The 71,082-nt window shown below is 35.4% G+C and overlaps 8 protein-coding genes, 1 long non-coding RNA gene and 1 pseudogene across 11 annotated transcripts; 6 read left to right on the forward strand and 4 right to left on the reverse strand.

Annotated features, from left to right (window-relative positions):
• The first annotated feature begins 2,372 nt into the window (after nt 1–2,372).
• On the forward strand, nt 2,373–3,722 carry LOC103850395 (annotated as a pseudogene).
• Nucleotides 3,723–6,174: 2,452 nt separating this feature from the next.
• Nucleotides 6,175–10,902, forward strand: LOC103850397. 2 transcript variants are annotated; one of them, XM_033284342.1, is made up of 15 exons: nt 6,175–6,452; nt 6,519–6,646; nt 6,732–6,864; nt 6,958–7,114; nt 7,190–7,268; nt 7,356–7,396; nt 7,500–7,616; nt 7,779–7,859; nt 8,240–8,302; nt 8,376–8,427; nt 8,616–8,690; nt 9,910–9,957; nt 10,100–10,135; nt 10,296–10,395; nt 10,525–10,902. In XM_033284342.1, exons 1-15 carry the CDS (start codon nt 6,293–6,295, stop codon nt 10,536–10,538), a joined length of 1,284 nt encoding a protein of 427 aa, XP_033140233.1. In that variant the 5' UTR covers nt 6,175–6,292; the 3' UTR covers nt 10,539–10,902. The 2 variants fall into 2 exon arrangements, with proteins under 2 accessions (XP_033140233.1, XP_009125386.1); XM_009127138.3 differs by having other exon boundaries at nt 6,177–6,452; nt 10,321–10,395.
• Nucleotides 10,903–12,268: 1,366 nt separating this feature from the next.
• On the forward strand, nt 12,269–16,116 carry LOC103850398 (probable WRKY transcription factor 62). Its single transcript, XM_009127139.3, is given in 4 exon segments — nt 12,269–15,224; nt 15,305–15,427; nt 15,521–15,797; nt 15,800–16,116. Coding segments are annotated over 4 exon segments (783 nt in total). The 5' UTR covers nt 12,269–14,952; the 3' UTR covers nt 15,911–16,116.
• Nucleotides 13,290–14,415, forward strand: LOC103850728. The gene is made up of 2 exons (XM_009127516.2): nt 13,290–13,348; nt 13,578–14,415. The coding sequence occupies exons 1-2, from the start codon at nt 13,290–13,292 to the stop codon at nt 14,413–14,415; spliced, it is 897 nt and encodes a 298-aa protein (XP_009125764.1).
• A 257-nt stretch (nt 16,117–16,373) lies between the features above and the next one.
• Nucleotides 16,374–23,820, forward strand: LOC103850729 (vacuolar-sorting receptor 2). The gene is made up of 12 exons (XM_033284341.1): nt 16,374–19,727; nt 19,835–20,527; nt 20,602–20,690; nt 20,764–20,833; nt 20,910–20,993; nt 21,074–21,150; nt 21,245–21,326; nt 21,392–21,474; nt 21,602–21,668; nt 21,775–21,903; nt 21,991–22,097; nt 22,209–23,820. Exons 1-12 carry the CDS (start codon nt 19,397–19,399, stop codon nt 22,302–22,304), a joined length of 1,908 nt encoding a protein of 635 aa, XP_033140232.1. The 5' UTR covers nt 16,374–19,396; the 3' UTR covers nt 22,305–23,820.
• On the forward strand, nt 23,550–27,067 carry LOC103850399 (leucine-rich repeat receptor-like protein kinase PXC2). The gene is made up of 2 exons (XM_009127140.3): nt 23,550–25,289; nt 25,371–27,067. Exons 1-2 carry the CDS (start codon nt 23,962–23,964, stop codon nt 26,818–26,820), a joined length of 2,778 nt encoding a protein of 925 aa, XP_009125388.1. The 5' UTR covers nt 23,550–23,961; the 3' UTR covers nt 26,821–27,067.
• A 12,891-nt stretch (nt 27,068–39,958) lies between these two features.
• LOC103850400 (RING-H2 finger protein ATL74) lies at nt 39,959–42,318 on the reverse strand. The gene has a single exon (XM_009127142.3). It carries the CDS (start codon nt 40,594–40,596, stop codon nt 40,138–40,140), a length of 459 nt encoding a protein of 152 aa, XP_009125390.1. The 5' UTR covers nt 40,597–42,318; the 3' UTR covers nt 39,959–40,137.
• Nucleotides 42,319–46,760: 4,442 nt separating this feature from the next.
• On the reverse strand, nt 46,761–49,753 carry LOC103850401. Its single transcript, XM_033285125.1, has one exon. It carries the CDS (start codon nt 48,136–48,138, stop codon nt 47,431–47,433), a length of 708 nt encoding a protein of 235 aa, XP_033141016.1. The 5' UTR covers nt 48,139–49,753; the 3' UTR covers nt 46,761–47,430.
• A 271-nt stretch (nt 49,754–50,024) lies between these two features.
• Nucleotides 50,025–51,795, reverse strand: LOC103850402 (serine/threonine-protein kinase STY13). 2 transcript variants are annotated; one of them, XM_009127145.3, is made up of 4 exons: nt 51,446–51,795; nt 50,908–51,361; nt 50,664–50,822; nt 50,025–50,579 (listed from the first exon to the last, which is right to left on the reverse strand). In XM_009127145.3, exons 1-4 carry the CDS (start codon nt 51,562–51,564, stop codon nt 50,313–50,315), a joined length of 999 nt encoding a protein of 332 aa, XP_009125393.1. In that variant the 5' UTR covers nt 51,565–51,795; the 3' UTR covers nt 50,025–50,312. The 2 variants fall into 2 exon arrangements, with proteins under 2 accessions (XP_009125393.1, XP_009125392.1); XM_009127144.3 differs by having other exon boundaries at nt 50,025–50,582.
• A 9,432-nt stretch (nt 51,796–61,227) lies between these two features.
• LOC117131932 lies at nt 61,228–63,770 on the reverse strand. Its single transcript, XR_004455398.1, has 2 exons — nt 63,606–63,770; nt 61,228–63,255 (listed from the first exon to the last, which is right to left on the reverse strand). It is a non-coding gene; the product is annotated as an uncharacterized LOC117131932 (long non-coding RNA).
• Between the last annotated feature and the right edge of the window lie 7,312 nt (nt 63,771–71,082).

Below are 71,082 nucleotides of genomic sequence, written 5' to 3' on the forward strand. Positions count from 1 at the left end.
AACCCTTAAACCCTTAAACCCTTAAACCCTAAACCTAAACCTAAACCCTAAACCCTAAACCCTGAACCCTAAACCCTAAACCCTGAACCCTAAACCCTGAACCCTGAACCTTAAACCCTGAACCTTAAACCCTAAACCCTAGGGGTATTCGAGATTAGGGGTATTTGAGATTAAGGGGTATTTGAGATTAAGGGGTATTTAAGATTAAGGGGTATTTGAGATTAAAGGGTATTTGAGATTAGAGGGTATTGGAGATTAAGGGTTATTTGAGATTAAGGGGTATTTGAGATTAGAGGGTATTGGAGATTAAGGGGTAATTGAGATTAGGGGGTATTTGAGATTAGAGGGTATTTGAGATTAAGGGGTATTTGAGATTAGAGGGTATTGGAGATTAAGGGGTATTTGAGATTAAGGGTTATTTGAGATTAGAAGGTATTTGAGATTAAGGGGTATTTGAGATTAAAGGGTATTTGAGATTTTAAGGGTATTTAAGATTATGGGATACTTGAGATTATGGTACTTGAGGGTGGGGTTATATGAGATTTGGGGTATAAAAGATTTGGGATATTTGAGATTAAGGGGTATATGAGATAGGGTATAAGAGATTAGTGGTATATGAGATTAATGGTGTAAGAGATTAAGAGATTAGGGATATGTGAAGATTATGAGGTTTAGGGGTATAAGAAATTGAGGGTATATGGGATTAAGGGTACTGGGGTAAGAATATAAGAGATTAAGGGTTTAGGGGTGTGGGGTATATGGGATGATGCCGCAAAACTGTAATTAAACCCTGAATTATTGAAAATGTCAAATTGATAAATGCGTACCTGTGAATTTAATTTGAGTATAGGAAGCTTAACTCATATCCAAATGTTTGACAGAATATCGTTTCATATAAGTGGGCCTATATGTTGTAAGTCCAATGTGAGAATGATGTGAATTATGTAACGGCTAAGCCCAACGATTTTAATATCTAAATAGAGTACTAACTTGTATAGGCAAGCCCAAATAATTCAAAAATTTGCGCACCTAAAGTATTGGGCCGATTCCATCGTCTTCAATTGCCTCTTCCCCACTACTCATGAAGATGGAGATGAACGGAGACTCATTGGGTACGTCGAACAACGCTGACCGGTCTTCCGTTTTGCATTGTCTTTGCCTTGATTTCGACTCCTCTTGTTTATCTAGAGAAGATAAACAGAACAAACAATCAAATTAAGAAACAATCTAGAACAAAGCTTAGGAATGGTAACGAAATGGAAATCCGAAGATTAGTCTGATGGGAGAAGACAAATCAAAATTCTCAAGACTAGTCGCGTTCTTAAACCATATGCAGGAACACTTGTTTCACAGAACCAAAAATGAAGAAACCCATCACGATCAGTTCTTATATTCAACAGAAATTCAAGAAAACACAAATAAAAGATGCGATTCTTACTTTTCTTTGTGTTGATTGATCTTGCTTTTCTCAAAACCCTAAATTCTTCACATTCTTGTTCTGGATCTTTAAACCATCTGAAGGACACCTGTTTCACAGAACCAGAAAGAAGGAAATCCATCATGATCTTTTGTTAGATTCATAATGCAATCGCATCGAGAATTAGGTATTCACGAAAACACAAATAAAAGACGCGAAGAACATACGTGTGACTTGTTCAGGCAGGCATGTTTGATCTCGTTGCCATTATCACTCGTTTTGGTGTTGATCCTCGTAAAGAGTCTGAGAGGATTGAGAGATTATGATGATGAAGGCAAGAGATGGTTTCTTGTGAAGTGGAGCAATTATAACGGTAACAGGTTTGTTCAATGGGCTGGGCCCATCAATTACAAATAATAATAGATAGAGTAGGCTCTTTAGACGGACTCCTAAAACTCTGATAATTAAAACTGCAAATTTATTTTGCTAGGAAATCGAAAAGATCTCCAACAAGATAGATCTCCAGACATAAGGCGATTACTTCTATTCATGGCGTCAGGCCTCCTATCATGTCTACGCTCATCACGGTACCACGATCTCTCTCTCTCTCTCTTTACAGATGCGTACACATGCTAGACGATCCAATTTGAAACCGTATCAATTCTAGATTTAACTGATGAGATTCGCGAAAGCTTCAAAATTGGGGGAAGAATAGTTAAATGATCTTTCTGCTTCGATTCATTGATAATTTGATATGAATGTAAGTAAAAAACTACTTGTTTTGAAGGCTAAAAGTGATCCTTTGATCGTTGTAAGGGAATGTAATGTAACATCTGAGAGCTAAGTTCTCTCTCTAGTGTTGTTTTGGACTCGACGAGGCTCAATCCTTATACCTCATTATGTAGATTCCTACGAAGCTATGATTTGGAATCCATTTCCCTGTGTTTTTATTTAGATGAATAGGCCTGAACTTGGCACTATGAATCCTAGTGTGTTAAGAGGAACAGGTTTGAAGTTTAGTTCATGCTATATATTATTCTTGGTGCAGTCTTCTTTATATTCATTCCCCTTCGAATCATTACAGTTATAGATAAAGTGTGTAGCTTAGCCTAATAAGATCTTTTTTGGGATCTTTTCTTCTTTCTTCTGTAATATATTTTTGTAACCCAGGAATCTATGTGGGTGAAGGACAAGTCAACCATTTCACTCGTGGGGATGGTCAAGAGACTGGAACTGGGACTTTCTTGGACAATCTCATTGTCAGTTCATCCCTTAATCAACTTCAGTTCTTGGTGTTGCTGGACTTTTGCTTCTTGAGAGGTACAAGATTTTACTTAATAATCTTCTTTCTTTTTGATAGTGTTGTTGCAAGTTGAGGATAAATCTGATCGCTGCAGGTTCCATCAGTTACCTCAGATGGTAATAATTTTCTGTGTGGGGAAATGGAGAGTGGTGGATGCTTCTTGCAGCCCAGAGCATGGCTATTGGTACTGTGATGGTTCGATGGGTCTCAAAGTACTCGGATCCAGATATGGCAACCGGCTGGGTAATGATGCTTTATCCTTACTCTTTTTGTTCAATGGCTTGTCTCACAGAGTTCTCCTTACAGGAACTAAACTAAACATGTCTTAAATTTCTTCTGCAGCATATGGTTATCGGTGGCCTTCCTCTTTTGGCGATATCCGTTATAAACCATGACCCGGTTTTTAACGGCAGTCTTCAAGAGCTTATCCCATAAATGATATCATAGCACTTCTCTACCCATCCATATTTGGGAGTGCGGTTAGCTACGGCGTTTACTTCTACAGCGCTACTAAAGGTTCTATTTTGCTGCCTTCTTGTTATAGTATCACTGCTTTATGCTTCAGATCTCTGATGGCTTTTATGATGTTTCTTATTGCAGGAAGCCTGTCTAAACTCAGCTCACTCCACCTTTTTGACACCAATGTTTGCATCAATCTTTCGGTAAGGCCACATGGTTCCTTCTTATCACAAGTTTCTCTAGTCTTTGGGTAGTATTCTGATATGATTGGTTCTGAAACAGGTATCTGTACCTTGATGAGACTTTCTCCTCATTGCAACTGCTCGGAGCAGCCGTCACTTTGGTCGCTATATACTTGGTCAACTTTCCAGAAGGCAACGACTGATACACTCTCAGTTTTCAAAGCTTCTTGTGAATGTTAAAATATCATTATGTTCGATTACATTTGGATATATAATAAAGTGAATAATCATACGCCATTGTTAAACCTTAAGTCAACGTTTCATATGAAGATAGCAAATTAAGTTGCAGAATTTGATACAAGTGCAAATAAGAGATTGTTTACTAATAGTAATCAGAAAGAGATGATGCTCGATTCAAATTCTAATGTATACTAATGTCAAGAGAGGATCCTCCATCATCCATCTCTAGCCATTACTACTATGTGATAACCTTCAATTTTTTCATACCTTGTACTAACGTAGCAAATGATATCTGGAGGCTGCTGGTTGAAATTTGGAGAGGGAAACTTTACCACCAAAGAAGGTTTCCTTAAGCCAACAACTAATAAGGAGTAGCGATCCTCTTCTGTCCTTATCATTTCTAAGTTTTTGAATAAGAGCCGGACGAAAGTCATAAAGTTTCCTGGTTTTTGCTTTGTTTTTTCTTTATGCAAGGAAATGCTTCTAATAGTCTCAGGGTTTTAAAATAATTAATTTAGTTACCAATCGTTGAAAAGATTATACTATTTAATTCTCTTTTTGAAATACTGGGTTTTTGTGGATTTTTAAACTACAAAGGGAACACAATATCATTAAGATGTTGGTGGGGTAATTGTTTAAGCATGGTACGCTTATCATCTCTCTATGTTTATAAGTCTGTGGTCAGGATTCAGAGTACTTATAGTAGTGCTCCGTTGAATCAGTATGTGGTGTTGTCATGTGGCTGGTCCTTGGATTTAGACAGATGTAAGGTGAATGGTTTCTATTCTCAAGCTTTTTCTATCAGGGTAAGGAAAAAAATATCAGCAGTGTGGGCGCGGACACTGATCTTATTGGCAGTAATTCATGTAGTGTTGCATCTCCGGGTGCAGATGCTTCAATGGGCATAATGTAGATACATATGTATACTGATGGCTGGTACAGTTGCCTCGTATCTCTGTGGTTTCATTTTGACGCACAGTTTACAGGTGGAGACGGTCTTTTTGGCTTTCAAGTTAAGGAAATGAATGCTATAATGTCAAAGAAAGTCGGGGAGAGTTAAAGTTAGGATCTATATATATGTATGGTGGTATTCTCGGGGATTTTGAGATTGGCATTATAAAACTTTGTGGTGGTCATTTTTTTTTGGTGTTAATTTTATGGAAGTTTAAAATTTTATAATACAGAAACATTTTAAGGCTTGTAAACAACAGGAAGCGATGGTGCTTGTATGGTCGTTCAAAATATATAATTTCTAACTACATTATTGTATTAATGTATGTTAACTCTCTTATATTGTAATGGACATCATTCTAATTTTTTTCAAATAATTTAATAAAAATTCATATATCTCCATAAATTAGTGAATTGACCATTAGACATGGGTGTTCGGGTACCCGTTCGGATTCAGATTAGGTGTTTCGGATTTTCGGATTTTCGGATGGAGAGGAACATAACCCGTTTGGATTATTTTATACTTCGGATCGGGTTCATGTTATTAATGTTCGGGTTCGGGTTATTTCGGGTATAACCAAACTGTGTAATAAATAATAAATAAACTTCTATGTATCTTTGATTTGACCAGAAACAATACTGTTCAAATTAAAAGATTGAACAACTTAATATAAGATTGCACAACTTAATATAAGATTTATGATCTTTCTGATTTGTTATTACGCTGAGGAACACGAGTCTGTATTCTTTTTCTTAGTGCAATTTATATTTGTGTTATCTTGAATAGAAAATGGTAAAAAATTCCTCTATTCATAAATCAAAATCAGAGACATCAAAATCAAACAAAAATCAAACTTGGATAATCATGAATGTTTGAGCTCATGCATGTGTAAAGAGCAAAGAGAAAACAAATCACAAATCCTACTTGTAATCAAACATAGATCAAAATCGTAAAATATAGTGATTCATACATGTAATTGGTCATAAAATGAGTTTGAGTATGTATTGAACATATATGTTGAAGAAGGAGAAGACGGAAAGATGAATGGGAAAGGAAGATGTAAATTTAGGGTTAGTAATATATATATATTCGGGTACTTCGGGTAATTGGTTCGGGTATCGGATATAACCAATCGGGTACGAGTATCCGGACTTGTTGAATCCTAAATCCGTTCGGATTTTTTTTAAACTTCAGTTCGGTTTTTGGTTCGGGTTTTTTAGATCGTTTCGGGTTTGGAGTTCGGTTAATATGCTCACGCCTATTAACCATTATTAAATCGATATTCTTTAGAAAAATGTAGACAACAAAGGTTTCAAGCTTCTTTGACAATCATTGTATGTTAGCCGCAAAATGCAACTTTTAAAATAATATTGTCATATTTTTTTAATTTTTTTAAATAATCTGTGTGTGAATCCGTATAAAAATATTTAGTTTTTTTGTAAATGTTCTGCATACAAACTGAGGCCTATTAGTGTTATTTAAATTTGGTAAGGACATTTTATATTTGTATTATTGTAGGCTAAACTCTCTTGGAGGCCCAATCCCTTTTAAAATAATAATTGAAGGCTACTGCAAATGGGCTTTGAAAAATCTTATTTGGTGGTTAGATGGCGGAAGACCTCCCCAAAGAATATCCCTTTGTCTTCATCCTCCTTCCATCATATCATATTCCTCAATTCGAAAGAGAGAGAGAGAGACCTTGGATCGGTGGTGGAGTGTGAGGGAGTAGATCAATAGACATGGCTTCGACTGACGGACTTGTGCCCATCACCCGGGCTTTTCTGGCGTCATACTACAACAAATATCCATTTCCTCCTCTTTCCGACGACGTTTCTCGGCTTTCCTCTGACATGGCTTCTCTGATTCAGCTACTGACTCTCCAATCTCCCCCATCTCAAGGTTCCCGATCCCACTTTTGTATTATTTCCTTCTGCTGAATCTCCTCATACATTTGTATTTGTCTAGGGGAAGCTTCCCTGATCGAAGAAGCGAACCAGCAGCCTCCTCACAAGATTGATGAGAATATGTGGAAAAATCGGGAGCAGATGGAGGAGATACTGTTTCTTCTGCAACCATCTCGGTGGCCTGTTCAGGTGAATCGTTTTGTCCCCAGCCTAAGCCTTCCCCCTTCCTCTTCTTGGTGACAACAGCTCTCTCTCTCTTTCTCTCTTGTTTCAGCTTCGGGAACCTTGCACATCCGAAGATGCTGAATTATCATCCATTTTGAGACATCTCAAAGACAATTTTGATAAAGCTCTGGCTGCTATGATTTCCTTCCAGACGAAAAACTCTGAGCGCGTCTTTAACACTGGTTAGTTCTATTGTTTTATGATGCATAGATAGAGAGAGAGAGAGAGAAATAGCCAGCCTGTGTTTATACTTTTGTCTTCTTCCTTTTTTACAGTTATGACCTACATGCCTCAAGATTTCCGAGGAACGCTCATCAGACAGCAGAAGGAGAGGTCTGAGAGGAACAAACAGGCGGAGGTTGACGCCTTGGTTAGCTCTGGAGGGACCATACGAGACACGTATGCTCTTCTTTGGAAGCAGCAGATGGAGCGGTGAGCCTACCTGTTTCTGCTTTCTTATTTGATATGCTTGCTTGCTTACAGAGAACTTGTTTAATTTTATTGTAGGAGGAGACAGTTGGCTCAACTAGGCTCTGCCTCTGGTGTCTACAAAACCCTTGTCAAGTACTTGGTTGGGGTGCCACAGGTAAAGGCTCAATGCCTCCTCTCATTCTCATAGAAAATTGATTTTAGTTGTTGATTCTTTTCCCTTTTTTTCTTTAATTTATTGTAGGTGTTGTTGGATTTTGTTCGACAAATAAATGATGATGATGGGTATGTACCATGGTTTCATTTATAAGGCTACTTATGGTGGTAGAAGATTCAGGTTGCATAAACAACTTTAACTGATAGGATCGTTTTATCTTCTCTTGTAAAGGCCAATGGAAGAACAACGACAACGTTATGGACCTCCTCTATACACTCTCACAAAAATGGCCACGGCTATCAGGGTTTTCTTAACCCTTCTCTGGCAAAGATATGATACTTTCAAACTGTAAGATTGTTCCCTTTCCTTCTCTCTTTTTATTTTTGCTTATAGTAGTTGTTAAATCAAGGCTCCCTTAAATTCACACTAGTCAATAATCAAGGTTCCCTTTCTCAGTGAACTTTCCCATTTAGTGGTTGTGAGATCTTATTATATGTGTGGGATGGGCAGGAATAAAGAACAAATGAATCTCCTGTCCGAAGCTGCTATCGTCTACACATCTGAGTTTGAAAGATTCGTCGCATTTATCAGGTACCTTCTTCCTTTCTAAGATCACACAATGTCGGGGAATGCTCACCTTTGAAACTTTCTTGCTGCGAAAAAATTGTGTGGATGTTTGTTTTTAGGGCTTGTTCACTCTGTTTCTTTTTAGTAGTTTTATTTGTCTCCTAATTTGTTTTGGCTATGTTAAAATTGTTACTAGATTCCTATCAAGCTTTAGAGTAAGTTTAGTAGTCTGAAACAGTATGATGTAATTACTAGACATTCTTTCTAATAAGTTTTTGTGTTATATTTCAATTTTTTGATTGAATTTTTTATTTCGACAGTTCCAACATTACTTTGGTTAGATGTCTTTAGGCATTGTCTTTCTCTACTGAAAAAAGTTAACGTTTTCCATTGTGCTTTTCCAGCGATGTATTTGCCAATTCCCCCTTCTTCATTTCAGCAGATGCCGCTGGGATATTGGGTTCAAGGTTAGCTTCCATTGTTCACAAGATTCTCTCTACAGTTCATTGATAACTAGTTCTAAGAGTTTGTACTGCTTAGGGAAAATGAGGAGTACAAAGAGATTATCGTCCAAGCTGGGAGAACCTATGAGGTAAACTGTTCTCCTCAAATGCTTTTGGTTATTAATGAAACTGAATGTTTTGACATTATTAGACTCTTTAGACTAGATCCATCTGAAATTGTTGCGTTTAAAATAAGTGAAAAGTGATGGGAATGACAGTGGTGTGTGGTATGCCCATTTTCTGGTGGCATATATAAAAGTTTTTGTTGTTTCTCTAGGTCTCATTGATGGTGGAATCCGAAAATTCATATATTGGTTGGGATTTCTCCTTGATGCAAGGCAAGATAAGCATGGTATTTCTTTTTGAACCCTCAATCCGTTTTCTCATTATATAACTTAAATTATTTGTTTGCTTTTCTTGCTTGGTTTTGCTCCCCTCTCCAGCTTTTGTTTGATAATTATAGGTGTGTCTAGGTTGTTTTTGGTAGGAGCTACAATAAGTTGTTTTGGTTAGGGCTTTGCGCCTTGCAGATCAACTGTTTCAACTTAGCAACTGGAATTAAAAAAAAAAAACTAAAAGGATGGCCACGGACATACCTAAAGAGGTGATAATAATCGTGGTGATTGAAACCAAAACATGTTCTTTAGATGTTTCTTTCACCTCTGATATGAACCGACTTTGATTTTAGCCGTTTTCTAATGTGAGAAAGAGAGAGATGCTTAGCTAAGCTTTCATCAACACTAGTCTCTCTTTGAGAATAAGGTTGATTATAAGTCGAATTCTTATTAATCTTAGCATATTCTTATATAGGGATACAACTTAATGTAAACAGGAAAAACTTAAACCTAATTCATAAAAGATAACACCAAAACTGATTAGCTAAAATACCTTGACCAATCCTAACACATGTCAGCCTCGGACATTTATGAAACTTCACTAGAAGATAAGAATCAGTGTCGTGTTAAGTTGTGATCCAAGGAAAAAGAGGAAAGATGAAAACAGAGTAGGTTAGAAGAGAAGAGAAAAGTGTTACATGAAAAGAGATGGGTGTATGAGATCAAAACAAAGTACATTACTTAGCGTATACGAAGCGAAGTTATGATAGGAGAGAAAACCTATTTGAAAGCTTAGTTTTTTACTGAAGAGTATGGGTGTAAGCTTGACTTTGCTTTGTTAAAGGGTTGATCAAACGAGCCTTATATCAAAACTATTGCGATTAGATAAGAATCTCAAAGGTTATCGCCGTGTTGCCCTTATAGCGCCACGATATTTAATCAAAAGGGCACCATGGCGCGCGCTTTATGGATATTGCCTTGCTAAAGATGGTTAAGGCGTTGAGGGCATGACGATGATGATCACACATTATCCCTATTTGCCGTACATAAAATTGTATATGTTGCTGTTTCCGCTAGAATCTGGTTAGCTTTGTTTTCGCACATAGTTGATAGCCTATATTTTCCTTTGATGAACCATTCATGTGAAAGGCAAACAAGAACTGTTGTTTCTTGATACCAGATGTGATCTCAGTTTGGTTCTCACCTGATGTGGTTCGTCCTATTTTTATTTACCAGGATATTGGATTTAGCGTGGAGTACATAAGTGCTTCAGGGGAAAAGACTGTGAGTGTGCTCATTAGTTTCCAAACTCTCATTAAACTTTAATAGCATATAGTACATACAATATCTCTCACCCTTTAAAGATATACGTTCAAGTTCAACTAGTGAATTCTGAGGGATGAATTACAAATTTCTCTTATTGCAGCTGATATTACCTTACCGTCGTTATGAAGCTGACCAGGTGAGTGCCATGTACATATGGGGGGAAGCTTATGAGTATTTTTGGTTTTGTTGTTAATTTCACAAGTTAGGTTATGAGCTTTCTTTTAGCTGTGCTGTTTAATCTCATAAGTTTTTTTCTTTGGGAAAGCTTATAATTTCTTTTTCGTTTATGTGCATAGCTGTTTTATGTGACTGTTTCTACAGGGAAACTTCTCTACGCTAATGGCTGGAAACTACAAACTTGTTTGGGACAATTCATATTCAACTTTCTTCAAAAAGGTAGAATGATAGTTACATTTTGAGGCAGACAAAGTGATTCGATATGCTTTATAGACTCCTATTTCCATTGCTTTTACTAACGAGGATATATTCGTTTGCTTCTCTTGATCTCCATTGTTTGTGTAATAGACTCTTCGATATAAAGTGGATTGCATACCACCAGTAGTGGAGCAGAAAGTGGAAGATGAAGATGGATTAGAATCATGAAAACTCATCATCATCTATCTGTACAAAGACAAAACTTTGACCTTCTGAAAGACATCATAAGTATCTGTTGCGGCCTCTTACAGGAATATGACTATCTTGTTTGCCGAGTAAGTGAAATTTGGCGATTGAAGCTGCATGCTCTATTATCGATGTATGGGTTACAAATATTATTTGGTTGGTTTGAAATAGCTGGGTTGACTTTAGAAATCGACGGATCGACGTCGCTGAAACAACTACATGGGCCTACAACCTAAATGGGCTTATTTGCATCTATGGTATTTGTTTTCTATTTTCACTCTCTACCCAAGTCTTCGTGTATCTTCCGAGTAATTTTGCAAGGATCCAAAATTATCTTAGAGGCCTAATACGGGCCCAGTTTAAAAACGATCGTCTCGCTTCAATTATTTTTCAGATCGGACTCACTGGCGACGATGGATTTACAGCAAGAGCAGGCATGTTGGAAACCCTTTTTTATCCTCACGGATGATGTTAAGTGTCTTCTCAGTTCTTAGAAATGTATGCAATTGTTGGATATATCGTGCATATTTTTATAACATGATAAGCGATGTCATAGATTATCAAAAGCACGACAAACCACATCGTGCAGAAAGTCATATTTGCCATAACTTTTCCCAACTGCTTAGTCCTATTTAAAAAAAAAGCATGGCCTTCTTTCAAGTATTAAGCTTCTGCATTAACTTGTTTTAAACACACATACAAGATTGGAGTATTGTACTAGATACATGAACATCGCTAAAATGTTACACTGGAAAACTGTTTTCTATCATATGTCGCTATTGGACATCCTGCTTGGATACACGTGACTTTTTGCTGGTGAGAAGTTTTTTAAAATATTCCTCCTCCTAAGTTTGTATGTCTTTGTTGACTTGAGAATTATGGGTGTTGGCTTTCACCTTTTGGTGCATGTGTTACGCTTCCAATTATCAAGAGTCATGACATCATAAAAGAATTATTTTAAGAAGTCCTGCATAGTTTACAGGTTTAAAAGCTATATATAATATATATCTCATCTTTTAATGTTTATAAGTTTTTAAACATGCATATATTCTTCTCTTTATATCACATGGAAAGCCGTCAACCAAGCGAATAATGTTTAATTGGCAATTAATATATTTTTACTAATCCTCTAGACTATATTTGCGAAGTGATTTTGCCACATGTCTTCTCTACAATCATTTTTACAAAAACAATGATGACATGGCTAACAAGATTGATAACATAACTTATAATTAATATGACATGGACAATCATATTTATTACTAATATATATTTTTGATAAAATTTATAAAATATGGCAATAACTAATACATTACATTTAATGTTGATTTATATTTTTGGTAAACTTCTTAAAATATGGTAATAATTCATAAATCATCACTAAAATAAAATATATTGAAATATGCATTATAAATTTCGAAATACATTATTTAATTGTATTTTTATAATTATACAATTTTTATTACTAATATTTTCAAAATTTTCTACATCTTTTTAAAATATTAATAAATTGTTAATCGTAATTTCATTAGTTTCTTTTAGATATCTACAAATTTTATAAATATTATTTAATTATAATTTTTAATAACTATACAATTTTTTATATGATTTTTTAGTAATTTTATACAAGTTGATTTAATACATTTAACCAAAATAAATAGATAAAAATTTTATCTAAGGTTCGAATTTTAAATATATTACATATATATTATTAAATGTAATTTAAAATAAACATTTTTTTTTGCTTATTTTATGCTTTAATAATCAACTTTATATTAAATATTAGTCAAAAATAATAAAATATATAATATTAATAAATTCTATTTTAAATATAATTTAATTTTTTAAAAATTTATCATTGCACATGGTGCAGGAAAACACCTAGTTACTAGATAATTGGTGATTTATTTTGCCTATGGGATTTAAAACGATCTTATGTACTCTGCTATCTATGGTCGAATGTACATTGCCAACACAATCAACGTCATGATTTCGAGGGTGCATGTATTCCTATTGTAAACCCAGCTATTATCTACTAAGAAACGCCACACCATCACTAAGACGGGGGTAGCGAAGGTTAGGTCTTCACTTTTATTGATAAATTCACATATTAGAAACCACAATAATAAATTGTTCGAAAAATGTTCCAAAAGAAAAGAAACAACAATAATAAAATTGCTTTAGCAAATCAAAGTTATATATAAAAAAAAAGAATTGTGATAGTCATACGAAAGTCGCAACCTAACATGGCCAGCCGCCGATATTGAAGAAGAAGCAAACGATACTTAAGTATAATTGATGTAAGTATAAAGTAAAAATAGGGAAACAAAAGGTTGAAGTTATAGTGTCACAACACTATGACGTCGTTGATGTAGACATATTTACAAGAAAGAACATAAGTTGAAATCCAATAAAGAGCACATGCGAATTTCGCTTATTTTAAGCTGTTAATCTTCTTCGTTGGATTGATAAATGATGAGATTGAATTAGAATTAAATTATACTAGTGATCTGTAATCCATAATTCAACCTTTCATGACGTACGGCAGGATGAGGTCATGAACCCTACGTCACTTTTGACGGAGCTCACTTACTTACGCCGTTTAAATTGGTTCCTCCGTTTTCTACGCCCAGTTATTAGGCGTTCCATCTTCTCAGGTGCGGTACCACATGACTTTTGGACCCGTCCTATTGTCAGAGATCTATAACTTCACTCTCACCGATGTTCTGTGATACAAACCTACTTTTTTGTGTTTTTTTCTAAAATAATTATGAAGAAATGAAATTATATGCATTCTTGACGGGCCAGTAACTTTTTTTTTTGGTGAAAGGGCCAGTTTTATTAACTAGTGAAGGGAGGTTACTGTTTTTATTCTGGTCCTTACTGCCGAGTACAAATGATTCATGGGCCTGGAGAAAGCTCCTGGACCTCAGACCACTCGCTCTTCGCTTCTGTAGAACTAAGTTGGGGAACGGCCAATCCGCGAGCTTTTGGTTCGACCCATGGACACCTTTGGGTCAGTTAATCAACTATATTGGTTCGAATGGTCCGAGAGCCCTCCGTATCAGGGTAAATGCGGTGGTGGCTGATGCGATTAGAGATTCCACATGGTCCCTGCCTCACCCAAGATCGCAACAGGAAGTTGATCTTCATTCTCATCTCACTACTCTTTCTTTGCCTTTATCTCATGATACAATTGATGCTTGTGAATGGATTGCTGGTGATCATTCTTTGACTGTTTTCAGCTCTGCCACCACATGGGATGTTCTTAGACCGAGGCAGCAGACAAAAGATTGGGTGGACGTGGTCTGGTTCAAGGGGACGGTACCGAAGCTCGCTTTCACGATGTGGATAGCGAACTATGACAGACTTCCAACAATGGCGCGTCTCGCAGCTTGGGGACTTCCGGTTTCTCCTACCTGTGCGTTCTGCTCCAGATTTGATGAAACAAGAGACCATCTAATGCTGTCTTGCGATTACAGCCAGGACGTTTGGACAGAGGTGCTTCTTAGATGTAACCCGTCTTCAACAACATTCACAATGTTCACAAATTGGCAGGAGCTCATGTCTTGGATACGAGAGCCACTGTCTAAAAGTCTAAAGCTACTTAGGAAACTGGCTGTACAACTTGTTATCTTCCACCTGTGGAAACAAAGGAACAACCTAAAGCATAATCAGATATCTCTCCCTGCAGCTCTAATCTTCAGTGGCATTGATAAGGAGATGAGAAACATTATTTCGGCTAACAGGGTTAGAAAGGCTTTCAGTTTGCTTATGGCCAAGTGGCTAAGATAAGTTTTTAAGTGTGTTGTCCATGATCCATCTTGTTTTTTATTTTTTTTTTGCCAAGATGGTTCAAATTTAAGATCTTGCTTTGTAAGAACTTCTTTCATCTATGATATTTACATTTTAGCAAAAGAAAAGAGAAGTAGATGCGGTGAAATAAATTTGATGTCCAAAAACAAAACAAAAAAGTCTTGAATCTAAGATAATGAGTTTATATGTAATTGTTTACTTTATACTTAATACTAATAGGGCTGTTAGTTAAGTCAACTAGAAATGCTCGCTGCTTTTGTCTTTATATCGTGGGTTATATCTCAAGGGCCACATACACATTACCTAATTACATAATACTAGTATGGTAATTAAGGAGTGTATCGTAATTAACACACAAGTATATATATATATATATATATATATATATACACGAAACTTCGTATCAACAACCTCATCAATATATATACGAAGAGACCCATCACATCTCCTAGTTAAAAATCTGGGATTTACTCAAAACGTAGAGAACATTGCTCAAGTCAAAAAGTGACCAAAAAGATGAACTCTTGCCAGCAAAAGGCTATGGAGACGCTGCTTCACGGCCATGGGTGTGCCAACCAGCTCAAGCTCATCATGGACCACGCCAAGTCAGACTCGTCCATGGAAAGGGAGGACCTGGCCAAGTCCGTCCTCCATTGTTTCTCGGATGCTCTAGCCATCTTGATCGATACAAATGACCATCATCAAGGTGACCAATCCAATAACTCATCTCCCCAGGATGCGTCGCCTGTTCTTGAGAACAGCAGGAAACCACTTCACAAGAGGGGAAGGTATATATTAATCAATTGAAATATTCAAGAATGGTTGAATGAATGATGTTCATTAATCATGATAAGCTTGGTGGTTGCAGAAAGACATCAGTGGCAGAGAGCTCAGACTACCGTAGACACGAATCCCCGAACCCGATCTACCACGATGGCTTTCTCTGGAGGAAATATGGACAAAAGCAGATCAAAGAATCAAATCACCAAAGGTAATACATATCATTCACTATGATAAAATATATATATATATATATATTCATGTAGTAGTTTTCATTAAAAAAAAAGGAATGATGAAATGGTAGGAGCTACTACAAGTGTGCGTACACTAAAGACCAGAATTGTGAAGCAAAGAAGCAGGTTCAGATGATTCAAAACAATCCTCCATTATACTCAACCACTTACTTCGGCCACCACACGTGCCAACTTCACCAAGCCTATGCAACTTTCCCCAGGGACCCCTCTGACCCGCAGGATTCCCACATGATCCGATTTGATCACCCAGACTCCTCCATCCATCAACATCAGAACCAAAGTCAGAATCAGATAATTTATTTAAAAGATGAAAACATGATGATGTTACCTGATAAATCAGAGAGTGGTCGTCTCCATCTCAGTGGATGTCCTCGGAGGTTGCTCACGCGGTGGAGGCTTTCGGGTTTAATCCTTTTCGCACATCAAGTGACTTATCATGACCACTTACATCCTTCCCTTCTCTATCATCATACATATGTAGCTTCGTTAATTATATGTTCCCACCTACAATCCGATATAGTATCCTAGCTACTCTTACGTTTTCGCGTTATACATTTCTGTCTACTTGTGTACATCACTTGAAGCTTTTGTTTTTAGTTAATACGTATTAACTAGCTTCAATAACACGTGAACAAAAGTTTGGACTGTTGCCGGATTTCTTTTTGTTCACACGGGAATCCATCTTTTATAACCAACCGTCGAGAAACGTTTTCTAGTACCCTCTGAGTAAGTATGTGAAATTTTCATTAACAATGTAATGACACAAGAGATAAGTATGTGAATTTTCACTAACAATGTAATGTGAATAAATATATATAGCTAGCCAGACTTCTTTTTTTTTGATAATTAAGTATGTAAATTTTCATTAACAATGTAATGACACAAAGAGATACAATCAGTTTTGATAAAATCAAATCTTAGTGAAACTAAACTAGCTAGTTAAAGCAAAGGTCTAAGAGAGCCCCCAAAAAAGATAAAAAAGACTCACAAAGACAAGGAAGGTTTAATCAAATTCGTATGAATATGATTAAAGCTTAGCTAAGAAAGACTTGGTGGATGTCTTTTACATAGAAGATAGTTTGAACTATGTTTTTTTTACCAGCCATGATGTCTCCAGAACACTACTGTTTTCAGTCGTCGGGATTCTGGCACACCACCGTTGTTGCAAATTTAAGAAACCATGAAGTTGCTAACTTCGTGTTGTTGCATATTTTTATTATCCATTCGCATAACAAAAACGAAAGTTTTTCGTCCCCTTTATCATAATTAGTTTTTTGCAATAAATGTTGTCTGCAAACATTGATATTGATTTACTGATTTTATTTGTAAAAAAAACTATTAAAAGTTTAATATTTGGATATTCTTATTCCATAGGTAAAAATCAGCATGAGAACGGCCGGACTCGCTCATGCAAAAATACTATCAATCGTACAAAAATCCAACACAGAGTCAAAAAAGTGGTGAGAAAGTAAATTGTTGATCGGGTCAATGAACTTGCCACTAGAGCAGATGGGAAAGACAAAGAGACCTTCTTGACCCTTGTGCCCTAAATAAGTAACCACTGACAAAATAAATATTTCATCCGTTTAATAATACTCGATGTTTTGTAGTAATGTACAAATATTAAAAAAATTAATTTCTCTAAAAAATATTTTAAATATATAATTTTAAAATCAGTTAATTAATTATAAAAGAGACAGTAGTTTTCAATAAAATTAAAATTAACTTTAAAATTTCAAAACTTCATGTAAATTAAAACAAAATAATTCTTCTAAAGCATCAACTATATTATATCCTAGTCATATATAATCAGAAGAATATATATCCACTAATTTTGTAAACTACTCATATATTAAGTAGTTATTACAAAGGTTTTTAGAACATATCATTTCATTTATCCTTTAACGCGTATACTTCAACGAGAAAACAAAGATCAATAATGCATCTTATTTGTTTTGTTCAAAGATAACATATAACATTTCACGGTCCCCCTTTGTTTTTGTTAATTGTGAGCTCATATGATGCAATATAAAACGGATAATTAATTAACATTATCCTCTTCAAGTATCCAACCCATATATAGATCGTGGATGCCGTTCGTTGACAAAAAAAAAAGGATCGTGGATGCCGTTTAAATATCCTAGAAAACAAACTTGAGATGACGAATACTGTTTGATACCTTAATTAATCATTCAAGATGTATGCATGATTTATGGCACAACAATTTTATATACATAGACAAATATTATACATGTCATGTTTTTTAATTTATGATAAATAAGTAACACATACACGAACCTTTTTTCTTGGAACATGCATCAAATATTCTATTAACAGACATTATTTGGTATGCCCAAAATCATGTGTATATCTACATTTCAATCTGCACATGTGTGTATAAAAAGGACTTGTGCGCATTAGCCCATAGCATATTCAAACGACCTTATAATAATTAAAGTGAAACTCAGATAGTAAAGGGAATCTAGGGCCGAAGTGATGGTTTGTATCCTTTTCGGTATTTCAAAACCTTTCGTGCGGTATATTTTCGGTTTGGACTTGTTAACCGAAACGTCGACTTCAGCGCGTTACTTGTTTTCTTCAACGTCGTCGAATGCGGGCTCTAGAATTATAAGTGAAACTTCTCTTTGAGTTTCTTCTCTCCTCAACTATTTCTTTCATCTGTTATGTTTTAGTTATTTTAGTTTGTTGCCAAATTTCTCTTAAATTGTATTTGATTTAGCCTATTAGACATTTAATTTTTAATATAATCAGTTGTTCAAAAAAGGACTTGTTAACCAAACTCATTCTTGGATTAGTGGAAATGATGTAACAAAAATAAACCAAAATCAAAAGATAAATTAATGCAACCAGCAGTTGAAAATATGTATGTTTATGTACACTTAACTATAATATAGGTAATATTTAAATTTAGATATATCTCAAAAGATGACTCCAACAACTTAAGTTGATAAACGCGAGAGTGAAAGCAACGTCCGTGTGGCTAAGTATAAACACACTGCAACAATCACATTTTTTCTAGTCAAAATCGTCACCACTTTTCTTCCGCACCATTTAGGTCATCGTAGCCACAGAGTCCTCAGGTTGACCTCCTAATTTAACATTATAATTTATTAGAGACTTATGTATATAATATCATTTTATAAAATAAGTAGGCTGATAACACATGATAAAATCCAAAGATATCCATCCCCCTCACTACTCGTCCTTTAAGTAAAACAAATATATTTTATATATTATAAGTTCAACAAAATATGGGGAACAAACAACAAAAGTTTATGATTTTAAGAAGCTAACCAACATTCAAATCTATGTTTGTTCATATGGTGTTATTATATATATTTGGGGTATCATGGTTTGCTGGATTTGATATGTGTAAAGCTGTTTGACCAGATAAATGGTCCACAGGTTCGGGTACTCGGCAGACCGCGTTTCATAAAGAAGGGACGTACTTTCGTCCGATTATTCTAATAGTCAACCGGAAATTAGTATTTATCGAAATTGCTTAAAAAATAATTAATACTTGTTAAAAAAAATCTATACTGTTTATATTTAAAAGCCTACTACCACTACTGCAACTACACGATGGAAATAAAAGGGATCGAAAAGGCTTTCTTGGATAAGGCATATACGTTGCTCAAAAGTCAAAAGGGGTAAGGCATATACAACTTTGAGAAAATGAAATATGGGTCTAATATATATTCAGAAGAAAAGACCCATAAATTAGATTATATTAGGCCCAACTCGCGTCAGTGCGTTTATTGCCACGTCAAAACCAGGAGAAAGCGGAAGATATATTTGCTCTGAGAGTTAGTTTGACAGTTTCAATTTCTTTTTATGGGAAAGCGAAGCTAAAGTGAAAGAGAGAAAATAGAAAGGTTAGCCAATATTAGAAATCAAACAGAGAAATGTATCTATCGGGTGGGATGATGATGATGATGAAGAATGTAAGATTATCTGTAATGGGATGGGTGATGGTGTGGTGGTGGTGGGGTTCGTGCATGGGGAGGTTCGTGGTTGAGAAGAATAGCCTGCGAGTGACTTCACCCGAGTCCATCAGAGGAATTTATGAATGCGCCCTTGGCAACTTTGGTGTTCCACAGTACGGCGGAAGCATGTCTGGCTCTGTGGTTTACCCCAAAGCTAACCAGAAGGCTTGCAAGAACTTTGAGGATTTCGACATCTCTTTCAGATCTAGAGTCTCTGGATTGCCCACATTCGTTCTCGTCGATCGAGGAGGTCCCCCATTCCTTTCTCTCTTTTTGATTCACATGAAAACTAGGATGACTTGCTGCGCAAGGAACCCATGACTCAGTTATTTGTTGTGATTTTGGCCCCTCCCCCAGATTGTTACTTCACCTTAAAGGCCTGGAACGCGCAACGAGCGGGTGCTGCGACAATATTGGTGGCGGATAACAGGCCGGAGCCACTCATCACCATGGACGCCCCAGAGGACGAAACAGCAGATGCGGAATACCTGCAGAACATCACGATTCCTTCAGCACTGTTGAGCAGATCTCTAGGGAGCGCCATCAAAACTGCCATAAATCAAGGAGAACCCGTCCGTATAAGTCTGGACTGGCGGGAAGCTCTTCCACACCCGAACGACCGAGTAGCCTACGAGCTATGGACCAACAGCAATGATGAGTGTGGATCCAAGTGTGATGCACAGATCCGGTTCCTTAAGAGGTTCAAAGGAGCGGCTCAGATTCTCGAGAAAGGAGGATACACTCGCTTCACTCCCCACTACATCACCTGGTACTGTCCTGAAGCGTTTCTAGCAAGCAGACAATGCAAATCGCAATGCATCAACGGAGGAAGGTATTGTGCTCCTGACCCTGAGCAAGATTTCTCCAGAGGATACAACGGGAGAGACGTGATCATTCAGAATTTACGCCAAGCTTGCTTCTTTAGAGTGATGAATGAAAGTGGAAAGCCTTGGATTTGGTGGGATTATGTCACCGACTTCGCCATCCGTTGTCCCATGAAACACGAAAAGTACAACAAACAATGCGCCGATCAAGTTATTCGCTCTCTTGGTATTAACCAACTTCTTATTCTATTATATATATATCTCTCTTTTTTTATCTCTTGACATATGTCTTTCGAGTAGGAGTCGATGTGAATAAAATTGACAAATGCATTGGAGACATCGAAGCAAACACTGAGAACCCCGTTCTCAGAGATGAACAAGAAGCACAAGTGAGCCCTCTCTCTCTCTCTCTCTTTTCACAAATGTAAGCCTTCTAACTATTGATTGCTAATTTTGTTCAAGGTTGGGAAAGGTTCGCGAGGAGATGTGACAATACTACCAACTATTGTGATAAACAACAGACAATACAGAGGTGAGAAGCAAGGAAGTTCTTCCGTTTTGACATTATTAACTGGTTAGGTTTTTATTTAATATTTTTATTATCACAGGGAAGTTGGAGAGATCTGCGGTTCTTAAGGCCCTTTGCTCAGGGTTCCGCGAGACGACTGAGCCACCCATATGCTTAACCGAAGGTCCTCTCTACTTCCTGTACATATCTCTATTTGATATACACTACTTTTGACATATGATTCTGGCTTCTGTGATTGCGCAGACATAGAAACCAACGAGTGTTTACAAAATAATGGAGGGTGTTGGGAGGATAAGACTACCAACATTACAGCTTGCAGGGTATGTAACCTCTCTAAAGAAATTTTCTTGTTTTGTTATAATTATGCTACATATCTACGTATATGTTTTAGTAAAAGGAGTATCATTATTTCAGGACACTTTCAGAGGACGAGTGTGTCAATGTCCCATTGTTCAAGGTGTCAAATTTTTGGGTGACGGTTACACACATTGTGAAGGTAAGAAATGCTCAAATGTATGTTATGATTAACTTAATGACAAAGAATTTTTTTGGATATTGCAGCGTCAGGGGCATTGCGTTGTGGGATAAACAATGGAGGATGCTGGAAACATACCCAAATGGGAAGAACATATTCGGCTTGCCGTGTAATATGGCATACCTCAAAACTAACTAACTTCCATCCTCTGTTTAAACATTGCTCTCTTTCTATATATTTGACTTACAATGATTGATTCTTACCTTTTTATTTTTGTTGTTGTTGCTGTTGTTCAGGATGATCATTCGAAAGGCTGCAAATGTCCACCTGGATTCAAGGGAGATGGGCTGAAAAACTGCGAAGGTATTCTTTGAATAGATTATACATATGAAATTAAGAGCTTGAACTAACCCCCCCCCCCCCCCCCCCCCCCCCCCCCCCACATGTTGTTAATGTGTTATAAATACAGATGTGAATGAGTGTGAAGAGAAAACAGCGTGCCAATGTCGCGGCTGCAAATGCAAGAACACATGGGGAAGCTATGAATGCAGCTGCAGCGGAAGCCTGCTTTACATCAGAGAGCACGACATTTGCATAAGTATGTATTCATCACATAATTCTTGAAACCAGAAAAAAAGTGTCAGATCATCAAGGGGATAAAAATTAAATTTTACTATGCATATAGGTAAGGATGCAAGAGGAGACGTAAGCTGGGGGGTGATATGGATAATACTAATGGGTTTGGGAGCAGCTGCTTTGGGAGCTTACACGGTTTACAAATACAGAATCCGGGTATGCTTATTAGAACATACTTGTTCAATATTTGGTTGGAGTTGGATATATACATAAAAGACTGATTTTGATCGTGGTAATTTTTTTTTCCTAATTGATTATGTGCTGTAGACATACATGGACTCAGAGATAAGAGCGATAATGGCGCAATACATGCCTCTCGATAACCATCCCAACACTCAACCTTCTTCTCAGCTTGAGTTGTAAGAACAAAGGCTTCACTCATTGCAGCTTCAAACTTCAAGCCTTAATTTGATCATATATATAGGGTTCTCTTACGTTTAATTTAGCCATTGTGGGAAGTCCTTTTATGCTACTTACTGTTTTTATATCATAGATGCTATAAAACTATACTGGCCAGGTCCATCCGATAGTTGGGCCTTATATATTTATTTTATCCTTTTGGTCGGTTACTCGTTTATAGTACACCACAACATTTTCGTAATAAAAGAGTACAATCTTTTTTCTTATCTTCCATTTTGTAGAAATGGCAACTTCAATACCTAACAGTGGGTTGAAAATTTCATCGTGATTCACATTACATCTAACTCTGGAACAGAGCTGAACATTGTTTTTTGATCTTTGTAATGTGTAGTTTTTCTTCTTCTTTTTTTGCTAAAACAAATATTGAAATAAAAGCTTGTGCCAATAAAAGTGCATAACATTTGTTAATGAATGTAAGAGATGTTAACATAATAAATGTGAATGTTGCTTGGGAATGAAACAAAGGTAGAGAAGTCTTGAGATCGTTTGGTAGGCATGTATTTTATCCTCATCATATCACTCATTATCCCTGTTTATTCTTCTTTCTTTCTTTCTCTAACTTTTGTTCTTTTTGTTTATTTTCCCGATTCAATAATAACAAAGGAGTTATTTTCTACTGAACCAGTGTGATCCACACACTGAGAAAAACAATTAAATCTGACTTTTAATTTAAGTAGATCACAGAAAAAACGAGGAGCGAGCTAAAGTCAACGGGAAGATACTCAGTTGTAGTGAGCACCGTTTACGGCACTTTGTGCATTGAAGTGGTTTTAATTAAATGACAAGTAATCAATTTTGATAAGAAACATATGCAAGTAGTAGTGCTTGAGGTGTGGTGGAAGCTATACGCCATCTTCATAAATCATTTCAGTTGTAATATACTAGTAGTATTTTTTAAAAAAAAGAAAGAGAGAAATGATGGCGTAGCATTGCATGCTCTGGGACAAGAAAGAAAGAAAGAAAGAAAGGATCCCTTCTCTTCTACTCCATCCGCTTTGCAGCTTCCATATAGTATTATTATTTGATTCAAAAAAAAAAAATCTGATTCTATGATCATAAGCGTGACCGGTTTAAGATTATTAATTTTTGAAAGAAAAAGAAAAAAAGTAGACAAAAGTGTTAAAGGCGAGGAGAAGATTGTCCCCAGGACTTGAGAGAGAGAAGTCATAAAGCCTCGTCTCCGGAGCTTACGCCGTTCACAGCACATTCTCTTTATCTCTCTCTCTCTCTGCCTTTTTTTTCCAAATTCTCTCAGCTCTCTCTCCCCGCTAATAAAAGCTTCTTCGAAATTATTTTAATAACAAAAACAACTTTGGATTCGGCCATCACCTTCCCTTTTACTCTCAAGCTGCTGCTTTTGTTTTTCCTCTACCTCCTTTGTTCAAACTCTCCCTCTTCCTCTGGGATTATTATCATCAGTTCACTGAAACCTTTTTAATTATTTGGGAAGCAGATGACTTATAAGAATCTCCGGTAAAGAGAAAGCTTTTTGGTTGGTTTCCTTGTCCAGCATCCATGGCGGACTAGCCTATTGCCTTTCCTCTGGCTCGCTCTTCTTTGTTGTTATAAAAAAGAACAATCCTTTATTTGGGCAGAGGAAATGTGGTTGCAGGACGCCCTTGTTTCACTGAGCTTCTTCTTCCTGGCCGCTTCAGTTACAAGTGCAGAAGACCCCACCTTCAACGACGACGTTTTGGGGCTCATCGTTTTCAAGGCTGGCCTGGACGACCCCTTCTCCAAGCTCGCCTCTTGGAACTCGGAAGACTACGATCCCTGCAGCTGGGTCGGGTGCGTCTGCGACCCTGCCACCAATCAGGTCACGGAGCTCCGCCTTGACGGGTTTTCTCTCTCAGGGCACATCGGGCGTGGCCTCCTCCGTCTCCAGTCCCTCCACACCTTAGTCCTCTCCAACAACAACCTCACCGGCGCCCTAAACTCGGAGCTCACTCACCGTGGGACCCTCCAGCTCCTCGATTTCAGCGGCAATAACCTGTCTGGTCGGATCCCAGACGGGTTATTCGAGCAATGCGGGTCGTTGAGGTCAGTGTCACTGGGTAGAAACAGGCTGACGGGTCCTCTGCCGGTGTCCCTGAGCTACTGCTCTACCCTCACCCATCTTAATCTCTCCAGCAATCAACTTTCTGGGAGGTTGCCCCGAGAGCTCTGGTTCCTCAAGAGCTTAAAGTCCCTCGATTTATCTCACAATTTCCTCCAGGGTGACCTTCCTTCCGACATTGGAGCTTGTTCTTCCTTGAGATGGCTTGATCTTAGTCATAATTACTTTTCCGGGAACCTTCCGGTTTCAATGAAAAGCCTCGCGTCTTGCAGCTTGGTCCGACTGCGAGGAAACTCTCTGCTCGGAGAAATCCCTGATTGGATCGGTGAAATGGGCAGCCTTGAGACTCTGGATCTCTCAGCCAACAACTTCTCCGGGAATGCGCCCTTTTCTCTGGGAAACCTCCTCTCTCTCAAGGAACTCAACCTTTCCTCAAACTTTCTCGCTGGGGAGATCCCACACAGTATCATCTCCAACTGCTCCAACTTACTCTCCTTTGACGCCAGCAAGAATTCATTCACCGGCTGGATGCTCTTCACCGGGAACCTCTCCAGCCTTGGCTTTCTTCAAGGTCTTCGCCTTCTAGATCTTTCCTCCAATGCTTTTTCCGGTGAGATACCTTCTAACATTTGGATCCTTACAAGTTTGTTGCACCTCAATCTCTCCGCCAACTCTCTCTTCGGTTCCATACCCACCTCCATTGGAGGACTCAAACTCGTTGAGATTCTTGATCTGAGTAGTAACCTTCTCAATGGAACACTTCCTTCTGAGATCGGTGGAGCCGTCTCCCTTAAACAACTCAACCTTCAGAGAAACCACCTCACCGGCCACATCCCGCCTCTCATCTCAAACTGCTCTGCTTTGAACACAATGTAAGTACATAAGCATCTGGTTTTCTCCTCAGTTACTTATTTGTCTTTTTTCTCAAGCGAACCGTGTGTGTGTTTGTGCAGAGATCTGTCGGAGAATAAGCTATCCGGTGGGATTTCGGGGAGCATTGGCAGTCTCAGCAACCTACAGTACATAGACTTGTCGAGGAACAATCTCTCTGGAAGTTTACCCAAACAAGTAGAGAAACTTACCCACCTGGTCACCTTCAACATCTCTCACAACCGCATCACTGGTGAGCTCCCAGCTGGAGGTTTCTTCAACACTATCCCTCTCTCTGCCGTCACCGGAAACCCATCCCTATGTGGCTCCGTCGTTAACCGCTCATGTCTCTCTGTCCACCCTAAACCCATCGTCCTCAATCCCAACTCCTCCAATCCAGCCAGTGGTCCACCTCTCAGCGGTCAGATCCGGAAGAGCGTTCTTAGCATATCCGCGCTCATTGCCATTGGTGCTGCTGCCTTCATTGCCATTGGGGTTGTGGCCGTTACTCTGCTCAATGTGCACGCCCGATCTAGCATGTCCCGCCACGATGCAGGAGCTGCTCTCGCGATGTCAGTTGGCGAAACGTTCAGCTGCTCCCCGAGTAAAGATCAAGAATTCGGGAAGCTGGTGATGTTCTCAGGGGAAGCGGATGTGTTTGACACAAGAGGCGCAAATGCATTGCTCAACAAGGACTGCGAGCTGGGCCGTGGTGGGTTCGGAGTGGTCTACAAGACGAGTCTCCAGGATGGGCGTCCTGTGGCAGTCAAGAAACTGACAGTCTCGGGTCTGATAAAGTCGCAGGAGGAGTTCGAGAGAGAGATGAGAAAACTCGGCAAGCTGAGGCACAGGAATGTGGTTGAGATCAAAGGCTACTACTGGACGCAGTCGCTGCAGCTTCTGATCCATGAGTTTGTCTCTGGGGGAAGCTTATACAGACATCTCCACGGGGACGAGTGCGTTTGCCTCACTTGGCGTCAACGCTTCAGCATCATTCTGGGGATAGCGAGAGGTCTGGCTTATCTGCACGGGAGCAACATCACTCACTACAACCTGAAAGCAACGAACGTGCTCATAGACGCAGCCACTGGGGAGGCTAAAGTCTCTGACTTTGGGCTGGCCAGGCTTTTGGCCTCCGCGCTGGACAGGTGTGTCTTGAGCGGAAAGGTACAGAGCGCCTTGGGGTACACAGCCCCGGAGTTTGCATGCCGGACGGTAAAGATAACAGAGAAGTGCGATGTGTACGGGTTTGGGATCTTGGTGCTGGAGGTGGTGACGGGGAAGAGGCCGGTGGAGTATGCGGAGGACGACGTGATGGTGCTGTGTGAGACGGTGAGAGAGGGGTTAGAGGAAGGGAGAGTGGAGGAATGCGTTGACGCTAGGCTGAGAGGAGATTTTCCGGCAGAGGAGGCAATACCAGTGGTAAAACTAGGGTTGGTATGTGGGTCCCAAGTGCCCTCGAATAGGCCTGAGATGGAGGAAGTGGTGAAGATATTAGAGCTCATACAGTGTCCCTCTCAAGAGTTTGAGTAAGATGGAACAAGTTCTTTATTTCTTCTTCAGTTTTCATCATATATAAAAGTTCCATCTTCGTCTTTTATAAAAAGAAAGGTTTTGTTTTTTTATGAGCTTATCATGCCAGCTGAGCTCAGTTCGAGGAATCTCTCACACTCATTGTAACCAAAATATTGAAGGTTGTTATTGTTTCATAAAGTAGATCAAAATGTTTGAGGTTTCTCTGTTTGTTATGCCCTATCTATATCATTCCCACATTTTATTTGAATCTTTTAACATACATTAACATATTCAGAAGATGAGGAAAATAAGCGTAATGAAGAATACATAATACATTTGAAAATCTTGGTTTTGAAGAGATATAAAGTCAGTCAGTAAAACAAAACGATAAAGCAAAAATAAAAGGGAAATAGCGAAGTCTACCACCACCATTGTGAAGTCAGACTCCCCAAGGGTCCAAGCATAAGCTTTTTTCTGTAGTGCAATGCTTTCATTATTGTAGAGTTATGGAGTGCCCCCACCACTTACTCATTTCTCTTCACTATTATTTACTCCCAGTAAGCTTTACATTCAAAATGTATACTTTTGTCAGCTAATTTACAGACTCATAATTACTATTATTATTCAGTGCTCACATTCACACATGCTGGTCCAGAGAACGTATGTATCTCTAACTAATACAGTATTATTAAATATGATAGGCGTAGGCGATTTGGATTTGAGACACAAGCACCCTTTTAGCATTTCTCATTTTTGTGTGCAAATTTTATGTCTTCGCTTTACTGGTATATATTTTATATACCTCACCCTACTTTTCCTTTGTAATTTACATTACAACTTTTATAGTTCCACTTTTTTGGCTTCCACTCTCAAAAGCGGGAAGCACGTTCGTCTTCGGTTTTGTACTACTTTTGATATTTTTACAAGTAAATAAAATCGATGTTACTGGACTTTAGACCAACATTTGGGTTGTGTTGGGCTCATACCTCTCAGAGATGCAAATAATGTTTTGCAAATTGCAATTGCAATTGCCAGTAATTTGGTTGAGCATTGCGCACATGCAAAACAAAGTGAGGAATCTCATGCCATCGCTCATCGCTCCCTCCCACCCGTCTAGCGCAGGTAATTTTTTTTTTTTGTGCAACAAGCCCAAACGGCTTTAATCATATTTATATGTAGTTCCCTCATTTCCATTACAATTTTGTGTTCACTCAACTAAGCACACTCTAACCAAGACTACTCTCATGCATCACATTTCTTAATCCTTACCATAGGAGATGATGTCTAACATCTGGCTCGTGTACGTGCCTGTTTCTCGTGTCCACCATTATGTAACGCCCATGATCATCTGCAGTTAATGTCTTAATGAGTCCCATGTTGGTTCTCTTAACCTGGGAGCCCAACTCTATGCAACCACCGTTACCTTTTGTGGAAACTGACAAATCATCATGTTCATGTGCTCTGGTTTAATTTATGAGTTTTGGAAACTAATCACTATGTTTATATGTTCTGGTTCCACTTTGTTAAATTCGAGTTTATTATGTTTTCAACTTAAAAACAATTGGTAATACGTAGATGGGATTTTTGCAAAATTGACCTACAACTTAAAGTCAAAACACAAAACTAACCTCCTTTTTTTTTGAAAATTGGTTTTGCCCTATTCACCCCACAAGTTCATATAATTTACGAAAATGCCATCAATTTTTTTTTTTTTTCGAAAATGACATTTTTACTCTCTCACCCTCATCATCTTCAAGTAATTACAAGATTGCCATTGTCATCAATACCACAACCACCATGAACAACCAATTTGAAGCTCTTAATGCTCCCAAAATTGATTTACCCTTCTTCTTTTTCCATTCTTGTGAACTAAACACAACATAACTCTCACTTTCTCTCCACAATGAGTTAAAAAACCCCAAGATTTTGATTCTAAAATTTTTATGGTTCATAGAGTCATAGAAGCTAACGATTATGGGTGGGTGACTTCCGTTTGTGATTCTGTGTGCTTGGAGAAGCCTTATGTATGCTAAGGAACTTATCTCACCAATTTAAGGTATGACATCGAGTTTTTTCCAGATCTGTTCGTCAGACGACTTACTTGGGAAGTCGTCTGGCTGTAGACGACTTACCTTTCAGTCGTCTGGCTGTAGACGACTTCCAAGGAAGTCGTCTGGTCAACGCAGAGGTTATTTTTGCAATTGACTTTGAAATTTGTAACCTGAGACGACTGAAAGTTAAGTCGTCTACTATTGTTTGGTTTCAAAAAAAAATTCCAAAGAACCTAGACGACTTACATTTCAGTCGTCATAGGTTAGTTTTGTATTTGACTGGATAATTTCAGAAGTTTGACTTCCCCAGACGACTTACATTTCAGTCGTCTGGCGAAAATTAAAATAATAATATTTTTTTTTAAAGTAAACGACTTACAATTAAGTAGTCATAGGTTAGTTTTGCAATTGAAAAAAAAACTTCAAGATTTAATTATACACAGACGACTTATAATTCAGTCGTCCACCAGACGACTTAATTGTAAGTCGTCCAGGATTTTTTTCCGAGATTCTGGTCAAACCTCGTAAATCCTGGACGACTTACATTTCAGTCGTCTCGTGGACGACTGAATTATAAGTCGTCTGTATATAATTAAATCTTGAAGTTTTTTTTTTCAATTGCAAAACTAACCTATGACGACTTAACTGTAAGTCGTCTACTTTTTAAAAAATATTATTATTTTAATTTTCACTAGACGACTGAAATGTAAGTCGTCCAAAAAGTCAAACTTCTGAAATAATCCAGTCAAATGCAAAACTAACCTCTGACGACTGAAATGTAAGTCGTCTAGCTTTTTTGGAGTTTTTTTTTTAACCAAACAATAGTAGACGACTTAACTTTCAGTCGTCCGAAATAACAGATTTCAAAGTCAATTGCAAAAATAACCTCTGCGTTGACCAGACGACATATAGTTTAGTCGTCTAGACAACTTAGATTGAAGTCGTCCGCGTCTTCTCCACTAGTTTTTAAGTCTTCTACGTTAGTTTTTGAATAACTTGTATTTTTAAGAGTGATAAGTAACTTCAAGATATGTAAAACTCATATTTACAAAATATGTTCTCTCCCTTAGTTTTACTAAATTTGACTAAGTTTTTCAATGCAAACTTATAAAAAATATGATATGCTTTGACTAGTTACTATTGTTTGTTTCCATCTCTTACCAACATTCTTGTTTATTAAGATGAAAAAAAGGCCATTGGAGTTTATTATTGCATATGAGAGATCCAAAGATAAGAAAAAGGCTACTGAAGTCTATTATTTCATTGATTTGTAAATGTGTAAACACATTGTTAGCACATTTAATACATCTTGGAAAACATTATTACTGATTTTACAAAAAATTCACAACTAAAAGAGTATACATGCAATTCATAAAACAGACCACAAACAAAACTATTATAGATCATTCATCTACAAAGACAAGCTTGGATTCCACTTGAGTAGACAAGACCATACAACTTTTAAGAAGTCCAGACAACTTCTAAGAAGTCCAGACGACTTCCAGGAAGTTCAGACGACTTTGCCAGAAGACTTTTAGGAAGTTCAGACGACTTCCAGACGACTTTACAGGAAGTCCAGACGACTTTACAGGAAGTCCAGACGACTTTTAGGAAGTCCAGACGACTTCCAGACGACTTCCAGACGACTTCCAGACGACTAACAAGTAAGTCGTCCCAGAAGTCTTCCAGATCTGAAAAACCTGCATATTAAATCCAGATCTGAAAAACCTGCATATTCAAAAACGTTCAAATGGCTTAAAAACAGAAAAAATGAGTGGAAGATTAGATAAATCTACCTTTACAGAACACACAAAAATACATATCTAAAAATAATAGATCTACCTTTAAATTAGTGGAAGATGAGTACCAAATAATTAAAAACCTGCAAAAAAAAAATAGATTAGTAACAAAGACATGAGACAAAATTGAAAAATTCATATAAAGTTTGGTGTTTTCAAGTCAAAGAGATTAGAGTGGGTTTGGAGAGTTTTAGTTTGGGAAAAAAGTAAGAACTTTATACAACAAGAAGTTACCAAATGAAGAAAAATCAGACATAAGAACTTACCAAAACGCTCAGAAAAATCCAGACGACTTCCTAGAAGTCCAGACGACTTCCTAGAAGTCCAGACGACTTCCTAGAAGTCCAGACGACTTCCTGGAAGTCCAGACGACTTCCTGGAAGTCCAGACGACTTCCTGGAAGTCCAGACGACTTTGTCAGAAGACTTCCAAGAAGTCCAGACGACTTCCAGACGACTTCCAGACGACTAACAGGTAAGTCGTCCCAGAAGTCTTCCAGATCTGAAAAACCTGCACATCAAATCCAGATCTGAAAAACCTGCATATTCAAAACCGTTCAAATGACTTAAAAATAGAGAAAATGAGTGGAAGATTAGATAAATCTACATTTATAGAACACACAAAAATACATATCTAAAATTAATAGATCTACCTCTAAATTAGTGGAAGATGAGTACCATTTGATTAAAAACCTGCAAAAGAGATAGATTAGTAAGAAATACATGAGACAAAACTGAAAAATTCATATAAAGTTTGGTGTTTTCAAGTCAAAGAGATTAGAGAGAGGTTGGAGAGTTTTAGAATGATGAACATTACATTTTTGTTGAAGCCATTTGAGAGGAGGAGAGAGAATGTGTAAATTTTTCTTTATATAGGGAGACAAAAAATCCAATTAGATTTAATATTTTTGACTCAGACGACTTCCTGGACGACTTACATTTCAGTCGTCTGGTGAAGAAATTAAAACAGACGACTTACATGTAAGTCGTCCAAAAGAGTAATATTTTTAACGGGAAATTAAATATTTTTAGCGGGAAACTAAAATAGAAGACTTTCTAGACGACTTACAAGTAAGTCGTCTGGACGACTTACAAGTAAGTCGTCTGGACGACTGAAATATACGTCGTCCGGGTAAATTATTTAACAGACGACTGAAATATAAGTCGTCCACACCCTAAACATAACCCCTAAACTTAATTATCTAATTAAACACTTCATAAAACCAAATCAAACTTGAAAAGTGATTACTATACACAGAAATAAACACATATAGGTGAAAACTAATTTTTGAAAAAAACATTTTAGTTTTCCAAAATCTAACCCTAACAATACATACAATACTACAACATATGTTTGCCAAACTCCTAAACCAAAGTATTTCATGATTCACTACTTCCACTCATCTATCTTCAAAACAAATCAATTTTATCATATCTTAATTTATATCAGTTAAAACTGTTTATAATTACTTGATTTTTTTTTTTTTTTTTTAATGATCAATTGGAAATAATAGGTAACTATATCCCTGCAGTCGACTTTCTCTCTCATGCGATTTTCCTCCCAGACGCGCTTTTTGAGAATGGTTGTTAACCGCTGGTCTCCTTGATATCATCTTTTAACCAGTGGTTTATCCCCCTTTCAGTCTTTTATTCCCTGTAAATTTCAGTCTCCTTTTCAAAAAGGTTTCCGTTTAGAGAAGTAACCAACGGTCCATAGACAGTTCTCTTCTCCGACCACCACATCTGACCGTAGTTCACTCGGGTTCAGCCCCCGACGGTCGTCGGCGGGTCAGCCAGGACTCCCTGTGCCTCTCCTTTACTCCTCCTTCAGAACACCTGTTTATGTCATCCTCTTCTTTGGTTCTGGATCCCTTAGCTATGGTGGAGTTCTAGAGAAGGGTGTATGTATTTGGGTTGGTATAACCTCTGAGATCTCTCAGGTTCGACAATATTACAGTCGCATTCAAGTCCGAGCATTTATTACAACTACTCTGAGAAGATCTTGGCAAGTGAGTCACATCTACAAGTTGGATTGGTATAATCCCGGCATTTACTGCTTACAACAATAACTCTACAGAGTAATCTCTCTGCTACCTATAAATATCCAGATCTACTATCTTGGTATCGAAATGTCGAGACGCTTCAGTAGATCAGAGAAAGGAAAGGGGCAGGCTCCTGCTGACCAGCCCCCTAAAAGACTTCCGGTGCGAATACCGGCAACTGATAATGAAGATTTGGTTGAAGCCAACAGGCTAACAATTATCGGAAGAGTTACGAATCCTCAGATTCAGAGACCTAGAGCTGTTATTGATTTCATGACTCAAATATGGAATCTCGAAGGAAGAATAGAAGGAAGGGTCTTAGGACTTGATAAATTTCAGATCAAGTTTAAATCAGAATCTGAACTCTTCCAGGTTCTTGAGAAGGGCCCATACCACTACAAAAGATGGATGCTACTACTACAACAATGGGAACCCACTGTGTCAGATCAGTTCCCTTCAAAAATCTCCTTTAATGTTAGGATTCATGGCATACCTCTGCACTATTGGCATGAAGGCACCATTCTCACTATTGGGAAAGAGCTTGGTAGTTGTACCATTAGAGATGAAAAGGAAGCAAAGATCTGGGTGGAGGTTAATGGGTTGGAACCTTTGATCATGAAAATAGAGATAGAGCTCCCCACTGAAGATGTAACCGAAGTGGAATTTGAATATATCAAACTGGAGAAGCACTGTTTCTCGTGCTTTTCCCTCTTCCATGAAGAGTCTGATTGCCCCCACCGGACCAGTCATGCTCTACCCCCGAAAGAAAGGAAATTGGGTATTACGCAGTGTATTGCTCTTCAAAGGATCGAGGCGGAGAAAAAACGGCATGATGACAGACGAGGATACAGTAGAATTGATGTTCCTCGGACCACCTTTAAACCAAGTTCTGATAGCCGCTCTTACTCAAGGAGAGAAGTAAGCAGAGCGGATAGTGGAAGATACTACGCTCGAAAGGAAAATCGGTCCAGAGAGCACTCTATATTATCTAGAACTGCAAGACCAAATTCAGCCTACTACAGGAATAATTCTCCATCATTTCAGTATCAGGTTGTGGAACGTAATCGAACCAGCTCTGGTTCTTCTGCTTCTCGCCAGTTTCCTATGCCGCAACCTGTTGCACCTGAAACTCGAGGCGATATCCCAAACAACCCGGGTACTTATCCACAGCATGCCCAAAGTGGTGAGATCACACCTACGCGTAACTTGAGAGAACGCTTAGGTCCCACTTCAGCTGGTACTGCTTCAGGCTCCAAAGAGCGAAGATCTGCTTTGGCTCGCATATCAGAACCTCCTGTCACAACAGAGCAACCAGCGAGAAGAACCCCGAGTTTTGAATCTGGTCGCTTACAACTCAATGAAAACAGAGCAACTGAGGCAGCCACTGATCAAGGTAACATGGAACCGCTCTCTGCGGAAAGGTTGCCTGCTACTCTTCGTTTGGGATCAAGCATCACGGCCCCGTCTACGCGAAGAGGAGTAATCCCAATTGCCCCCCTGAGCAAGGCAGCGGGCAAGAGAAAGGTATCTAAGACCCCTAGGAGAGTTGTTAGAAGCCCGCGCTTGGTTCAAAGCTTAAGAAAACCAACAGATGCTCGCTCAACTACAGTTACCAAAAGGCGGCTGGTGGTCGATAAAGACACAACTCTACCTTGTAATAAGGCAGGAACTAGCAATGCAGGCTCCAGTAGACTGAGGAAGAAGAATGGACAACCGACTACGGTGTTTATACCGGGAATTACTCGAGGTGGGGTGGATTTTCGGCCCCATCAAAGCTCTCTTCCTTAGCTATTCTAAGCTGGAATTGTCAGGGACTTGGGAGCGTCCAGACAATCCGGCGTATAAAGGAGATCCATAAGAATATGGCTCCTAATGTTATGTTTTTCATGGAGACAAAAAACGATGATGAGTTCATTAATAAAAAACTTCAAAGTCTCCGTTTCTCCCACTATTTTTCAGTTCCACCAATAGGCCTTAGTGGCGGTCTTGCTCTATTATGGAATGATGACACTGATATCACGGTCCTTGAATCTTCTCCCAACGTTATCGACACAAGAATTGTATATAAAGGAGTCACTTCCTTTGTCTCATTCATATATGGTCCCCCTGCTCAGGAAAACAGGGCATCTTTTTGGAGCAAGCTAGATGGTATAGGACAGGGAAGGCAGGACCCTTGGCTTATCACTGGGGATTTCAATGACATCCTTAACAACACGGAAAAGAACGGAGGACCAACTCGACCTGAAGGGTCCTTCACCGCCTTCAGATCATTTGTGGCAACACACGGTCTATGGGATCTCAAACATACAGGAGAACAGCTCTCTTGGCGTGGAAGCCGCCACACTCATTTCATCCGCTCGAGACTGGATCGCTCCATGGGAAATTGTGCTTGGTCTGAAGCCTTTCCCATGGGTAGATGTCGATACTTACGCTTTGAGGGGTCTGATCACAGACCCTTATTGTCTTACTTCAACTCCGAAAGAACAAAGAAGAAAGGTATGTTCCGGTTCAATAGAGCTCTAACGGAACAGGAAGAAGTCACTCGCCTAGTTGAAGCATCATGGAACTCCTCTCTACTTGATACTGTGATAGCAAAACTAAATGCCTGTAGAAGGAGTATCATTCAGTGGGCAAAGGAGAAACAAGAGCAGAGCAACATCATCATCAAACGCAACCAACAGGCGTTGGAGATGGCTCTGTCGAGCCCAACTCCAGATACTGCTCTCATCGAGAACCTAAATGCCGAACTTCGTAGTGCTTACTTGGCGGAGGAACAATTTTGGCAACAGCGTAGTAGGATCCAGTGGCTCAAGCAAGGGGATAGAAACACCGGCTTCTTTCATGCCGCGACTAGAACGAGACGAGTTATCAACTCTATCCCGGTTCTGGAGGATGAGCAGGGAGGCGCAGTCTATGAAGAAACAGATATTGCTCGAGTGATCTCTGACTACTTCACTCGCATCTTTACATCAAATGGCAACAACTCCTTTACTCAAATTCAAGGACTCCTATCGCGGAAAGTTACTCCTGAGATGAACTCCGCGTTGACTGCCATACCGAGTGATTCGGAAATTCATGATGCTGTGAAATCTATTAACGGGAACAAGGCCCCGGGACCAGATGGATTTTCAGCTACCTTCTACCAATCTTATTGGCATATTGTGGGACCTGATGTGATACGAGACGTAAGGAACTTCTTCATCTCTAGTCACCTGAACCCACAGCAAAATGAGACCCACATTAGGCTCATACCGAAGGTGACAGGAGCTCGGACGGTTTCTGAATACCGACCAATAGCTTTATGCAACACCCATTACAAGATTATTGCAAAGATCCTCACCAGGAGACTAAAACCACTGCTACCCTTCTTAATATCGAACACGCAATCAGCTTTTGTAGCGGGAAGAGCAATCCAAGATAACGTGCTCATCACTCATGAAACTCTCCACTATTTGCGAACGTCTGAGGCTAAGAAGCGATGCTCAATGGCTGTGAAAACGGACATGAGCAAAGCTTATGATAGGATTGAGTGGAGCTTTGTGAAGAAAGTATTGGAATTGCTAGGGTTCGATGCAATATGGATATCTTGGATCATGATTTGTATTGAGTCTGTCTCATACTCCTTTTTAATAAATGGAGCACCTCAGGGATCAGTCAAGCCATCTCGTGGGCTGCGACAAGGTGACCCGCTCTCACCGTATATTTTTATTTTATGCACAGAAGTCCTCTCTGCTTTGTGTGCTAAGGGCCAAGAGGATGGGTCGCTACCGGGTGTGAGAGTTGCTCGAGGATGTCCATCAATTAACCACCTCCTTTTTGCTGATGACACGATGTTTTTCTGCCAGTCAAAACCATCCTGTGTCTCAGCCTTGATGAAGATATTATCGATCTATGAAGCGGTATCAGGACAGAAAATCAACCCGCTAAAATCAGCCATTACTTTCTCTTCTAAAACACCGGCAGCTGTGAGGGATCGAGTCAAAGAAACAATGGGGATTGTCTTGGAGGGAGGTATTGGTAAATATCTTGGGCTACCGGAGCAGTTTGGACGTCGAAAAAGAGACATCTTTGCCTCCATTCTTGACCGGATTAGGCAGAAAGCGCAGAGCTGGACCGCAAGGTTTCTTTCGGGAGCTGGAAAACAGGTGATGCTCAAAGCGGTCTTAGCAGCTATGCCTTGTTATGCGATGTCTTGTTTCAAACTGCCGGTTTCATTATGCAAGCAAATTCAGTCTCTTCTCACACGCTTCTGGTGGGATTCTATTCCGGATAAGAGAAAGATGTGTTGGGTCTCTTGGGAAACAATGACACAACCAAAGTATGCCGGAGGTCTTGGATTTAGAGATATTGAAACCTTTAATGACGCCTTGCTTGCCAAAATCGGATGGAGATTAATAAAACATCCCTGCTCACTGCTGGCTCAAGTACTACTGGGTAAGTACTGCCGTGACCAGTCATTTATGGAGTGTTCAATACCAGCTTCACCGTCTCATGGTTGGAGAAGTATCCTTGCCGGAAGAGAAATACTTAGGAAAGGGCTGAGTTGGGTAGTTGGCGATGGAGAGTCAATTAGAGTGTGGGGTGATCCATGGATCTCCTTTGAGTCCCCCCTCCAACCAATGGGACCGCCTACCCAAAGCGAGCAATCTTTGAAGGTTAAAAACCTCCTGTGCCCGCTCACTAACAAATGGAGTTTAGAGAAAATCAGAGGCACACTACCTCAGTATGAGGACCTTATTTTGCGCATAAAAACCAGTTCTACTCAATCTCCGGATACTATGATCTGGCTGAAAGAAAAGTCTGGAGAATATTCCACAAAGACTGGGTACGGAGTCGGTATGTCTGCATGCAGGCCACAGGAAGAGATCACTTACCCCGTCAGTTGGCTCAGTGACATTTGGAATATTAAAACTAGTCCCAAGCTGAAGGACTTTTTATGGAGAGTTGTTAGGAAAGCCATACCTGTGAGCTCTAATCTGGAGAAAAGAGGATTCCCGAGCTTTAACTGCAAGTGTGGAGCTCCCGAAGATGACTTACACGTTTTTCTCACATGCCCACTAGCTGAGGAGGTGTGGAGCCTCAGTCCAATTGTCTGCAGACCTTTAGCTTCTACACCTTCAATGGCTGAGCTCATTATACTCGGGAAGTTGTACACTCCCCTGCCACCAACTGGGCTAAGCGATCCGTTATGGCCATGGATTGTTTGGAATTTATGGAAAGCACGAAACAAGTGCGTTTTTGACAACAGAACCTTCTCAGCTAAGGAGATAGTGCGGAAGAGTTTACAGGATGCAAAAGAATGGAGTGACGCGCAAGCATCATCCTCGAGCTCCTCTTCTCACCGCCTCCCACCTCACGCTACTGATCCTCCTCCACCAATCCCGACGGACAGTCTGGTCTGCAATGTTGATGCAGCCTGGAATCCAGTGTCGGGAGTTTGTGGCATTGGAGGAGTCTTTTCAGGCTATAATGCTCGAAACCTTCCCGAGGTTTCGGAAGTTCACAGCCATGTCTCTTCAGCGTTAATGGCGGAAGCCATCGCTATTCATCGGGCGGTCGCCCTTGCTGTTTATTCAAACGTCCGATCCCTGGTAGTTCGTTCTGATTCCCTCTCCCTGATCAATCTTCTGAAGAAGGGGGGGACCCAACCTGAACTGTTCGGTATCATGTTTGATATCTATCACTTTATGTCTTTCTTTGATGTAATCTCCTTTAATTTCATTTCGAGAAACCTTAATGTGGAGGCTGATTTGGTGGCAAAATCAGTCCTTGCTACTTATGTAATCACCTCCACTCGTGGAGTGTGAACTTTTATTTAGTAATGCAAGTTTGTTTGATCAAAAAAAAAAAAATTACTTGATTTTTATTTTTTACGCATCAAAATATTTTTTTACAAGATTTTTAAATTATTTTTAAAATAAACTGGTACCAGACGACTTACATTTCAGTCGTCCAGACGACTTCCAACATCTCAGACGACTCAGACGATTTACTGGGGCTATATTCGTAAAAATGGCTTCTGTTTTTTTGTTTGGTCACAAGGGGCTGAGCTGTAATTTCACTAGGCTTTTAGGTTAGTTTTGCATTTGATTCAAGTTTGGGTATAGGTTTAGAATTAAAATCAAGTTATGGGTTAGTTTTGGCAAAAACCCCTACGTAGATTACCCTAAACGTTTATATCTTATTTAAGGTTTCTTTAATTCTAGATGTTAGATACTTTATCTCTAATACTCCACTTTAAAACGATGGATCTTATCAGTCAGAAATTTTAGAATTTTAAAAAATTTACATCCGGTCGAGAGGGTTTAATAGGTTAATTACAACAGTTATACCGATTAGAAAAAATATATTATTTTGAGATTTAAGATGTTTATGATGGGCTATGATACCATGTTAAATTATGTATTTCTCTTATGAAAATTTTACTACGAAATAAAGGATATAGACTTAAGACAAATAACAAAACTGATGACATATTTTCTCAACCACCTAAAATATTTTTATTAACTGACAAAAACTACGGTAGTTAAAATTTTACAAATTACAAAATATGCATATATGAAACTAGTTAAGAAAATATATTATTCTTGAAAATAAAAGAGATGCATATATCAAATTTAAGAGAAAATGTTCAATAAGAAAAGAAAATACCAAAGAATTCAAGAAACAAATTTATATCAGAAAATATTTTATTTTACTTACTATCATAGTTAAGATAAACAAACATTGAAAAAATAATACACATGAAAATTCAGTGGTAAGATAAGTCTATAGTCTATGATAATTATAATAAAATATAAATAGTAAAATTAATGTTATTTTAAAATGAAATGAATAAAACATTTTTAAATACTTATTGAAATTTAACTATTTTATTTTTTTCATTTATTCAACTGTAATATAAGATAAAAATAATTATTTCAACATGCGTTACCATATACCACTACCATATACCAGAAACTAGGATGCTAGACAATATTTCTGCACCTACTTAAGTAAGAGCCGTACATTTACTACGGCACTTGTCTCCAGTGTGGCCGGCTTTGTTCGACCTGTATCGATTACCACCCGGTCCACCCCTGAGCCCTCTTTGCAGGTTAGTTTCTGGGACCAAACTCTCGGACCAAATGATTATGTTGGACCATTATTTAGTGCTGTTTTACCTCTAAAAACCAAACATAGTGGTGTTTTTATTATGGGCCTGTTAATTTTCCATGTAATTATACCCGAATAATTCGGTCTCATATTTTCTTTCGGGCTTTACGTACTTAAAAAAAAAATCACTCCCCATGAACCATATTGTATGCAAAGACTGATTACTTACTTAAAAAAAAAGTCTACAACTGTAATAGACTATCACAACTGCTAGAGCTACCAGGAGCCCATAATATGACAAATAGCTAAATCAACTTACGACTAATCACTCTGAGCAGCTTGCTATAGTTTAGGTTGATCCTGCCACGTGTAACTCGATGAGCGAGTGCCGACAATTGGGACAGGAAGAGTGAGAGACAAGCCACGTGTCGATACAGGACATGTGGAAGCTGTGATTACACGGCGGAAGAACTCGGACCTTCTCACCGTCCGCGAACTCCCCCAGACAGATGGCGCACTCCGTCGTAGCTATCTCCACCCCGCTCGACCCGTACGCGGCCACGGGAAACCTCTTCAGTTCTCGCTTCTTCAATCCGGGCCTGTCTGCCGCCACCGTCGATGCCGCTGAGGATAGCCCGAAGCCGCATCGCATCGCACACCGGAGTATCGAATTGAGCCCAAGCGCAAGTATCAAAGCGCAGAGCAGAGCAGAGAGTATGATCACCATGTTTGCGTCGAAGTTCATGTCCCTCAGGTACCCATCTCCTCCTCCACCGCCAACGTGGGATTCAAGTAGCAGCCGGTGCATTCTCGGGTACGATCGACTAGGAGGCTCCCTCTCAGCTTCGTTAGGTTTTGTGTGTAGAGAGATACGTGTTAATGAGGATACTAGTCAAGTCTAACTGCGTAGTCTCTCTCTCGGTTTGTGGTTATCTGTTTAGAAAGAGTGGGGACCATTATCCTTTTTTTTTCTTTCAGATTTTGGGTTATGTGGCTGAACAATTTGTAGGGCAGTAATTGCTAAAAAGGAGATAAAATAGAGACACTTTGCCGGATATTTTGTCTCTAATAAAACCGATGTAATGAACATATATATATATATATATTATACACATGTTAAAATGCATATATAACTCTGTTGGGTCCTTCAAATCAGGATTGTACATGTGATTACATAACAAACAAACTGAAGAATAGTGAGTAATAAAATTTTAAGGAAAGGAGGTGGTGAGTAATACAGGCACAAAGCACTGAGAAGCAATAAACAGTCTTTATGGATGAAATCATCAGAAATGGCTACAAACTATTTGGTGATTCATAACAACGCCCACTACACACGTCATTTCAAGCATGACTTTTATATTTTGTTTTTAAGTGAATTAGGATTTCTAGCTCCCTCGTTCTTTTTTTGCTACTCTTTGAAAAATTGAAGAGTTTGGTGTCTTCGTGAGATACTATTACTTATATGACTATATAGTAATACTTATAAGTGTGATCATGATTCATTTAGTGAAAGATAACATCATCATTTGCCATTATCTTTTTCGGTCTTATAAATCACTTTTAAATGGGAAAGTAAGATCTTTAAGCAGAATCTAAAAAAATGACATAACTAGAACGATCTTAGAGGAGCCTGAATCGTTTTTTTTTATTTACTTCTTTTTCTCGTTTTAATGTTAAAATAATATTATTCCGGAGTCGGCAGCACATAGATTTGTTATGGCATTGCGTTGGTTTTGGTTGTTAGAAGCATGCCTACCCATCAAGTCTCATCAAGCTCTTATTTCAGGACGGAGTCTCTGTTTCAACTCAACCATGCTTAGCCATCAAATCTCATCAAACTCTTATCTCAGGTTGCCAAAGTCATGGGTATCCGTTCTTCATTTCCGGTTTTAACAAATTCTTGTCTACCCGTCACTGGCGTATGCGGCCAACAACCAACATACCATACATCATTCCCATTGATTCATTAACTAGTTTATACTGGAATGTTATTTTCAAATCAAGACAATTAAAGCTTTTTGCTATGGGGAGATTTGTCGGTGCCGATCTTGCTTGTTTAATAGGCTATATTGCAAGCAATTTACACGTAGGGTGCAACTCAATTACAAATTTTTGGAATGAAATTGTTTGGAATGGCTTATTCTTCCATATTCTAAATTTTTTTTACCATTTGAATAGAATAAAAAACAAATCTCATTCCAATGATTCCTTGTAAAATGTCAGAAAAAAATGGAATGTAGTTATAAAATATTCATGGTTAAAAAAGTTTATGAATAAGTAGAATGGAATTCAATTTTTTTATTCTATAACTTCCCTTATTCCATTCATCTACGTTCCATTTTTTTTTTAATTTCATTCATTCATAATATTCTTTAAATTAATAACCAGTTAAGCCGTACTAAGATCCAATCCCGTTTTTATTTTCTCTCACTTTTTTTTTCTCACTTTGTCTCTCTCTTTACTCTGCTTGTGTTTTGCTTAGGACTTGAGAGTAACAAAAAAGGTTTATATATATAGCTGGAGAGAAGAGGTTGTTGCCGGTGATTGAGGGGTAACTGAATGCAATTTACACCTACTAAGATCCAATCCCAAGTCACGAGATGCCTTTCTTTTTACTCTCAAATTTATCCCAAATATCCGCACGGACGTGCGGGTTAAAATCACTAGGATAGTCTCAAAGCGCGGAGTAATTTTTGTTAACAAATTCACTAATATGCAGGTTTGTTCACTAATATGAATTTGGTTTTCAGTTTGCTTCTAGGTTGTATTTTTTTGGTTTTTAGTTTGGTTCCGGTCGGTTGTGGCTTTTTGTTTACGGTTCAAAAAATATAAAACTGTTCGGTTATTTATGAATTTGGGTTTAGTTATTTTGGTATGGTTCCAATAATAATATTAAAAACCCGATTTTTTTTTTGAATAATTTTTGAATTTAATTCTAACGCGTGGGTCTGAATATGATATGAAATTTTTTATCTTCATTTAAGTTGTTAAATTTTCGTTTAAATTTTTTATTTTTGTATTAATGAATGTCTTTATATTTTAAATATGCAGTATATCTCAAAGTTATATATCACATCAAAAAACATCTGTTAGTTTCATATCTTTATGTGATAAAAATAAGTTGTATATTCAACAATTATGATAAGAAATACCAATATCATTTTGAAATAGAAATACCAATATATTAATTTAAATAAGGATTATGTAGCTATATTTTGATAATAAATCGCTATATATATTGGTTGTCGTTGAAATTACTTATTGATATTTTTAATATGTTTGTAGGAAGAATATATCTTAATCTTTGATTCAAATCTTAATTTTTTAAATAAAATTATGTAAGATAAATATAAATTCTTGGGTTCACCCCCTAGGGTGAACCTCTATGTTCACCAACCAATAGTGTTTGAGTATTTGATATTTGATATTTTTTAAAAAAAGAAACAAAATTGAATTTCCAAATTAGATTATATTTTTAAAATGAAATAATAAAAATACATAAAAACAGTTACAAAAAATAAATTAATTAATATTGTTAAGTTTTCAGCAAAATACTAAACCATATACCCTAAATCCTAAACCCTAAACCTTAAACGTTAAACTTTAAACTTTGGATAAACTCTAAACGTTGAAAAATCTTAAATCCTAAATCATACATTAAAAACTAAATTTTAATAACACTAAACCCTAAATCCTAATCACTAAACCCTAAACCCTTGGGTAAACTATGAACCCTTGGATAAATCATAAACTCTAGGGTTTAATTTTAAATATTATTGATTTAGAGTTTATGATTTATCCAAGGGTTCAGGGTTTATCCAAGGGTTCAGGATTTATCCAAGGGTTTAGGGTTTAGTGATTAGGGTTTAGGGTTTAGTGTTATTAAGATTTAGTTTTTAATGTATGATTTAGGGTTTAAAATTTTTCAATGGTTTACGGTTTATCCAAGATTTAAGGTTTATAATTTAGGGTTTGGAGTTTAGGATTTATGGTATAGGATTTAGTATTTTGCTAAAGGTTTAACAATATTTTTTTTTGTAACTATTTTTATGTATTTTTATTGTTTTATTTTAAAAATATAATCTTATTTGGAAATTCAATTTTGTTTCCTTTTTTAAAAGATATCAAATATCAAATACTCAAATACTATTGGTTGGTGAGAAGTTCACCCTAAGGGGTGAACCCAAGAATTTAATTCTAACGCGTGGGTCTGAATATGATATGAAATTTTTTATCTTCATTTAAGTTGTTAAATTTTCGTTTAAATTTTCTATTTTTGTATTAATGAATGTCTTTATATTTTAAATATGCAGTATATCTCAAAGTTATATATCACATCAAAAAACATCTGTTAATTTCATATCTTTATGTGATAAAGATAAGTTGTATATTCAACAATTATGATAAGAAATACCAATATCATTTTGAAATAGAAATACCAATATATTAATTTAAATAAGGATTATGTAGCTATATTTTGATAATAAATCGCTATATATTGGTTGTCGTTGAAATTACTTATTGATATTTTTAATATGTTTGTAGGAAGACTATATCTTAATCTTTGATTCAAATCTTAAATTTTTAAATAAAATTATGTAAGATAAATATTTATAAAATATATGTGCAAGGTATATATGGGAAAAAAATTCTACAGTCGGACCCGCGAGCCCGCAAGTGTTTTTCATTTATAAAGATTTGTTTTCTTATGAAAAAGTAAATTATGTTTGTTATATTTGTAAATAATAGTAGTGTTGATTTGTTGTGGTGGCCATTCAATTTAAATTTTGATTTTACACCACACTTAGTGTTGGAGTGGAATTTAGCATTCCCCGCAAGGCCCATCGAACAACAGGATTCGGCCCTTTAGCATCAGCAACCAAGTGGAGCGGTTAGCGCAACTGACGGTCGATCGGCTTGGAGACACATTCGATCAGCTTAAATTAAAAAACACGAACCCAGACAAGACCAGCTCGGCCAACGGATTGATCGGCTAAATGACCGATCGATCAGCTTGGTCTCACGACCGATCGACTGACTGGGTCGACTTCGGCTCAACGAACTTTCGTTCGGTTCAGAAACCCATTTCGACATGAAATTGGGCCAGGCTTCTAGGGCGAACCGGCTTTAGGACAAATGAAAGGAAGACGGACCGAGGCTATAAAAGGAAGACATAAGAGAAAGAGAGGGGGATCCAAAAACAGACACTAAGACACTGACGGCAAGATCTAGGGTTTACGACCGATCGCTCTATTTAGTGTTTCCGTCGGAGTCTTTCAATAAAACTCCGACCTTTTCCTCTTTCACTAATCTCTTTGTAACCTCGTTCATTTATCTCATACTGTGAATAAAACGTCTTTGCAAGACCCATAAATCCGAGTTTAGTTTCATTTCGTTTGACCTAACCAAACTCGTATTCAACACTTAGCTGCAAGTTATTTTTTTGGCAGTTAATATAACTTATAGAGGATGTAGATCAAAATATTTCTATTGAAAGTACCGTAAGTGTTGACAAAAAAAGTACCATAAGGTGATCTAACTCGTTCGACATAGAAAAGGATGCTATTTACTACGGGAGATATTTTCATTACTTCACATTATTGATTGACTTCTGAAACCTACCGGCTGTTCAAACTAAACTGAGAGTTAAATTCGGTAAACTGTGCTCGTTTCCAGCTTCAATACATGCAATTGTCACTGAAGAAGGAGAAGCACTCTTCCCTGCCTTGTCTTCGAAAACAATTTTTATGGCGTTGATGTTTATTATAATATTTGGAGTGTGCGTAGGAGCAACATTCTGCCAATCAAAAATTTAAATCTAAGATTAAGCCCATAAATTAATAAACCACAGTAACACCAATGCATAACAGCGCTGCAGAGACACACCTTTATATGAATGCAAAGAAGATAATCTGTATTACAATAAGCTGCAAAAACTTGATATCAATAGGCTGAATGGTTTCAAGTTTCCTCCTCTATCTTCTATCAGGAATGCAGATGCCTTCAAGCCCACGACGAACATAGAATCTGTCCCGCTCCAATGGGACACCTCAAAAAGATAAGAGCTCTTCTGTCCCAGACTTTTGACCATTTCGTAATGTTTTGACCTGAGTAATTGTCCCAATCTGCATGATCAAATGATGGTTTATAGCTTTGGGTTTTTATGGGTCCAGTAACTGGTCCAGTGTTCGGAGCCGCAAGAGCTGACATGGAGTAGCTTCTAAAATGGCCGAATGAGAAGAGTTGAGATCCTGAGCCAGAAGAGAGTGATGGCTTGTGTGCAGTGCTGCTGATACATGGGCTAGAGCTTATCCGAGTCAGTATCGTTCTTATCAAGTCGGTCTATCCTGATGCTTCTCAAACTGCAGTATCTCAATGATTTCTTTTGTCGTTTTTAGTGTATAAGGAAGAAGAATATGAAGTTGATAAGGAGAAAGTGATGACCTATCTTCTTGAAGCTTCCGACGAACTGGCCATACCTAACACCGAAATTAGAATACGTTAATGCTCCATCTCTTTCTCTGAATCTCCATCATTATCCCACAGATACAAAACCTGTGTCAAATCAGGTTTCAGACTTTCTTTTTATGACCAGATCAAACCCATAAGAGAAAAAAATAATTCAATAATCGTTGGAACACAAAACTACATGTTGGAATTTCAGAGAAGGGTTCATCACCACAGACTTCTCCAATTTCTCTAATTCCATTCAACTGTGGTCTATTTGGTATAGGGTTTGTTGTAGTCGAATATGAATAAGATTTTAATTGTGAACCATACATAATGTTATTCCTAATGAAAGGGTTAGAGAATGTTATGTTTTTATTTTAATAAAAGAGATGTTATTAATATAATGGTTTATAGATTGTAACATGTATTTATATTTAGTCACAACATATCTAATAAGTCCAAAAAAATTATGCCATGGTAAGATTCAAATAGGACTCTATTTTAATAGAGTAGATTTACCCTAGAAAAACTTGTTTAAATAGATATAAATGCTTCCAGACCATTCTCACATTCTGTTAGAGGAACCGTATTTTTTAATCAACACTACATACTTTTTTTTATTATAACTCTAAATCCCATCCGAACAGAAATGTTTTCGTACTTACATCACAGTATTTATCTGAATTTACCACAATTTGCATGCTCAAAGTATTTTAGCCTTTACGTTGCAATCTTTTAAGCTCTACATACTAACAACCTACAACACTAAGTATGGTCTTGGAGGGGTAGAGTAAATAATCAATAATTTAATGAGCTTTTAGTTGTAGTTTTTGAAAAAACGTCGGTTTTTTCTGCATATTTTCTAATAAGTGATATTAACTGTTCAACATCAAATATTTAAAGGATTGGATTGCTCTCCCAAATATTCTAGTCTTTAGTTATCATTAACTACTCAAATAATCTACACACACAAAAATAAAACGTTTGTTAAATTTCGAAATTTAGAAACTAAAGAAAAAAAAAGAGAAAAGAAACACTTTTACGTATCAGTTAGTAGAGAAGATTGGCGAGATTAAAGTCTGTATATATAAATATAAGCTTTAACATTACGAGTAAAAACACAATATGAAAGGATGCTGAATTAAGAAACAAGTACTAAAGTTTAACCAAGAATAAGAATAAAAGTAAACTACAGCTTCAGAGACAAGTCAATCTCAGTATCCTTGCAAGTATCACTGTCCGATTGATCTTCTTTGTCACCTTGGTCCTCCTTATTCATATGAATGCTGCCTTCTAAGTTTGAAATCAAATTTTTGGAAAAATCGTCTGTGTTTGGGCACGAAAGTTGAGACAGGAGAGGGACATGGGAATTAATGTTAAGCCCTCTGTACCCTAATCGACATCTGAAGATGTTTAAGGGATAGGCCTTATATTTACCAATGTTGGGATTGCAACGAACCCCAAGGTCATACTGTGAGCTGTTGCTGTTGGAAACACCACTTGGTGGGTACTGGCTGTAGAAGGAGTGCCCAGGATAGTTGATTTCGATCTCCTTACGCCTTTTGGCCAATGATCGCTCTTGCTTGTGAGCGTTCTGATGTCCTCCTAATGCTTGAGAAGTAGAGAACTCTTTCTTGCAGAAGGTGCAAGCAAACACCCTCGCTTTAGCCTCGTTCTTTGTCCCTTCTGCCTCATCTAAAACTCCAAAACCAGAGTTTCTTATATTGTCGTTGTTGAACAAAAAGCGAAACTCTACCCTCGGAGTCTCGGTCGCTTGCCCATCCGCAATCTTCTCTTTCATTTTCCCTTTGGTATCGGTTAAAAAACCCATTTCATGCGAAGATGACGAGATACTGCTGGAGGAACATGATGTCGGCGTAGTGAGGTTGAGTTCCATGGTCAAAGGAACAAAACGTAATGTTTAGGGTCTGTATTTGTATGTGAACAATGAGATTAGAGAGGAACACGAGTTGCTTCTATTTATTGATCATTGGGGCTAATCATTAATGTCTAAAAATCTTCATATTTATGGTAGAGAATCCCAAGTTTAGCAAGTACTAACATTCAAGTAAACGGCTTAGTTAGACTAGTTTTTTTTTTTCCTTTTGCATTTGATTCTTTAAATATATTTACTCAGAATTTATACCTAATCACTTTTCTTCTTTGCCATTTTAATCCCCTACAACTCTTTGTTTCCGTTTCTCTGTACTTTCAAATTATCAATTAATATCTTTATTTGGTAATATTTTCTTAACTTTTGTCCGTTTCTGTTTACACTTTCTTTAATTAAATATATTAGAATGATGTACATGTATCTTTATTAGGAAAAATAACTCCACCGCCGAGGTGTTTGTGAATCTGTAGTAAACCAAGATTAAGCAAGTTGCATTTAGTGATCTTTTTGTTTTCAATTTAAAAACAGAAACTCCAGTTTTATTTTTGTATTCAAAGATCCGTTACATTTATTTTTCTCCAGCTAACTAAGTTGATTTTTTTATTGAAATGGAAAATATGATTTGATTCCAAAACACAATCAAATCATTTAAACCCATTTATTATAATATAGTCTATTTTTAGTTTAAATTTTAGTCTTTTCCAATATTATATATATATATATATATATATATATATCTGTGTGTGTGTGACATGTGTGGAAATACTGTTAAATATTTAAAAAGTAAACTAAAAAGAAGCAAACATAATATAATCTTACAACAGAAAGAACTAAAGTAAAGAATAAATGCTTAAATTTGTAGCGTTCAACTTACTAATAGTTGAAGATATATTGAATAAACGGTCTCTAATAGTATTTCATTTTCCACTTATTGACTCAGTTTGATTTTTTTTTAATTTTAATGGTACTTTCTTCTTATTTTAAAATGAAAAATACTGCTTCAAATTTGAATATATTAAAAAAATTGAAAATATATTGTTCACATCTTTGTTTTTTGAAAATAAATTTCTTAAATTATAAATTAGTTTTAAAATTTTATTTATTCTTATCTTTTTTCTAAAATAAATTATATATGTTACTATTACCTAATTAATATCAAAGTTCGATTATTATTTTCATCTAATTAGATGTTTATATCAAAAATCATGAAAATATTCATTTCTATAAGAATATAGCTCAACTAAGAAAATCAAAGATAAATAAATTTACTTTTTGCTTCAAAGTATTTTGTTAATCACTTATAGAAAACATATATATACAATGATTTTTTTATGAAGTATGATGTTTTTGTTTGTTTATGTATGTTATTATATAGTTTATAATATGATTATTTTTAATTTATATTAAATAGTAATTGTGTTGAATTATTGTTAAAATAAAATAATTGAGTAACATTAGGAATTGAGAAAAGTGTTGTTAATAAAATAATTGTCAAATGTTGCTTTTTTTTTGAAGGCTTTATTTTTTTTTTTTTGAAGAAAATATTTTTTTAAAAGTAGAAATGAAACCGACAATTGGAAATGCTCTAATAAGTGACCGAGAAGAAAACATTTTTGCGTCAATGTAAGCACTATATAATAAACTTTGATAATAAATATATATGCATTCTAGAGTTGTAAGTATATGTATCGAAACAGTTTATCAAGTTTAACTAGGATAGTATTGTGTAAACTATAAAGGTTATTAATATATATTTCTAGTAATAGTTTTTTTTATTGGGATATTAAAGGAACAACACCCTTGTGAATGATTTTGAGAAAGATCTATCAAAACTAGAGATGTGAGGAAATAAGTAAATTGTGCAAACGGTTTCCCTAAACTTTTCGAAAAATTAAAATTATATATTGCATATATTACATAACACTTTTTTTCTTTGAGTATTAGAAAGATAAGTAAAACAATTAGAAGATGTGAGTCCAATTAATTAGTTTGGCATGTGAGGCTACTTAATAACTTGGCAAAGAAGAAGGAGAATAAAGATAGGGTTAAGTGAAGGGAAATGGCTAACTTAGTTACTCTATAGACTTAAGTCTAACGTTCTACTTATCTGCTGCTAATGTTTTATTATTCATCCCCAAAAGCAGTGGCAAACTCCTTCCTAACATCTTCTTCTTATTCTAAGAGTCTCTGTTCCTCTTAGCAGCAAAAAGCTGGCGAATGAATGCAAACTTCCCTTTTGCGCGGCTGGAGAACTCAGTGATAGCTCTGATTCTGTTGCCCTCGCCCTCAGGCAGAGGAGGAGGAGGAGAGAGGGTAAGGATGAACTCGTTGAGCAATCGGATAATCTGGCTGAAGCTGGGCCTCATGTTTGGGTCCTCCACCCAACAGGATTGCACAATGAAGGCGAGACTCGGAGATATTCCATCTGGCATTCCGGGCCTCTCCTGCTGCAATGTTCCAAAACAACGGTCGGATTTTGAAAGAGAATATATATCAGTTATTATTAGGATACAAAAGAGAAGAAGGACCTTGAAAGCTGCAGCATAGGCGGCTTGGAGGTTGGACATGCCCTCGAATGGCATGCGATTAGTAAGAAGCTCCCATAGGACGATTCCGAAGCTGTAGACATCGACCTTGTTGTTGTAGTGCTTCTTCTCTCCTTGACGCAGCGTCACCGTACTGTAGAGCTATTATACGAAGGCATAAACATAATCAGGGGGGGTGGGGGGTTTTGTTTTCTTAGATAAGGCATATAAATGTGACAAGACAAACCTCAGGAGCCATCCAACGGTAAGTGCCAGTCTCAGCGGTCATCATCTCAGTGACAGTTTCTTCCCGAGCAAGGCCAAAATCAGCAAGCTTGAGGGATTTGTGATCCTCCGTGAGCAATAAGTTGTCAGGTTTGAGGTCACGGTGAATGATGCCATTGGCGTGTAAGCAGTCCAAGGCGCGGGCAATGTCAAGGGCAAAGGACAAAGCGACAGGGAGATCAAGGAGGTGAGGGCGGATGCTGGTGAGATATTTGCGGAGTGACATCCCTGGGAGCAACTCTGTTACGATTACCATTAAAGGATCTTTGCACGCTCCGATAAACTTAACGAGATTGTGGTGTTTGACTCGGGACATCATATTGACTTCACGGATGAAACGGCTATGGAGGGAAGACTTGTCATCAGGATTGCTCCCACGGTGGAGAACTTTGATTGCAACAATCAGGGAACCATACCTGGATCAGAGCAGGAGAGGAAGATGAGAGGAGAGAAAGTATCAAACAAAAACCAAAAAAAGAAAAGAAAAAGGAAACACAGACCTTCCTTGATAGACTTTGCCGTGAGCGCCTTCGCCAATCTTGGAGCCGATGAACAACAACTTTGGATCCACTAGCAAACTCTCCTCTATCCTCAATCCCTTCTCTTCCCCACTACTCATTTTCTCTCTCTCTCTTTATCTCTCTACCATTAACCCTAATTCCATGTACGGAGACTCCCCCTTCCTCTGAGTCTAATTTTCTCCGGCGACGGCGACGAATGTTTTTTCTTTATCTATCTTGTCTTCCTTACACAAAGTAAAGAGAAGACAAGACGCTAATCTATTATTTTTAATCCAAAAAAAAAAGACAAGAAAATGGTGGGAGTTAATTGTTTTTTTTATTAACGAATGAAACAATGACAGGTGGCCAGCACCCGACTTGGACATTCTCTCTTTTCGACTCCTCTCTCCCCCCGCCCCGAGGGTCTGTTCCCGTGCTGCTCATTATTGAAAGCATATAAACGATTGCTACTTTGTATAAGAATGACTCTCTTATTTCTTTAGGTTAAACTCACTCAAACCTCACAATGTCGATTACATCCCTATCATTACTCGATGGGTATATATATTAAGCTAAACAGAGGATCTAATCTTAACAACAAAGATACTGAAAGTGTAGTAGATAACTCCTAAAATATCTCTGATATCTTTATCTTCAATATCGGATAGACTAGAATCTTCTGTAGCTTGAGTCGCAAGTCTTCACTCTTGCTCTGTCTTCTTCAAGCTTAGCTCAACAATCTCCCCTGTAAGCTTGATCTTGACTTGCGCCAAATCAACAACTCCAATGAACTTCCTCATTTCTGTGAACTTGACTCTGCCGAGAGCCTTTGTGAGGATGTCCGCCTTCTGTCTGCTTCCAGCTACGTGCTCAACGTCAACCTGCCCTTTCTCTACACACTCACGGATGAAATGGTATCTCCTGTGAATATGTTTACTTCGTCCATGGAAGACTGGGTTCTTAGTGAGTGATATCGCTGACTTATTATCCACTCGAATGATCACTCTCTCACACGCCTTTCCTATGATCTCACTCAACAAATCTCCAAGCCAGATTGCTTGTTTGGCTGTCTCTGTGGCAGCCATGAATTCCGCTTCACACGAAGATAAAGCAACAGTCTCCTGCTTCTGTGAGCACCAGGTGATGGGGCTTTCTCCTAGGTAGAAAATATGCCCTGTCACACTCCTTCCGTCATCAACATCTACATTCAAAGAACTGTCACTATAGCCCACTAGTGTTGGCATCTTGCTAGTGCGTCTGTAGGTAAGTCCGTAGGTGGTGGTGCCTCGCAAGTATCTCAGAACATGTGTTAGAGCTGCGTCATGTGACGCCTTAGGATCAAGCATGTACCTACTTAATACCCCTATGCTGTAGGAGAGATCAGGACGAGTGTGAATAAGATAGCGTAAGCACCCGATAGTTCTCCTGTACCTTTTCTCCTCAATAGAGGCTTCTTCAGGTGCTTTGGACAACTTCAGGTTCATCTCCATGGGCACGCAACAAGAATTGCATTCACTCATCCCTGTCTCAGACAAAATCTTATTTGCATATCTCTCTTGTCTTAGTGTGATTCCATCATCATGTTGCACTACCTCGATACCCAAGTAATATGTTAGCATTCCCAAATCACTCATTTCAAACATAGCCTCCATCTCCTTCTTGAATTCCATAATCATGTCCAAGTCTGAACCCGTAACAAGCAGATCATCTACGTAGACAGCTACAATGAGAAGATGAGAGTTTCTAACCCGTTGGTATAGGGAAGCTTCTTTAGAGCATCGCGTGAACTTTAGCTCTTTTAGTATCCCATTCAGCTTCTCGTTCCAGGCTCTAGGAGCTTGCTTCAGTCCGTACAGAGCCTTGGAGAGTTTATACACCTTCTCCTCACTTCCTCTTACCACGAAACCTTCAGGTTGTTGGACATAGACCTCCTCCTTAAGATCACCGTGAAGAAATGCGGTCTTCACATCAAGGTGTAGTAGAGAGACGTAATAGGACGATCCTAGAGATGACGAGGAGCATACTGAAACACATGAGAGTTCCAAACAACATGTGGGGAGAAGCTGTTAGACACGCAACGTATCTGATCAACCGGAGCGCTACACGAACCTTACCTGTCATGACACCCTATGAAGCGTACAAGGGGAGCAAACCAAACATTGGACACTTGCGTGTGTTTGGATGTATCGGATATGCTAGAGTTGAATCTCCGCACAGGAAGAAACTGGATGATAGGTCTCGACCGTTAGTGCATCTTGGTACTGAACCTGGGAGCAAAGCTTATCGACTGCTTGATCCAATCAGCAAGAAGATCACAGTGAGTAGAGATGTGGTATTTATGGAGGAAGAAGGATGGAAATGGAACGAGAAATCAAAGGAGACTGAAGATAGGACGTTCAGTATCAACCTTGGCGAGTACGGTAATAGGGGTCTAAGAGAAGTTGAGTTTGTTTCAGAAGAAAAAGAAGCCGATAAAACAGTGAAAGTTGAGCAGTTAAGCGAACATGAAGATGCTAGCTCTGAACGAGAAGTTGTGGAGGTATCAGATGAAGAAGAAGATCAACCTCAACTGAGACGATCCACAAGAACCAAGACAACACCAGAGTACCTATCAGACTACATCCTGTTGTCTGAGACAGAATGTGAGTGGCTTCTAATGACCTTGATGGGTATATATATTAAGCTAAACAGAGGATCTAATCTTAACAACAAAGATACTGAAAGTGTAGTAGATAACTCCTAAAACATCTCTGATATCTTTATCTTCGATCTCGGATAGACTAGAATCTTCTGTAGCTTGAGTCGCAAGTCTTCACTCTTGCTCGGTCTTCTTCAAGCTTAGCTCAACACTCATTCTTCTATAGCTCGGCTTGCCCTGGCTTCAATCAGTACGCAACCTAACTAGTAACTACGGCATTTAGTGGCTTATCATCAGATTAGTCGTGCTTGCCTCGTTTGCTGTTTTCTTCTTCTTCTTTTTTTGGAACCGTTATTATTTTTAATAGCAATTTATTATGTGTGTCATAATATTAAAAAGAAATTTGATGTTTCTACCTTTTTTAAAAAGAAATTTTTAATTTTCTTTATTATAAACGACTTTGGTTTTAATTACATTTTATATTATATTAATATATTATTGGAAAAGAAAATGTTTGGTAGGAGGTCGAACTATTGGTCAATAGTCAATACCACCAATCAACTCCTTCTACCCAAAAAAATGGACGTTATAAACATGTTTTGTTAAATTACTATTTACATTATATAATATTGACCCAGTAGCCAAGTAGACTTACATGACATAAACAACTTTATGGTCATTTTCTTCTATAAATTTACGTATAGTTAATTAACATCTTAAAGGAAGCAAACACCGCTTATACTGAACAATTTTTATGCAAAATGAAACATTTTCAGCAATTGAATGTCTTTTGTAACTTTGTCTTTTGGTGGTTCCAATTCGATATATGTAGGTTTGATTGACTAACATGCTATCAGGTTTCGATATCAGACATTTGTTGGTTATGTTTTTTCTCACTTGAACTGTGAGATAACAAACTAAGTCTCACATTGGAGAATTAGATAAGGAGTGTCTAATATATAAAGAGATGTTCAACTCTAATAGTACGAGACTTTTTGGGATGAAAACCAAAAATAAATCCATGCGGGCTTGCCAATTAGGCCCAAAGTGGACAATATCGTACTAATCGGATAATAAAAAGTTGGACATGAACTGTACAATCCCAACAATTGATATCAGAGCTGTTGACGAGAAATCTGCAAGAAGACCGAAATACCATTCGAGAGATGAATGGTATCCTATGAGTTAGGAATAAGAGGTGTGTGGCAGAAATCAAAGAAGATCTTGGAAGTCAGTTGTGGGACACAAGATGAATGTGATCCTTAGTTTGAGGGGAAGAATGTGAGATAACAAACTAAGTCTCACATTAGTACGAGGCCTTTTGGGATGGAAACCAAAAAAGGAGACAACAAAGGTTCCAAACCCCTTTAAACATCATCATATGTTAGTGAATGATGCAACTATGCATTAAAACAATAATGTCAATTTTTTGAAATTTTCTCAAAATCTATGTGTTAACCTCTACGAAAATATTGAGTTTTTGGTAAACACTCTATATACAGAATCATAAACTTTTTAGTGTTTTTTTTAAATTTCTACCGACATTCTACATTTGTATCAATGTTATTTAAACTCTCTTTCATGGTACATGGGCATCGTTCTATTTTTTTGTCAATTAATTTAGTAAAACTTCATAATATTTCCTAAATAGGTGGAATAACCATTGTAGAATCGCCATTTTCTTGAAAAACGGAGACATCAAAGGCTCCAAACCTCTTTGAACATCATCATATGTTAGTGAAGGATACAACTATGTATTAAAACAATATTATCAAATTTTTTGAAAATTTCTCAAAATCTATGGTTTAACCCCTACGAAAATATTGAGTTTTTGGTAAACGCTCTATATAATGAATCCAAAATTTTTTAGTGTTGTTTTGACTTTTCAAACCACATTCTACATTTATATTAATGTCTGTTAAACTCTTTTTCATGGCACATAGGCATCTTTTTAATTTTTTATCAATTAATTAAGTAAAACTTCATAATACTCACTAAATATGTGAAATAACCACTTTAGAATCGCAATTTTCTTGAAAAACGGAGACAACAAAGGCTTCAAACCCCTTTGAACATCATCATATGTTAGTGAATGATGCAACTATGCATTAAAACAATAATGTCAATTTTTTTGAAATTTTCTCAAAATCTACGTGTTGACCCCTACGAAAATATTGAGTTTTTGGTAAACATTCTATATACTGAATCTTAAACTTTTTAGTGTTGTTTTAAAATTTCTACCCACATTCTACTTCTGTATTAATGTATGTGAAACTCTTTTTCATGGTACATAGGCATCTTTTTAATTTTTTATCAATTAATTTAGTATAATACTCACTAAATAGGTGGAATAACCACTACAAAATCGCTATTTTCTTGAAAAACAGAGACTACAAAAGCTTCAAACCTCTTTGAACATCATCATATGTTACTAAAAAATGCAACTATGCATTAAAACAGTAATGTCAAAAAATTTGAAATTTTCTCAAAATCTATGTGTTAAACCACTACGAAAATATTGAGTTTTTGGTAAACGTTATATATACTGAATCTTAAACAATTTAGTGTTTTAAAATTTCAAACCACATTCAACGTTTATATTAATGCCTGTTAAATTCTTTTTAATGGTACATGGACATCTTACAAATTTTTAATAAACTTAGTAAAACTTCATGATACTCTTTAACAAGGTGGAATAACCACTATAGAATCGCCACTTTCTTGAAAAACGGAGACAACAAAGGCTCCAAACCTCTTTGACACTCATCATATATTAGTGAAAGATGCAACTATGCATTAAAACAATAATGTCAATTTTTTTGAAATTTTCTCAAAATTTATGTGTTAACCTCTACGAAAATATTGAGTTTTTGATAAACGCTCTATATACTGAATCATAAACTTTTTAGTGTTGTTTTAAAATTTCTACCCACATTCTACATTTGTATCAATGTTATTTAAACTCTCTTTCATGGTACATGGGCATCTTTCTAATTTTTTGTCAATTAATTTAGTAAAACTTCATAATATTCCCTAAATAGGTGGAATAACCATTGTAGAATCGCCATTTTCTTGAGAAACGGAGACATCAAACGCTCCAAACCTCTTTGAACATCATCATATGTTAGTGAAGGATACAACTATGTATTAAAACATTATTGCCAAATTTTTTAAAAATTTCTCAAAATCTATGGGTTAACCCCTACGAAAATATTGAGTTTCTAAAAACGCTCTATATACTGAATCCTAAATTTTTTAGTGTTGTTTTGACTTTTCAAACCACATTCTACATTTATATTAATGTCTGTTAAACTCTTTTTCATGGCACATAGGCATCTTTCTAACTTTTTATCAATTAATTAAGTAAAACTTCATAATACTCACTAAATATGTGGAATAACCACTGTAGAATCGCCATTTTCTTGAAAAACGGAGAAAACCAAGGCTTCAAATCCCTTTGAAAATCATCATATGTTAGCGAATGATGCAACTATGCATTAAAACAATAATGTCAATTTTTTTGAAATTTTCTCAAAATCTACGTATACCCCTACAAAAATATTAAGTTTTTGATAAACACTCTATATAATGAATCCTAAACTTTATAGTGTTGTTTTAAAATTTCTACCCACATTCTAAATTTATAGTAATGTATGTTAAACTCTTTTTCATGGTACATAGGCATCTTTCTATTTTTTTATCAATTAATTTAGTAAAACTTCATAATACTCTTAAAATAGGTGGAATAGCAATTGTAGAATCACCATTTCTTGAAAAACGGAGACAACAAAGGCTCCAAACCTCTTTGAACATCATCATATGTTAGTGAAGGATACAACTATGCATTAAAACAATATTGTCAATTTTTTTGAAATTTTCTCAAAATCTATGGGTTTAATCCCTACGAAAATATTGAGTTTTTGGTAAACGCCCTATATACTGAATCCTAAACTTTTTAGTGTTGTTTTGACTTTTCAAACCACATTCTACATTTATATTAATGTCTGTTAAACTCTTTTTCATGGTACATGGGCATCTTTCTAATTTTTTAACAATTAATTTAGTAAAACTTCATAATACTCACTAAATAGGTGGAATAACCACTGTAGAATCGCCATTTTCTTGAAAAATGGAGACAACAAAGGCTCCAAACCCCTTTAAACATCATCATATGTTAGTGAATGATGCAACTATGCATTAAAACAATAATGTCAATTTTTTTGAAATTTTCTCAAAATCTATGTGTTAACCTCTACGAAAATATTGAGTTTTTGGTAAACGCTCTATATACTGAATCATAAACTTTTTAGTGTTGTTTTAAAATTTCTACCCACATTCTACATTTGTATCAATGTTATTTAAACTCTCTTTCATGGTACATGGGCATCTTTCTATTTTTTTGTCAATTAATTTAGTAAAACTTCATAATATTTCCTAAATAGGTGGAATAACCATTGTAGAATCGCCGTTTTCTTGAAAAACGGAGACATCAAAGGCTCCAAACTTCTTTGAACATCATCATATGTTAGTGAATGATACAACTATGTATTAAAACAATATTGTCAAATTTTTTGAAAATTTCTCAAAATCTATGGGTTAACCCCCTACGAAAATATTGAGTTTTTGGTAAACTCTCTATATAATGAATCCTAAATTTTTTAGTGTTGTTTTGACTTTTCAAACCACATTCTACATTTATATTAATGTCTGTTAAACTCTTTTTCATGGCACATAGGCATCTTTGTAATTTTTTATCAATTAATTAAGTAAAACTTCATAATACTCACTAAATAGGGGAAATAACCAATGTAGAATCGCAATTTTCTTGAAAAACGGAGACAACAAAGGCTTCAAACCCCTTTGAACATCATCATATGTTAGTGAATGATGAAACTATGCATTAAAACAATAATGTCAATTTTTTTGAAATTTTCTCAAAATCTACGTGTTAACCCCTAAGAAAATATTGAGTTTTTGGTAAACACTCTATATACTGAATCTTAAACTTTTTAGTGTTGTTTCAAAATTTCTACCCATATTCTACTTCTGTATTAATGTATGTGAAACTCTTTTTCATGGTACATAGGCATCTTTTTAATTTTTTTATCAATTAATTTAGTATAATACTCACTAAATAGGTGGAATAACCACTACAGAATCGCTATTTTCTTGAAAAATAGAGACAACAAAAGCTTCAAACCTCTTTGAACATCATCATATGTTACTAAATAATGCAACTATGCATTAAAACAGTAATGTCAAAAAATTTAAAATTTTCTCAAAATCTATGTGTTAAACCACTACGAAAATATTGAGTTTTTGGTAAACGTTATATATACTGAATCTTAAACAATTTAGTGTTGTTTTAAAATTTCAAACCACATTCTACGTTTATATTAATGCCTGTTAAATTCTTTTTAATGGTACATGGACATCTTACAAATTTTCAATAAGCTTAGTAAAACTTCATGATACTCTTTAACAAGGTGGAATAACCACTATATAATCGCCATTTTCTTGAAAAACGGAGACAACAAAGGCTCCAAACCTCTTTGAACATCATCATATGTTAGTGAAGGATACAACTATGCAATAAAACAATATTGTCAATTTTTTTGAAATTTTCTCAAAATCTATGGGTTTTAATCCTTTCGAAAATATTGAGTTTTTGGTAAATGCTCTATATACTGAATCCTAAACTTTTTAGTGTTGTTTTGACTTTTCAAACCACATTCTACATTTATATTAATGTCTGTTAAACTCTTTTCCATGGTACATGGGCATCTTTCTAATTTTTTAACAATTAATTTAGTAAAACTTCATAATACTCACTAAATAGGTGGAATAACCACTGTAGAATCGCCATTTTCTTGAAAAGGAGACAACAAAGGTTCCAAACCCCTTTAAACATCATCATATGTTAATGAATGATGCAACTATGCATTAAAACAATAATGTCAATTTTTTTGAAATTTTCTCAAAATCTATGTGTTAACCTCTACGAAAATATTAAGTGTTTGGTAAACACTCTATATACTGAATCATAAACTTTTTAGTGTTGTTTTAAAATTTCTACCCACATTCTACATTTGTATCAATGTTATTTAAACTCTCTTTCATGGTACATGGGCATCTTTTTTTTTTGTCAATTAATTTAGTAAAACTTCATAATATTTCCTAAATAGGTGGAATAACCATTGTAGAATCGCCATTTTCTTGAAAAACGGAGACATCAAAGGCTCCAAACCTCTTTGAACATCATCATATGTTAGTGAAGGATACAACTATGTATTAAGAAAATATTGTCAAATTTTTTGAAAATTTCTCAAAATCTTTGGGTTAACCCCTACGAAAATATTGAGTTTTTGGTAAACGCTCTACATACTGAATCCTAAATTTTTTAGTGTTGTTTTGACTTTTCAAACCACATTCTACATTTATATTAATGTCTGTTAAACTCTTTTTCATGGCACATAGGCATCTTTCTAATTTTTTATCAATTAATTAAGTAAAACTTCATAATACTCACTAAATAGGTGAAATAACCACTGTAGAATCGCCATTTTCTTGAAAAACGGAGACAACAAAGGCTTCAAACCCCTTTGAACATCATCATATGTTAGTGAATGATGAAACTATGCATTAAAACAATAATGTCAATTTTTTTGAACCACTATAGAATCGCCATTTTCTTGAAAAACGGAGACAACAAAGGCTTCAAACCTCTTTGAAACTCATCATATATTAGTGAATGATACAACTATGCATTAAAACAATAATGTCAATTTTTTTGAAATTTTCTCAAAATCTTTGTGTTAACCTCTACGAAAATATTGAGTTTTTAGTAAACGCTCTATATACTGAATCATAAACTTTTTAGTGTTGTTTTAAAATTTCTACCCACATTCTACATTTGTATCAATGTTATTTAAACTCTCTTTCATGGTACATGGGCATCTTTCTAATTTTTTGTCAATTAATTTAGTAAAACTTCATAATATTTCTGAAATAGGTGGAATAACCATTGTAGAATCGTCATTTTCTTGAAAAATGAAGACATCAAAGGCTCCAAACCTCTTTGAACATCATCATATGTTAGTGAAGGATACAACTATGTATTAAAACAATATTGCCAAATTTTTAAAAAATTTCTCAAAATCTATGGGTTAACCCCTACGAAAATATTGAGTTTTTGGTAAACGCTCTATATACTGAATCCTAAATTTTTTAGTGTTGTTTTGACTTTTCAAACCACATTCTACATTTATATTAATGTCTGTTAACCTCTTTTTCATGGCACATAGACATCTTTCTAATTTTTTATCAATTAATTAAGTAAAACTTAATAATACTCACTAAATAGGTGAAATAACTACTGTAGAATCACCATTTTTTCTTGAAAAACGGAGACAACAAAGGCTTCAAACCCCTTTGAACATCATCATATGTTAATGAATGATGAAACTATGCATTAAAACAATAATGTCAATTTTTTGAAATTTTTTCAAAATCTACGTGTTAACCCCTACGAAAATATTGAGTTTTTGGTAAACACTCTATATATTGAATCTTAAACTTTTTAGTGTTGTTTTAAAATTTCTACCCACATTCTACTTCTGTATTAATGTATGTGAAACTCTTTTTCATGGTACATAGGCATCTTTTTAATTTTTTATCAATTAATTTAGTATAATACTCACTAAATAGGTTGAATCACCACTATAAAATCGCTATTTTCTTAAAAAACAGAGACAACAAAAGCTTCAAACCTCTTAGAACATCATCATATGTTACTAAATAATGCAACTATGCATTAAAACAGTAATGTCAAAAAATTTGAAATTTTCTCAAAATCTATGTGTTAAACCCCTACGAAAATATTGAGTTTTTGGTAAACGTTATATATACTCAATCTTAAATGATTTAGTGTTGTTTTAAAATTTTAAACCATATTCTACGTTTATATTAATGCCTGTTAAATTCTTTTTAATGGTACATGGACATCTTACAAATTTTCAATAAATTTAGTAAAACTTCATGATATTCTTTAACAAGGTGGAATAACCATTATAGAATCGCCATTTTCTGGAAAAACGGAGACAACAAAGGCTCCAAACCTCTTTGACACTCATTATATGTTAGTGAATGATGTAACTATGTATTAAAACAATAATGTCAATTTTTTTGAAATTTTCTCAAAATCTATGTGTTATAACCTCTACGAAAATATTGAGTTTTTGGTAAACGCTCTATATACTAAATCATAAACTTTTTAGTGTTGTTTTAAAATTTCTACCCACATTCTACATTTGTATCAATGTTATTTAAACTCTCTTTCATGGTACATGGGCATCTTTCTAATTTTTTGTCAATTAATTTACTAAAACTTCATAATATTCCCTAAATAGGTGGTATAACCATTGTAGAATCGCCATTTTCTTGAAAAACGGAGACATCAAAGGCTCCAAACCTCTTTGAGCATCATCATATGTTAGTGAAGGATACAACTATGTATTAAGAAAATATTGTCAAATTTTTTGAAAATTTCTCAAAATCTATGGGTTAACCCCTACGAAAATATTGAGTTTTTGGTAAACGCGATATATACTAAATCCTAAATTTTTTAGTGTTGTTTTGACTTTTCACACCACATTCTACATTTATATTAATGTCTGTTAAACTCTTTTTCATGGCACATAGTCATCTTTCTAATTTTTTATCAATTAATTAAGTAAAACTTCATAATACTCACTAAATATGTGGAATAACCACTGTAGAATCACCATTTTCTTAAAAACGGAGACAACCAAGGCTTCAAACCCCTTTGAACTTCATCATATGTTAGCGAATGATGCAACTATGCATTAAAACAATAATGTCAATTTTTTTGAAATTTTCTCAAAATCTACGTATTAACCCCTACAAAAATATTGAGTTTTTGATAAACACTCTATATAATGAATCCTAAACTTTTTAGTGTTGTTTTAAAATTTCTACCCACATTCTAATTCTGTATTAATGTATGTTAAACTCTTTTTCATGGTACATGGACATCTTTCTAATTTTTTTATCAATTAATTTAGTAAAACTTCATAATACTCCCTAAATAGGTGGAATAACCACTATAGAATTGCTATTTTCTTGAAAAACAGAGACAACAAAGGCTCCAAACCTCTTTAAACATAATCATATGTTAGTGAATGATACAAATATGTATTAAAACAATATTTTCAAAAATTTTGAAATTTTCTCAAAATCTATTTGTACCCCCTACGAAAATATTGAGTTTTTGGTAAACGCTCTATATACTGAATCCTAAATTTTTTAGCGTTGTTTTGACTTTTCAAACCACATTCTACATTTATATGAATATCTGTTAAACTATTTTTCATTGCACATAGGCATCTTTCTAATTTTTTATCAATTAATTAAGTAAAACTTCATAATACTCACTAAATAGGTGGAATAACCATTGTAGAATCGCCATTTTCTTGAAAAACGGAGACAACAAAGGCTCCAAACCTCTTTGAACATCATCATATGTTAGTGAATGATAAAAATATGTATTAAAACAATATTTTCAAAAATTTTGAAATTTTCTCAAAATCTATTTGTATCCCTACGAAAATATTGAGTTTTTGGTAAACGCTCTATATACTGAATCCTAAATTTTTTAGCGTTGTTTTGACTTTTCAAACCACATTCTACATTTATATTAATATCTGTTAAACTCTTTTTCATTGCACATAGGCATCTTTCTAATTTTTTTATCAATTAATTAAGTAAAACTTCATAATACTCACTAAATAGGTGGAATAACCACTGTAAAATCGCCATTTTCTTGAAAAACGGAGACAACAAAGGCTCCAAACCTCTTTGAACATCATCATATGTTAGTAAAGGATACAACTATGTATTAAAACAATATTGTCAAATTTTTTGAAAATTTCTCAAAATCTATGGGTTAACCCTACGAAAATATTGAGTTTTTTGTAAACGCTCTATATACTGAATCCTAAATTTTTTAATGTTGTTTTGACTTTTCAAACCACATTCTACATTTATATTAATGTCTGTTAAACTCTTTTTCATGGCACATATGCATCTTTCTAATTTTTTATTAATTAATTAAGTAAAACTTCATAATACTCACTAAATAGGTGGAATAACCACTGTAGAATCGCCATTTTCTTGAAAAACAGAGACATCAAAGGCTCCAAACCTCTTTAAACATCATCATATGTTAGTGAAGGATACAACTATGTATTAAAACAATATTGTCAAATTTTTTGAAAATTTCTCAAAATCTATGGGTTAACCCCTACGAAAATATTGAGTTTTTGGTAAACGCTCTATATACTGAATCCTAAATTTTTTAGTGTTGTTTTGACTTTTCAAACCACATTCTATATTTATATTAATGTCTGTTAAACTCTTTTTCATGGCACATAGGCATCTTTCTAAGTTTTTATCAATTAATTAAGTAAAACTTCATAATACTCACTAAATAGGTGAAATAACCACTGTAGAATCGCCATTTTCTTGAAAAACGGAGACAACAAAGGCTTCAAACCCCTTTGAACATCATCATATATTAGTGAATGATGCAACTATGCATTAAAACAATAATGTCAATTTTTTTGAAATTTTCTCAAAATCTACGTGTTAACCCCTACGAAAATATTGAGTTTTTGGTAAACACTCTATATACTGAATCCTAAACTTTTTAGTGTTGTTTTAAAATTTCTACCCACATTTTACTTCTGTATTAATATATGTGAAACTCTTTTTCATGGTACATAGGCATCTTTTTAATTTTTTTATCAATTAATTTAGTATAATACTCACTAAATAGGTGGAATAACCACAATAGAATCGCTATTTTCTTGAAAAACAAAGACAACAAAAACTTCAAACCTCTTTGAACATCAACATATGTTACTAAATAATGCAACTATGCATTAAAACAGTAATGTCAAAAAATTTGAAATTTTCTCAAAATCTATGTGTTAAACCCCTACGAAAATATTGAGTTTTTGGTAAATGTTATATATACTGAATCTTAAACAATTTAGTGTTGTTTGAAAATTTCAAACCACATTCTACATTTATATTAATGCCTGTTAAATTATTTTTAATGGTACATGGACATCTTACAAATTTTTAATAAATTTAGTAAAACTTCATGATACTCTTTAACAAGGTGGAATAACCATTATAGAATCTCAATTTTCTTGAAAAACGGAGACAACAAAGGCTCCAAACTCCTTTGAACATCATCATATGTTAGTGAATGATGCAACTACGCATTAAAACAATAATGTCAATTTTTTTTTTAAATTTTCTCAAAATCTATGTGTTAACCCCTACGAAAATATTGAGTTTTTGGTAAACACTATATATACTAAATCCTAAACTTTTTAGTGTTGTTTTCAAATTTCTACCAACATTCTACTTATGTATTAATGTTATTTAAACTCTTTTTCATAGTACATGGGCATCTTTCTAATTTTTTATCAATTAATTTACTAAAACTTCATAATACTCCCTAAATAGGTGGAATAACCACTATAGAATTGTTATTTTCTTGAAAAACAGAGACAACAATGGCTTCAAACCTCTTTGAACATCATCGTATGTTAGTGAATGATGCAACTATGCATTAAAACAATAATGTCAAAAAATTTTGAAATTTTCTCAAAATCTATGTGTTAACCTCTACGAAAATATTGAGTTTTTGGTAAACGCTTTATATACTGAATCATAAACTTTTTAGTGTTGTTTTAAAATTTCTACTCGCATTCTACTTTTGTGTCAATGTTATTTAAACTCTCTTTCATGGTACATAGGCATCTTTCTAATTTTTTATCAATAAATTTAGTAAAACTTCATAATACTCCTGAAATAGGTGCAATAACCATTGTAGAATCGCCATTTTCTTGAAAAACGGAGACAACAAAGGCTCCAAACCTCTTTGAACATCATCATATGTTAGTGAAAGATACAACTATGCTTTAAAACAATGTTGTCAAAAATTTTAAAATTTTCTCAAAATCTATTTGTACCCCTACGAAAATATTGAGTTTTTGGTAAACGCACTATATACTGAATCCTAAATTTTTTTGTGTTGTTTTGAGTTTTCAAACCACATTCTACATTTATATTAATGTCTGTTAAACTCTTTTCCATGGTACATGGGCATCTTTTTAATTTTTTATCAATTAATTTAGTAAAACTATAATACTCACTAAATAGGTGGAATAACCACTGTAGAATCGCATTTTTCTTGAAAAACAGAGACAACAAAGGCTCCAAACCCCTTTGAACATCATATGATTTAGTGAATGATGCAACTATGCATTAAAACAATAATGTCAATTCTTTTTAAAATTTTCTCAAAATATATGTGTTAACCCCTACGAAAATATTGAGTTTTTGGTAAACACTATATATACTGAATCCTAAACTTTTTAGTGTTGTTTTAAAATTTCTACCCACATCCTACTTATATATTAATGTATGTTATACTCTTTTTCATGGTACATGGGCATCTTTCTAATTTTTTATCAATTAATTTAGTAAAACTTCATAATACTCTCTAAATATGTGGAAGAGAAAATTACATGTTTACCACTTTCATGGTACCACTTTTTATTTTTACCACCACTAATGAGACATTTTCAAAAATACCTTCTTCATTAAGTGGCAAAAGACTCTTATGCCGTTGTTATTTATATATATAATAAATCATTATTTAAATAAAAATAATAATAAAAAAAAAATTAATTTTTTTATGTTTTCGAATTATGCTTTTTCAAATTCGAACTTTTTTCGAATTTTTTATTGAACTTTTCTTTTCAAATTTCTTTTTGAAAAACGAAAATTATGTTTGAAACTATTTTAAAAAAAAATTTATATACTTTTTAAGTATTTATATATTTATTAGAATCATAAATTTCACTTTCCAAAAACCTTACCCCACCCCTCAACTCTAAACCCTAAGTCTAGATTAGTTAACCCCAAAGGTATAATTGTACTTTATCCTTCATTAAAAGTGAGGGTAAAAGTGGTTAGTGTAAACATGAAAAGTGGTACTATGAATGTGGTATTTGTGGAAATTTCCCTAGGTGGAATAACCACTGTAGAATCGCTATTTTCTTGAAAAACAGAGTCAACAAAGACTCTAAACCTCTTTGAAAATCATCATATGTTAGTGAATGATGCAACTATGCATTAAAACAATAATGTCAAATTTTTTGAAATTTTCTCAAAATCTAAGTGTTAATACCCTTACGAAAATATTGAGTTTTTGGTAAACGCTCTATATACTGAATCATAAACTTTTTAGTGTTGTTTTAAAATTTCTGCCCACATTCTACATTTGTATCAATGTTATTTAAACTCTCTTTCATGGTACATGGGCATCTTTCTAATTTTTTATCAATTAATTTAGTGAAACTTCATAATACTCCTTAAATAGGTGGAATAACCATTGTAAAATCGCCATTTTCTTGAAAAACGGAAACATCAAAGGCTCCAAACCTCTTTGAACATCATCATATGTTTGTGAATGATGCAACTATGCATTAAAACAATATTGTTAAATCTTTTGAAATTTTATCAAAATCTATATGTTAACCCCCTACGAAAATATTGAGTTTTTGGTAAACGCTCTATATACTGAATCCTAAACTTTTTAGTGTTGTTTTAAAATTCCAAACCACATTCTACATTTGTATTAATGTCTGTTAAACTTTTTTCATGGTACATGGGCATCTTTCTAATTTTTTATCAATTAATTTAGTAAAACTTCATAATACTCCCTAAATAATAGGTGGAATAACCACTATAGAATCGCTATTTTCTTGAAAAACAAAGACAACAAAGGCTTCTAACCTCTTTGAACATCATCATATGTTAGTGAAGGATGTAACTATGCATTAAAACAATAGTGTCAAATTTTTTGAAATTTTCTCAAAATCTATGTGTTTTAACCCCTAAGAAAATATTGTGTTTTTGGTAAATGATTTATATACTGAAGCCTATAATCTTTAGTGTTATTTTAAAATTTGTAACCACATTGTAAATTTGTATCAATGTTATTTAAACTCTCTTTCATGGTACATGGGCATCTTTCTACTTTTTTATCAATTAATTTTGTAAAACTTCATAATACTCCCTAAATAGATGGAATAGCCAACCATAGAATCGCTATCTTTTTTGAAAAATGGAGACAACAAAGGATCCTAAACCACTTTGAACATCATCATATATTATTGAAGGATGCAACTATGCATTAAAACAATATTGTCAATTTGTTTTGAAATTGTCAATTTGTTTTGAAATTTTCTTCAAATCTATGCGTTAACCCCTACAAAAATATTGAGTTTTTGGTAAACGCTTTATATACTGAATCCAAAACATTTTAGTGTTATTTTAAAATTTCTAACCACATTCAACATTTGTATTAGTGTCTGTTAAACTATTTTTTCATGATACATGGAAATCTTTCTAATTACTTATAAATTAATTTAGTAAATTTTCATATAATTACTAAATTAGTATACTAACCATTATAAAATCGTTATTCTCTAGAAAAATGGAGACAACAAATGTTAGAAACCTCTTTGACCATTTAGGATGCAACTATTATAAGAGCATTTACAGAAAAACTCAATTAATTTAAATTTGTATCAATGTTATTTAAACTCTAGAGAATAAATATATACAACGATGTCCATGTACATAGAAATTTTAAAACAATCATTAGAAATTAGAACGATGCCCATTTATGAATCAGGGACTAAATATCTTTCAGAAGAACTGCTAAATTTTTATACAACACAACACATGATGGTAAACAGCCTCGATTTCAGTTACACATATCAGGCCTATTTAATTTGGGTTTCACTATTAATTTCAGATCATGGGCCATCATTGTATCTTTGTAACTCATGTGTTGTCGTGTTAACATTATTCCCAAGAAAAATAAACGTGATGTAGAAAATCTAAAAAGTTCACAAATTTTTTCTTACTGTCACTATATATACACACGTTAATACCCAATGCTACCTATTTGTTTGGTTACGAGGCTTGTGGCCAGAGCCGGTCCTAGCATAATAGAGATTAAGAAAAATAAAAATATGTAGCCAGTATCAAAGAGAATCGAATCCAGATTGTCTGCATACATGAACCATTTGACTAGAAGACATTTGATAATTTTGTGGCTGATATTTTAGTTATTTAGAAACGACCGCAAACATGGACTTCATCCGCTTGATCCAAGGACTAGCTCTACTTGTGGCACTGCAAAAAAAATAGTTTAACGCAGCCGGTGCAATTAAAGTTGTTAGTATAAATTCAATGCACTAAAACATCTCTTTTTTTCAATGGAACTTATTTATTTTTTCTACAGTGACTCCAAGAGCGCAAGATATATGTTTAGAATGTATGAGTATCTGGTTATAAAAACTTAAATATAAAATATTGCGTCGCGACTCTGTAATGCAAGTAACCAATAAGATTTAATTACTTGATTGCATATAACTATGATATAATAAGCAACTCTACAAAATAGTTCTCTATTTTGATAGATTCACGACAAGCAACTTTGGTTGTACATAAATTTATGATGAACAACTCTCTTCAACATTTATATCACAACAGAAACTAAATTTGACTTTTCAAAATGATTACATAGTGTATAGAAACATTTAGGTTCATAAAATAATTTAACTTTATTTAAATAATAATAATTACTACTTACTCCAAACATCTATTTTGGCAGCAGTACTTTATGTGTTTTTGTTGTTTGAACTAAGTACTTTATGTGTTGCTTAAGTCAAAAATAGATCTTTTAGTCTGAATAATACGTTTGGTTTTCGATGCAAAAGAATGAAATGTTTCTTTACTTAACATTATAATAAATATTTGTCTTATCATTTTAAAAATATATTATTCTATAATGGAAAAATGAATATTATTTAAAAAAAGATGACAAAAAGCCTTTATTTTCTCATAATATACACAAACTAGGAAACAAAATAAAACATTTACTTTTTAAAGTTATGTTCCATTTTAGATCCTTAGTCCTTATTAGTATGAAAAAAATGTATAGTATTTCTTAAATGACATTTAGAAACTAAACTAGGATTGTACAAACAATATTTTATTGTGAAATGAATTAATGTAACTTTTAATTTTTCTACAATTAATTAAAAGAAATATAGTCAAATTTGTAGATAGTTGTGTTGTGTTCTCTTTTTTTTTTTACACCTTACGGACCTTGCTGTAACAAGTGTTTTGACATTATATAATTGATCTGACTCGAATTCACAATCTTTATGAAAAGAGTGATTTGATGTGTCTTTGTTTTCATAAATGATTGGTCGAGGGAAATATGAACATGTTGTGGTTAAAACTTAAAACAGAGATGTATCACCGACTTGGTTTTCATGCCATCTCTGTTTTTAAAGATATGTTTTAATTTTTGTAATTTATGTTTAAATTTATATAATCAAAGTAGATAAAAAGAATCAAGAATATAGCTGCATGATTTTACTAACCTCATAAAATCTACGAGCCTAAACCTAAGACTTCAGAGTTTGTCAAAGCAAACGAAAATCTAAAACTGTAAGCACGCATATTAAAAGCACCTCCATCATTTGTGGTTTCCAGATAAGTATATATAATATATTAATAAAAAGGAAAAATGGGAGAAAAGTTGAGATATGAATTCGGAAAGTTTTATAATTTTTTTTTTGGTCAAATGTAAAGATAAGTTTTATAATTTTGACAGAAACTTGCCCATTTGTGGTTAAATTTTTTTCTTATATTTAATTTTAACTACTTAATAGATGTAATATTAAAATTTCTTTTTTTGGTTCACGATATTAAAATTCCAATAATTTAGAGTTTGAAAACGAAGGGAATGCTATAAAAGGTTAACCTGCAACAACGGTGAAGGGTACAGCCAAACGAAAACGTTATAATTATATGG

The sequence above is a fragment of the Brassica rapa genome, chromosome A02 (genome assembly GCF_000309985.2).
Source record: "Brassica rapa cultivar Chiifu-401-42 chromosome A02, CAAS_Brap_v3.01, whole genome shotgun sequence".
In the NCBI taxonomy this organism is placed as follows: domain Eukaryota; kingdom Viridiplantae; phylum Streptophyta; class Magnoliopsida; order Brassicales; family Brassicaceae; genus Brassica; species Brassica rapa.

Excerpts from the sequence above, each read along its gene's own strand:
- LOC103850399 (XM_009127140.3), top strand. The coding sequence starts at position 23,962 with ATGTGGTTGCAGGACGCCCTTGTTTCACTGAGCTTCTTCTTCCTGGCC. Across the intron at positions 25,290-25,370 it reads TGCTCTGCTTTGAACACAAT|AGATCTGTCGGAGAATAAGC; the intron begins GTAAGTACATAA and ends GTGTTTGTGCAG.
- LOC103850402 (XM_009127144.3), bottom strand. The coding sequence starts at position 51,564 with ATGAGTAGTGGGGAAGAGAAGGGATTGAGGATAGAGGAGAGTTTGCTA. Across the intron at positions 51,362-51,445 it reads GGCAAAGTCTATCAAGGAAG|GTATGGTTCCCTGATTGTTG; the intron begins GTCTGTGTTTCC and ends GCTCTGATCCAG. Across the intron at positions 50,583-50,663 it reads CCTATGCTGCAGCTTTCAAG|CAGGAGAGGCCCGGAATGCC; the intron begins GTCCTTCTTCTC and ends GGAACATTGCAG.
- LOC103850401 (XM_033285125.1), bottom strand. The coding sequence starts at position 48,138 with ATGGAACTCAACCTCACTACGCCGACATCATGTTCCTCCAGCAGTATC.
- LOC103850729 (XM_033284341.1), top strand. The coding sequence starts at position 19,397 with ATGTATCTATCGGGTGGGATGATGATGATGATGAAGAATGTAAGATTA. Across the intron at positions 20,834-20,909 it reads AAACAACAGACAATACAGAG|GGAAGTTGGAGAGATCTGCG; the intron begins GTGAGAAGCAAG and ends TTATTATCACAG. Across the intron at positions 20,994-21,073 it reads ACCCATATGCTTAACCGAAG|ACATAGAAACCAACGAGTGT; the intron begins GTCCTCTCTACT and ends GTGATTGCGCAG.
- LOC103850397 (XM_009127138.3), top strand. The coding sequence starts at position 6,293 with ATGGCTTCGACTGACGGACTTGTGCCCATCACCCGGGCTTTTCTGGCG. Across the intron at positions 6,865-6,957 it reads TGAGCGCGTCTTTAACACTG|TTATGACCTACATGCCTCAA; the intron begins GTTAGTTCTATT and ends CCTTTTTTACAG. Across the intron at positions 8,691-9,909 it reads TGCAAGGCAAGATAAGCATG|GATATTGGATTTAGCGTGGA; the intron begins GTATTTCTTTTT and ends TTTATTTACCAG.
- LOC103850728 (XM_009127516.2), top strand. The coding sequence starts at position 13,290 with ATGACTTTTGGACCCGTCCTATTGTCAGAGATCTATAACTTCACTCTC. Across the intron at positions 13,349-13,577 it reads TTCACTCTCACCGATGTTCT|AACTAAGTTGGGGAACGGCC; the intron begins GTGATACAAACC and ends TCGCTTCTGTAG.
- LOC103850400 (XM_009127142.3), bottom strand. The coding sequence starts at position 40,596 with ATGCACCGGCTGCTACTTGAATCCCACGTTGGCGGTGGAGGAGGAGAT.